Source organism: Taudactylus pleione, unplaced genomic scaffold (assembly GCF_031769625.1).
Source record: "Taudactylus pleione unplaced genomic scaffold, aTauple2 ptg000457l, whole genome shotgun sequence".
Classification (NCBI taxonomy): Eukaryota; Metazoa; Chordata; class Amphibia; order Anura; family Myobatrachidae; genus Taudactylus; species Taudactylus pleione.
Genome location: NW_028284859.1, coordinates 1,924,093 through 1,996,181, shown reverse-complemented (window position 1 = coordinate 1,996,181; position 72,089 = coordinate 1,924,093). Strand labels below are relative to the sequence as shown.

Here is a 72,089-nt window from a genome sequence, read left to right as displayed (position 1 = left end):
TAAAGGATGCCCAGACCAATCAGAGTCCAGCTACACAGGCACTTCTCAACGTGTTTCCCCACCTAAAAAGCCCATCAGCGGTTTCCTCAGGAGATAAAATACACATTGCAGCTTACCTCATTTATATGCTGCTGTTCTCTGTGTTTTCAGTTGTTCTGAATGGTGAATAAGCTGTTTTAATTCTGCAATCAGTTACTCCTTGTGTCCACATCCAAGCCTCATTTGGAAACTGGTAAAGTTCTATTAGCTTTAGATCTCAATCTCATCTCACATGTCCATTTACACTGAGCAAGTCTACACCCTCCGGATCTCAAAACACAAATCTTATCACTATACTGTATATTATTTTATGGTATCTATTGTCTTTATTTGTTTTAACTTGCACCTTAATATAATAATACATGTAAACATTTAAACAGGTCAATGCATCCGTACATTGGTGCTAAAAATATACTACTACTACTACTACTACTACTACTACTAATAATAATAAATGGTCCATCCTAAGCATGAAATGTCATCATTGTCTATCAAAAGATATACAAAATTATGAATACACAAATGTATACCTAGTACCACTTATTACACTGATACAATAATTTATAAAAATATAGAAAGAGACATTGATTTCATTTAACCTACTTACATCTATATAAAACTAGTGAACAAATTATTGCCAACATACAATAATCATACCTTATTCAATTCCACATTGTCATTCAACCCTTGTGAAGGGTTTTAAGGCGGGATATCGAATAAGCTTCCCACCTACATAATTTATTATACCTATCTCCAGGGTCGGCTCCAGGTATGTTCTGTGTCTGCGGTCGGACAGAAGCGCTGGGGTCTGGCAGCAGAAAAGCCCCGCCCTCCACCTTGTCGGTCGCTGTGATTAATGTAAGCACAGGGCGAGGGCATAGTGAGAGAAGAGGCGGGGGGAACATGGGATGGCGCTAGGTGCCAGACCTAGCGCCACACCTGCCTATCTCCACCTCTCATTGTGGGTTTATCTTGATCAATTCCCTTAATCGAAACTCCATGTAATGTTTCCCCCTGACAACTTAACACGTTTTGAGAATGTGTGAGTTTTCAGGTTCTTCAGGTTATTTCTTCTATATTTTAGGTGTTTGATGACTACAAAATATAGCCTGGTTCATTGTCTATTGCTGAAGCAATGTTTTAAAAAATATCACATTTTATATTATATACTGTTAATGTGAACATTTATATATTGGTGCATTTACAATGCACAATTGTCTCCCATAGTTCTGCCCCTGGGGCAGCTGTCTGTTGATTTGAAATATTATAATTACATCTGCATTGTCCATTTAAGGGTCAGCACTTGTTATTTTTTCTGTTTACTTTACAAGCTGTGTTACTGTATATAAATATATATATATTCCAAAAAGTGTTTGTGTCTAACAAATTAAATGTACCAGAATTAAATAAAACCCAGCTTATCTGAGCATTTTGCTTTTGCCTGGAAGTCCAAGATAGGAATGGGAGTCAGGGAATTCTCCACATTTGATTAAATAATATATGATCAAAGGAAAATTAACAAACACTAGTGTATACTGGGGCAGATGTATGAAGCTTTGGAAAGTGATAAAGTGGAGAGTGATAAACAACCAATGAATTAGCTCCTAACTGTGATGTTACAGCCTGTATTTGAAAAATGATAGTTGGGAGCTGATTGGTTGGTTATTTATCACTCTCTACTTTATCACTTCCCAGAGCTTCAGACATCTGTGTCACATATATAACAAGAAAGAAACAGTTTGTCATAAAATGGCGCTAATTGTCATAAGTTCTCTTACATTGGAATGTATCATTAGTATCAAAGTCCGTCCAATTCTGTGATGTAAAAAATCCCTGTTGTAGAAATATATTGGACCAGTGTTCTTATAGATCAACAATTCTTCATTTAATGGTGCATTTCAAAGAAGAAAAGAGAAAAAAATCATAGTGCAACACTGTAATCCAAAAAATACATAGGAATTTATTCAAACATTACACTCACATGGTTTAAAAATTAAAACAGCATATAACCACAAAAAGTGGTAACTCCAAAACGATGTTTGCTGACAAGGAATTTTCACCGTTATTGATACTCCAAATGTATCAGGTTCTCACCTGGGCAGCCAGGGTCCCCGAATATAACAATGGAGGATGGTAAATCAAATGGTGATCCAGCAGTACAAACAGAAAGGTCCTTTCTCACCACGGTCTTAACATGTTTCGGACGCTCTGGTCCTTCCTCAGAAGCCTAATGGTGAGTCTTCACAGCATGGTTTAAATACCCCATAAACCCCTCCCCTGGGGTGTGTCCATTCATTTTCCCGCACTTCGGCTAACCGGAAGTGCGTCATCACGTGCGTCCCGCGAACCGGAAGTGCGTCATCCAAATTGGCCGCGGCACTTCCGGTTTTGTTTTTTGCGCAATTTGGGATTCAAATTTGTCTACACTATCTGTGTCACATATAACTAAGTGCTTGTGCTCACTTAGGGGTCTTTGTCTCAAGCAGTTAAAAGCGTGGAGAAGTTGCCCATAGTCTCTGGTTAACACTATTATAGCCCAAAGGACATTCACTGACATCTTAAAGTGTAGGCTGTTTTATGCTTGAGTATACTGGTAGAGATTTTGATAGCAAAGCACACTACACTATTGCAGCTTTTAATTATTCTTACATTTCTTAGTCATCCATGTAAAGAAGTGATCAGGGGTGAACTGGGGACAAAAAGTGGCCCTGGAAAAATTTCTGAAAGTGGCCTCACATGTACAGTAACAAATCAACTGTAGGCAGAGCCAGCACCAAAATATGTGGAATTACTACATCGCTATACCAGGAAACATTGGTGCACTGCTGTTCTGTTACATACCTCCCAACAATTAGCCATCCTGGGGAGGGACAGCATGCGCACGGCATCTGTTCCCCTCCTGCACACCAGCAGCGGTTTGTGCTCCTCTCCAACTTCCCCCCCCACCGCGGGACACTGTGGCCCGTGGGTGGGACAGCGGGACAGTCCCAGAGAAGCTGGGAGGTATGCTGTTATGATGCTGCAGTTGGTAAGGTACCTAGTTAGTGATGGGACCCTGTGTGCAGTTCCTTGGTAGCTCCATGCATTGTGGCTAGCAGAGGCAGAGCTGAACTTGGGATTTAGAGTGAGAGCAGTGGGAAGCTGGGCCTCCCTGTACATGAAGGGTGCATCTGCCAGGGTCTGAAACAATAGGAGATAGTCGGATGCCTCCAGAGTCAGCCAGCTCATAAGAGGGACTGGGAAATTACCTGGTGCCTTATTGGTCAGGTTCCAGACAATGCACTCGAATAATAGAATAATAGATTGTTACTCTACAAGAGTGTCATTTATTTGGCAGAGCAGGACCACAGACTAGTAACTAGCGTAGGTCTCTGCCCTTGCAATTCCCCACGTGGGCCCTTTGTGCCCTAGTCCAACACTGAATGACTCAAATGGAGACTGAAGCAGGAGGTGCCATGGCGACTGTTGCTGACATTGAGCAGTATAGCTTCAGTCCTGTCCTATGGGAGGTGAATGTCTTGTATTAACCCTCCAATCTGTCACTGAGCTCCTCATATACCCAAAAAGACTGCCCTTCAACACCAGCCAGCACCAGATACAGTGGGAGCTGTGCAATCTAATCTTAACCCTACCCTAACTACAGCCAAACCCTAACTGCAGCCTGATCCTAACCCTACCCTAACAACAGCCAAACCCTAACTGCAGTCTAATCCTAACCCTACCCTAACTACATTCTAACCCCGACTGCAGCCTTATCCTAACCCTAGCCTAACTACATTCTAACCCCGACTGTAGCCTATTCCTAACCCTACCCTAACTACATTCTAACCCCGACTGCAGCCTAACCCTACCCTAACTACAGCCAAACCCTAACTGCAATCTAATCCTAACCCTACCCTAACTACATTCTAACCCCGACTGCTGCCTTATCCTAACCCTAGCCTAACTACATTCTAACCCCGACTGTAGCCTAATCCTAACCCTACCCTAACTACATTCTAACCCCGACTGCAGCCTAACCCTACCCTAACTACAGCCAAACCCTAACTGCAATCTAATCCTAACCCTACCCTAACTACATTCTAACCCCGACTGCAGCCTTATCCTAACTCTAGCCTAACTACATTCTAACCCCGACTGTAGCCTAATCCTAACCCTACCCTAACTACATTCTAACCCCGACTGCAGCCTAACCCTACCCTAACTACAGCCAAACCCTAACTGCAGTCTAATCCTAATCCTACCCTAACTACATTCTAACCCCGACTGCAGCCTAATCCTAACCCTACCCTAACTACATTCTAACCCCAACTGCAGCCTAACCCTACCCTAACTACAGCAAAACCCTAACTGCAGCCTGATCCTAACCCTACCCTAACTACATTCTAACCCCGACTGCAGCCTAACCCTACCCTAACTACAGCAAAACCCTAACTGCAGCCTGATCCTAACCCTACCCTAACTACATTCTAACCCCGACTGCAGCCTAACCCTACCCTAATTGAAGCCTAATCAACTGCAACTCTAGGCACAGCCTTAAGGTGCATACACACATAATGATTTTGTTACCAATGTTTTTCTGAACGATTTTGGGAATGATTTTCTGTCAGATTATCTGTCAGATTTTTTAAAGTGTAATGAACGAGTTTTTGAACTACAAACAATTTTTGTAACTTCCCTTAATGAAAATCGTTCATCGTTATAACTCAGAAACTGAACGATTTTTTCAACAATTGAACGATAACGACATCGTTATAGATTAATTGTTAAAAAAAATTGTTACATGTGTATGCACCTTTACTTGTGTATTCACCTTTACTGTAGCGTAATCCTAACAGCAGCCTAATCAGAACACTACCCTAACTGTAGCCTAACCTCAGCCTAATCCAAACCATAAATTAATGTGTCAACAATGACATGTTGACAGAGAGATAGCAGGAGAGGGAAGCCTGTGTGGGCTAGGGGGTGCTGTGGATGGGGGAGAGTTTTGAGTAGTGATGGGAGAGAGTGTAGGAGAGTGGAACCTGTGTGAAGGGGGGGTGCCGTGGATTGGGAGGGAGTATGGAGTTGTAAAGGGAGAGAGTGCAGGAGAGGAGAATGTGTGTATGAGAGTGGGATGCTGTGGATGGGGGGTAAAAGATTTCTGGCGATAGAGAGCAGGAGAGGGAAACCTGTGTATGAGAGTGGGATGCTGTGGATGGAGGGTAAAAGATTTGTGGCGATAGAGAGCAGGAGAGGGAAACCTGTGTAGTGGATGGGAGAATAGGTGGTGCTGAAGACAGAGGGTGGAGTTTGGAGCTGTGAGAGAGGAGAGCAGGAGTGGGGAACATGCATAGGGAGTGTTGGGGGGTAGGGAATTTGGAGCTGTGAGGGGAGAGAGCAAGAGAGGAGAACCTGTCTGAGGAAGGGGGTCCAGGGTGCTGCGGATGGAGTGAAGGGTTTGGAGCTGTGAGGGGAGAGAGCAGGAGCAAGGAGCAAGGAACCTGTGTGGGGAGGGGGTCCAGGTGCAACAGATGGGAGGTGTTTGGAGCTGTAGGAGGAGAGAGCTGGAGCAGGGAACCTGTGTTCGGGGAGGGGAGGTCGCCAATGCCAGAGATTGGGGGGAGGGAGTTTGGAGTTGTGAGTATGATAACATGAGCAGGTAACCTGTATAGGGGAGGGGAATCAAGGGGTGCCATGGACAGTGGCATATCCAGGAGGAGTCGAGCAGGACATGTACCCTGGATGCCATCAGATGGCCGAGGTCCAGGACACTGGTCATTGTAGTGCAGACCACACTGCACTACACACTAACAAACACTACCTTCAGAGCTGGGTAGTACACTCGTACTATCCAGCGGCAGTGTGTTTGTTTTGGCAGCCAATGAGACTCTGACAGGCTCTCATTGGCTGCTGCACCCACTGCTGGAGCTGGGCTGGAGCTCACTCATGATTTCCACCTTCCGGCTCCCACAGTCCTTGATGGGAGAGACGTCATGATGTCTCTCCCATAGTGCAGACTCAAAGGAGCAGGAGCAGGGATTCAGATGAGTGTTGTTTTTTTGTGTGTCTTTGTCCTTATATATGTAAGGGGCACTGGCACTGCATAGGGGGGACTACTACTGGGGGCACTATATAAGGGGAACTACTGGGGGCACTATATAAGGGGCACTGCATAGGGGGGACTACTACTGGGGGCACTATATAAGCGGCACTACTGGGGGAACTGCATAGGGGGACCACTACTTGGGGCACAATATAAGGGGCACTACTGGGGGCACTGCATAGGGGGACTGCTGCTGATGGCACTATATAAGGGGCACTATATAAGAGGCACTGCATAGGGGGGACTACTACTGGGGGCACTATATAAGGGGCACTGCTGGGTGCACTGCATAGGGGGGACTACTACTGGAGGCACAATATAAGGGGCACTATGGGGGGAACTGCATAGGATGGACCATTACTGGATGCACTGCATAGGGGGGACTACTACTGGGGGCACTGTATAAGGGGCACTGCATAGGGGGACTACTACTGGGGGCACTGTATAAGGGGCACTGCATAGGGGGAGCACTACTGGGGGCAGTGTATAAGGGGCACTGCTGTATAAGGGATACTGTTTAAGGGGAACTACACTACTACATCCCACTACTGTGAGCACTGCATAGGGGGAACCACTACCAGGGCACTATATAAGAGGCACTACATAGGGGGCTACTACTGGGGGCACTATATAAGGGGTACTGCATGGGGGGGCTACTACTTGAGGCACAGTTTAAGGGGCACTACTGGGGTAACTGCAGAGGAGGGACCATTACCGGGGGCACTGCATAGGGGGGACTACTACTGGGAGCACCAAATAAGGGGCACTACTGGGGGCACTGCATAGGGTGACTACTACTGGGAGCACTGTATAAGGGGCACTGCATAGGGGGGACCACTACTGGGGTCACTGTATAATGGGCACTGCTGTATAAGGGTACTGTGTAAGGGGCACTACTGTGAGCACTGCATAGGAGCCCCACTACCGGCGCACTATATAAGAGGCACTACATAGGGGGGGCTACTACTGGGGGCACTATATAAGGGGCACTGCATGGGGGGCTACTACTGGAGACACAATATAAGGGGCACTACTGGGGTAACTGCATAGGAGTTACCATTACTAGGGACACTGCATAGGGGGGACTACTACTGGCGGCACTGCATAGGGAGACTCAAAAATAAAGTTACAGATGCAACTACAGCAAAATACACTTCACTGGCTGCAGCAGCATACAGCTCAGAATCTGCTCCAAATCTGCTGGGCTGGGACAAGAAAACAGAAATCAAAATCGCTATCATTCAGTCATCCAAAAAATATCTGCGTGTGTACAGATAGTGTGTTGGTTTCTCCTTACAGGGTGCTTTTCAAAATGGGGTCACATAGAAGCATACATAATCTCTAACCTGGAAAAGTAATTATATCTATTTAAAACAGAGGGCTGCGCAAGCCTGTAATTATTACCCAATAGTGCGTAATTGTATAATCAATTCAAAGTTTATTACAACACTTGTCACATACTAAATAAAAGTATAATAGGCATATGCTATAAAATATATTATTCATAAAATTCACCCATAGATACAATGTACATCATTATAAATAGGCTGACACACCTACTATATAGGTCATTATGTTGCTATATGTTTGCTGTGTCTTGTAACAAAGTAATAAAAAAGTGCTCTCCGATAGCTTTAGAAATCGGATATAGACACAGTCAAAGTTCCAATATCCAGAACCTAAGCTTAGGTGTGAATAGATGTAATTACCATCATCATAGGATTTCAATATGGTAAAGGAGCTGTTTGAAGCATTGGTAATTGTTCTTTTTACCCAGGAGAGGAGAGCTGGATAGTTATCCTGAGTGACCAAAAACCTGTGCTGCGAATGTATTTGTAGACCCACAGGTCGGTCTTAATAAGCAGCCCTGCTGGTATAACTCCTGCTGTTGGTAAACATTTGCCTCTTCTCCGGTGCTCCATTCCAGACATATTTGTACTGTGACTGCACGTCTCTATCATAAAACTCAGAGCCCGATTCAGAAATGTTCGCTAGGCTGCGCTCGCTCGCAGCCGGGCGCTTGTTGCAAACTGCGCATGCGTATAAGTCACAGCGTGCGTGCGCGAACCAGTCTCTGTGATGGGGAGACAATCGCTCTCTGCATACTTCCAGAGTGCTAGTTTGAGTGAGAATGGGGCGTCTGTGGGTGGTGACTGGGGCAGGTCTGTGTAAACGGGGTGTGCTTGCACTATCACAGGCATCAGCATACGCGTCATATGAGTGAAAAACAGGCAGTGGTGATAGCAGTGCTTGTGGTAGCCTTGGGTGTACCTTAAGCACTGCGTGGTGGTTCGAAGTTGCCCAATTGTACCAATGTTTTCATACACTTCCTGGAGATTACGTCTGAAAGTGGGCATCTTTACTCCAGGCTGGTGGGCGTCTGACTTCACCCGGCGAACGCTCATTAAGACATAGGCAGTGTACTAATGTCTTCATGTGCGATGGCATCATTTGCATATTTTCTTTCCTTAAGGCTGTGAGCGAATGCAGCCTAGCGAACGGGTCTGAATCGGGCCCTGAGTCCATGTGAGACGATCTGTGTGAATGCAGAATAAGTCCTCGCGATTCACACCTAAGGACTTGAATCAGAGAATCACTTTTTCCTCGTAATCTGGGAAAAAGTCATACATCCACATGTATCCTTAATATTCAAATATTCAGACATGATACACTCCAAATTCTCTCCAAACTACTTCTTCCTTTTCCAACGAAGGAGTGCAGTGTCTGAAACGTGTTACGCGTGGCTCACTAAATTCTGGACTCCTGGTGTTTGCAGTACTGATGGTATAATCCCCATTAAGTGGACCTGCATATATTTATGTATTTCCATTTAATTAATGACACTCTCTCTGCCATGGATGTCTGTTTTTACTGATCCGTATCGGGACCCTTGGATCTACTTGAAGCTGTCTTGAAGCTGAAACTGAATGCTATAATAAGGCTTCTGCTCATCTAAAACACACCAGGACCAGTGTAGCAATGGAAACAGGTAGGTCACTAGACCAGGAACTGGACTGGAGTGTGGAACTAGAATCCAAAGTGAACACAATTTAGAACTGATCATGGAAAGCTCAACCCTAGAATCTGATCCTAGGAGCATGAATCTGGGACCCATTACTGGGAACTTAGGAGAAAATGGCCAATGGAGACTCAGAACTGGCACAAGCTAAAACTGGAGTGAAGAACTTAAGACTTGAGACTAAAACCAGGAATGAGAAGCTCAAGGCTGTACACTGAATACAGGAGCACAGAACTGGAATGATCTGCAGAGCTGGAATTGGAACCTGAAACTTAGTGCAAGCTCCAGCTACTAGATACCCAGAATGAGACCAGACACCTGGAGATGTGTGACACATGGTAGAGAGGCAGGTGTTTGCAAAAAGCTGAAAACTGACTAAGAACAGCTGCAGATGGCAATGCAGAGTACTTGTTGGAAATCAGGCATTTATGGTAATGTACAGTGCTTGTCAGAGATCAGGCTCTGATGGTAATGTTGATGGTATATCCTGGATATAAAATACTTGCAGAGTCACCACTGGGGAGGCACCACTGTAACAGAGCATTTGCAGGAGATCAGACACTTTGAGTAACATAGCTAGGCAGAATATACAGGTACAGAACAGGAGCAACTGGAACCTGCAGCCATGAAGTAATCCTCTTCCATTGAAATGAGTTCTGGCAATGAATATATCACTGGAGCAGGTTTAAATAGGGCATTGTCAGCACCTTTTGGTAGGGCAGGTCATGTGAGTGCAACTCTGGATCCAATCAGACTAGAGAGTTCACCCGATAGGAATCCAATATGGCTGCATCCATGCAGCTGGACAGTTACTGTACAATGAAGAGGCTACACTTTAGGAGTGCCATGGATGGCCAGGAGAAGTACGGGCAACCATGATGTGACAGCACCAGATAGGATAGGTGGGCTAACACCCCAATGTGTGACAGGAAACCCCTCCATAACACTCTCACTATACAAGAAGTAGGCGATCTCCTCCTTTGGAGGCCGAGTAACTGTCTGAGATTAAAATTACTCTTTGGTCTAACTAGTCACAGTCTCGTGATATTTGACTGTGACTCTACTGAGACAGCTAAATGCTGTACTCGCAGACTCATATGTGGGATTCGTAAGAAGGGATTTCCAGGGAGGGGGTGGAGCTAAGCACGGGGGAGTAGGGTGGAGACCTAGGTGACCTAGTATATGCCAGGTCCTTTACTATGTGTGTTTCAGTTCCCAGTAGAGGTTTCCAACCATTACACCCTGGGGTTGAGTTCCATATCAATGGCTCCAGGCACTCTAGTCTAGGATTCCAGTTCTGTATACTTGTGCAGATTCCAGTCCAAAGTTCAACCCAGTGTGTTTGGGTTTGCCATGGATGTCTGAGCTTGTTAGCTATAAACCATATCTGCTCCATCAAGACTCCTAATTTCACCCACAGTCCTGCTTCAGCTGGTCCTAAGATGGATCTAAAACCCATGAGTCCTGTGACACAGGCTCGCTGACAGACCTGTGGAAAGGACCATATCAAGTATTGCTGACAAGAGAAGATGATGTGGATGATACTATACTTTGCAAAAAAAAATTAAATCTCCTGAGCTGTCAGCCAGCCAATCAGCAGCAGTCGCGGAACTGCAGCCAATCAGCAGTGGCCGCTGCTGCGAACATGGTGCTGACTTTATGCTGAAGTGGTGATCTTGAGAAAGGTCCTTGCAGGGACCGAAACGTCGACCTATGGCTACCTTGGGTATTCCTATGAATAAATAAAGTGTTGGAATTTTTTGTACGATTTCAAAACTAGTCTGGTGAGTGCGCTTCTTTAAATCTAACTATTGTGGACTGAGTCTTATGGACAAAGCCTGAAGAGCACCCCAGCTGTTGCAGACTTCTAAAAGTGAGTGCTACTCCAAGATCTATATATATATATATATATATATATATATATATATACACACACATACAGTATAATTACACACATACATATGGGTAAGTGCTGATATATTACTTGCTATGCTGACACTTACATTTGTATGATTTTAATTTAATATAGCTAAGCAACAGGCTTTTTTTGTGTATGTTTTATATATATATATATATATAGATTTGTACGCAAAACATCTTGTGCTTAGGTATATTACATTAAAAACATGCAAATAGAAATGTCCGCACAGCAAGTAATATAACAGCACTTACGAACAAATAATCTGTGCCCCCAATAGGTCCAGCCCTCCCTGCCTATTTTGTCAGTACCGGGCCCCACAATTTCTGATGGCAGCCCAGCTTCCCCCTCTCTCTACCCCAACCCTACTCCTCCCTCCTCAGTGCATAATCCTAACCTCACAATAGTGCCTAAACCTAATCTCCCCCTGTTCGCACCCTAAACCTAACCCTTCCCTTTACTGTCGAACCCTAACCATCCCCCTGGTACCTAACCCCTAACCCCAGTACTTAACTTCGGGTTCCCGGCAGTCGGGTTGCAGTCACCGGTATTCTGATGTGTCGGGATTCCGGCATCACCATTCTGAATGCGGAATCCCTGTGATTGGTATTATGACCGCACGCAACCCATGAAAAATATAAGCTAAATGGTATACAGGGAGGAATACTTATACGTGAAGACTTACAAAGGGGAAATCATAAAGTTGATTTGATGGAAAATTAATGATAGAAATGCACAGAAGGATTTCAAAAACACTTAATAGAAGTGAATGTTTGATTTGTATACACTTACCTATGATTGTAAAGGCAGGCATACTTATACTAGCTTACTTTAGCAACACCACCCATGTAATACATTGAGTATGGTTTTGCCATAAGAAAACAAATGGTAGTCACACCTGTTTTAAATTGTCACCAAAAATACAATCTGTGTGGATTATCCTTATCATAATTTATCAGATACTAGTTTCATTTATGCCCCTGCCTTACAAGTGTCAGTTGCTACATATAGATGATAAACAATGCAGGGCGCCAATGCTCTTTCTGGCACAGAGCACCAACAAGTCTAGTTACGGCTCTGAAACAATGTATACAGTAGGACAGAAAATTAATTATATAAAAAAGTACAAGTAGCACATTACATGTTAAAGAACAAAAGTTGAGTTATGCTAATTGTACAGGAGTAACTTTTGTAACTAAAATGCCTAGTACCAGTTCATATACTAATCTGAGTTCCTGTTGGCATTCAATAGATAATGTGGGATTTTTTATTATGATGATACCATGGGGTATATTTACAAAATGCAGGTTTTTAGAAGTGGAGATGTTGCCCATAGCAACTAATCAGATTCTAGATATTATCTTCTAAAAGGTGCTAGCTAAATGTGAAGTAGTATCTGATTGGTTGCTATGGACAACATCTCCACTTCTAAAAAGCCACACTTTAGTAAATATACCCCCTTGTGTCAACTACAAAAAGATAGTTGTACTTTTGACAATGCAACTTGCACAGACGCAGGAGGAAATAATACGGCTTTCTTTATTTCATACATGGGACTCAATTATACAAAAGTAGTGTGCATTCCATTACTTAGGGGAATTTATTGGGTGTATGGAAAATAGGCCTATTCATGGATCCCTTGAAAAGCAAGAGGACAATATATACTCTCCTATGTAATTGCATTTGTGAGAGTACCTGACCACTTAGATCAATACCCCAGAAACATCTCTGTAGAACATGACTTGGTCCCCTCTGATATAACATACTTGAAACACACCAACACACCAAAAAAGCTGGGCGCTAATCAAAAACGATCTTGCTATATCACCATACAGCAGCACACATCAATAAACAAAATAAAGTGGCGCTTCTTGATGAACTTGACACAAACACTGTCACAATTAGTGAAAAATTGTAAAGACCCTATAGGTCACTTTAATAAATAAATAATGCACTAAAATCAATGTAGTTAAGAAAAAGCCAATGTATACATGAGATATAGACCACATCAACACACTTCCTGTTTATAATGCCAAATATTAGGGGAAAACACAAAGATGTCACTTGAATGGTTGAGAAATATATAGAGTCCAAAGCAGGATAGTGGGTGAAATCGTACCACACCAAACTAGTGTGTATTCAGGTGTCCAAGGTATATTTACCAGATCCTATTACTGATAGGAGGATAATCCTATTTACATACAATGGTATGCTGCACTTGGAGTCCTCCAAAATGTACGGCAGGGTCTGTTGAAAAGTCCCAAACTTTGAGATTGGACAGCAGTAGAAAATGTCCCCAGGCATACAAAGATATTCCAGGAAGATGGATCCAAATCGTTCAATCCAGTCGTTGTGTGTGTATGGACACTTGGCAATGTGGAGATATATCAATAGTCTCCTCGGTGGTCTACTAACACGTTTCGCTGTATTAGCTAACAGCTTTTTAAAAAAAAAAATATGTTAGCTGATACAGCGAAACGCGTTATGAGACAACCCAGGAGACTATTGATATATCTCCACATTGCCAAGTGTCCATACACTTTATTTATTTCTTTCTTTCTCAACCATTCAAGTGACATATTTGTGTTTTCCCCTAATATTTGGCATTATAAACAGGAAGTGTGTTGATGTGGTCTATATCTCATGTATACATTGGCTTTTTCTTAACTATATTGATTTTAGTGCATTATTTATTTATTAAAGTGACCTATAGGGTCTTTACAATTTTACACTAGTTGTGACAGAGTTGGTGTCAAGTTCATCAAGAAGCGCCACTTTATTTGGTTTATTGTTTCGTTTGTATTGGGCCTGACTAGCCCTTTTCTCAGTGGCAGCTAGAAATAACCACTCATTACAGCGCCTTTATCCAATTTTTTGGTATCCTTTTAGCAGCACACATCAGTAGGTTGTGTATACCTACTAAAAAACAAATTTTCCCAAGAAAATCTGCAATAACCACAAAAAATAACTAAATGATGGTGCGCTAATAAAAATGGTTAAACACACTAAAATAGGATTGACAGGGCAGAATTTAAACCAGGACGCCAATTTTTGCTCAATATATTTTACATCAATAACGAGTATCAAATGACAATATACATACATCAAACACACATAAAAAATATGTATAAAATATAGACCACAATTTGGATCCTCATATATCTATACTAGGACCTAATATTTAGTCCATAGTGCCACAATTCGATATTAGTATTATAAAACCATTTGACTCTCACCAGACTCGTAAATAAGGAAGTCCTTTTGATGGTCCCACGGAGCAATTTTCTTCAGTTTAAATAAAAACGGGATATTTGCAATGATAGTCCTTTATAATATAGAACTTTTGATGTATACAATTCCGATCAGCCTGCTTGCATAGTTAGGAAACTCCGGTTTGAAGGTACACAAAGGCTCCAATAACATCAGCCTGTGACCGCCTCTCTTTAGCCACTTGCACACTCCGACTACTGGAGATTTACCTCTGTTGGGTTTCCAAGTGATCGGCTTCAATGATGTATAGAGGCACTAATTTAGTCAGCCTGTGACCGCCTCTCTCTTATCGCCCGTGTGCTGCTAGTCCTGGAAGTCCGTCTCAGTTAGCATATATGCGGCTCACTGTGTCTATGCAGCAAAGTTTCCAAAGCTTCCAATCATAGCAAGATGATGTCTGGCAAGCAGTACCAGCACAATAGTAGGTATCTCTGACACGTTTCGCTTCCGCCTATGGAAGTTTTATCATACCACAATAGTAGGTATCTCTTACACGTTTCGCTTCCGCCTATGGAAGCTTTATCAAAGAGTATGATAAAGCTTCCATAGGCGGAAGCGAAACGTGTCAGAGATACCTACTATTGTGCTGGTACTGCTTGCCAGACATCATCTTGCTATGATTGGAAGCTTTGGAAACTTTGCTGCATAGACACAGTGAGCCGCATATATGCTAACTGAGATGGACTTCCAGGACTAGCAGCACACGGGCGATAAGAGAGAGGCGGTCACAGGCTGACTAAATTAGTGCCTCTATACATCATTGAAGCCGATCACTTGGAAATCCAACGGAGGTAAATCTCCAGTAGTCGGAGTGTGCAAGCGGCTAAAGAGAGGCGGTCACAGGCTGATGTTATTGGAGCCTTTGTGTACCTTCAAACCGGAGTTTCCTAACTATGCAAGCGGGCTGATCGGAATTGTATACATCAAAAGTTCTATATTATAAAGGACTATCATTGCGAATATCCCGTTTTTATTTAAACTGAAGAAAATTGCTCCGTGGGACCATCAAAAGGACTTCCTTATTTACTAGTCTGGTGAGATTCAAATGGTTTTATAATACTAATATCGAATTGTGGCACTATGGACTAAATATTAGGTCCTAGTATAGATATATGAGGATAATTGTGGTCTATATTTTATACATATTTTTTATGTGTGTTTGATGTATGTATATTGTCATTTGATACTCGTTATTGATATAAAATATATTGAGCAAAAATTGGCGTCCTGGTTTAAATTCTGCCCTGTCAATCCTATTTTAGTGTGTTTAACCATTTTTATTAGCGCACCATCATTTAGTTATTTTTTATACTTGAAACACAGACAATGGACTTACGCAACCAAGGCCTCACTTAGGTAGTATTGATGATCCCTGTTTGGGTACCATGGAAGGTGTCAGAAACTGCAATGCTTCTAATAGGTGAACGCCAGTGTCCAGGGAGAAGATGACATAGGAAGACCCACTCATTTCTGTCCCCAATATTCCCTTAGGGCATGTCAGGGGAAAACAAGGTTAAACACAGGGTTGTTAGGTAAGGACTGTTCACTCCTGTCAGTATCTACAGCTGTCCCCCGAGGTAAGATGGGGGGGCTGCAGGCTGCAGTTGTTGACAGGAGGGAACACTACTGTCCTAACAGAGCTGGGTGGAGAAGACAGAAGTGAGGATGTATCTGGAAGTCTGCCAGCTAGTGAGAGCTGTGAGGGGACACATGCTGTAGGAGATTATATATTAGCTTAATCAAGATTAAATATTAAGTTTATAATTGGAACTTCCACTGCAGTAGCTACATCCATTTTATTTTCATTTTTAATTTATTGTTAGATAGAGACAATATACCAGACCTCAGGAATCCTTCTCCTTACATTTTGTTTGCAGCTTTAATGACATTAAAAAAAGGAATTATAACTAATAAAACAACATCTCTCTTTAAACACAACCTACTCATATACATAGAGCTTTATTCTAAGTTGGATACTGCAGAGTATGTGTGTGTGCGTCTTTTGTCAACATTGATTCTGCGACTTTATGCAAATACCACTACAAGTCCATCTCTGGAGTACATCTGTGTGTCTGCGTGTGCAAGGGCTGAGACGCCCACCGTGAGTGTCTTCAGACGCATCGAAATTTGCAAAAACCCCATGCTACGTGCAGATCTCTGTCAGAGTATGGCCATCAATGTAAACAATTCTGCATCTGAGTTTGCAACCAGTTCAGCGACATGTCTGAGACACTCCCATAACGTGCACTTAAGACGGACCATCGTCATGTGTCTGAGAAGCCACCTCCTTGTCACCGCCCAGAAGCACCCAGCATATTTCTAATGTATTTCTGATACTGTGCATCTCAACTGCAACAGCGCCTCTGTGCGTACACTGTCTCATGGATGCATTGACTGACTAAGTGACTTGCACATGCACAGTAGCAAAAAATGACTCAACTTCGTGACCATCAGGCACACTGACTCTTTCATTTTATCACTCTATGAATCCCTATGTCTGGCCTGTTGGCAGCCACACTTTCTCTGTCGGATAATATTCGCCAACTTACATGATCCACACTCTTGCTTTTATCCCTCAGGCGTGTAAGAGTGAATGAGAGCAGACCAAATAATTATATGGGCATAAATTATAATATTCCATCACAAGTGATCACTACCAACCCCGCCCCCCCCCAAAAAAAATATGAATATATAGTAGGCCTATGAAATTATGTTTTGTGTCCTGAGCTTTGCTTTGTACATGCTGGTAGAGATATTTAGCTATAGTAATTTTCAAGTTACACATACAGATTTTTCTTATATAATATTTTATTGTCAAAGTATCCTCACTGGTTCCATAAAAACAAACAACTTTTTAAATAGCAACAAAGTAAGGTGTAATTTTATGTTCTATAGTTTATTTATACAGATAGCATATGTAGCATATATTGTTACAATGACCATGCTATTGTGAAGATGTTTAATCACTGTTAAAGATAAGAAAGATAAAGATAAAATTAATACATTTGAATAAAATCAGATCAGCAGTCAATAGGTTACTTGTTCGCTGCTATTAAATGTGCTTCTCTCTTCGAGATTGTAATTACAGCCTATTGCTTTACAGTATGTAATTTGAATGACATGTATATACATCTGGATTAGCAGCACACAGGCAATTTGTGATAAATCTGAAATAACCTACTACATATTAGGGGCCAGATTCAATTAGAGATCAAAAGCTGCGATCGGCCCTATTCAAATCCGGAATGTTTTTGCATGTGCGAAAACTCCATAGGCTAAAACAGGTGAAAAAGTTTCTCCATCCAAAGGCAAGAGAAAAGAAATGCAAAATCTCTAATTTGTGCTTAAAAAGGGGGGGACTTGGTTCAGAACCCTTAGGACACCCCCTAATGACAATTAAGCCAAATAAACTATTAAAAAAATTACGAAAGACCCCCCAAAAATGCCATGTCAATTTTGGGGCGAAAAAGTAAAAAGTGTTTGAAAATGTGACTAAAGTACTGGAACAGGTATTTTGGGGTGCTGTATGGATGGGACAGGTGTTTTTAGGATTGCTGGGGGCAGCAGCAGCTGTTAATAAAAAAATATTTAAAAAATGCACATTATTAACATCAAAATATACTAATACCCTTTTAAATATACCCCCAAATTAACTCCAGTGATTATATAACGCCAAAGAAATTGCTTTATCTCCTTTTTCCACACTAATGTAAATATGCATTTAACAGCCCTTTGACTCACTTTAGGAGCACAAAATACTTAGAATAGAGCGATTAAAACACTTCTATAATGATTACCAGGGTCAGTTAGGTTTAACTTGGGTTACAGACTAATTTCCCCCCAAAAGGTAGTCCATTCACTAGTTACAACATTTGCAGCATTCACGCGTCCGCATTTTTGCCTATTTTGAAATTGAACAGGGCGAAAAGTGGGAGCACGCAATGTGAAAGTACGCAATAACTTTGTGTTCAAACAGACAAATGAGGTGAAAACATCGCACCGGCGAATGCATTTCGCCGGCCGCGACTTTTCACCTCTAGTTTAATCCGGCCCGAGGTGGGTAAAAGAGGGAGAATGTATTCTCAAAGAAGCTTCAAAGACAAGAATCAAACAGGAAGCTTTCATGGACATTATCAGATGTATTTTCAGTACATGCGCGTCCAGTTGATTATGCATAAGTAAAAAGCACAGCTCATACTTATACACAGAATGTAGAAAGAGTGTGGGAATAATTTTATGTTCATGAGTATGAAGAGACATTATGGGTGTTTATAGAAATAGCTGTGATTAGCTCTTTCACTTTCTGTCCACTAGGGGTATATTTACTACAGTTGACTTGAAACAATTTTGACATTTAAAACCTATCAACGGAGGCTAAATCACACATTTACTAATACTTACTAACAGACAATTTTTGAATTGTTTTTTTAAGTGTGTGCTTTGCCCCCAGAAACACAACATCGATGTTGATCAATTTTTATTGATTTTAAATCGATCAAAATCAATTAAAATCAACCTTTAGTAATCTTTTCGAGGATATGTTTACTGTTTTGTCTTTGTGATTTTATTATCTTTCATTAATAAGGCACAATAAGCATATGCAGTACCATTTAGGGAGTAAACATGTTTGCACATTGCATAATAACAGAGTATAAAAGCATGAGTACAATACACAGCTGGCAAATATAACATAAGAACATACTGAAGCATACTGTAGGTAAAAAACATTTCTACAACATCACAGTCTGGGTAAAACAGAAAAAAATGGCAACTTACTGTAGCTTGAAGCAGACAGCATTAATGAATAGTGAGTGGGGAGTCAATTCAGTACTGAATGAGCCCATAACCACCATACTGTACTGTATTGGTGAGACAACAGTGTCAGGGTATAAGGGAGTGGACTACAGAACTTCTGATGTTAGTATTACATATAATATGTTAATAATTGAAAAGCAAAGGCAATGCAGAAACATATTTCAAATTTGAACCATATATAGTGGTTCCAAGAAGTGATAGGTGACATGTTTACCGTTACAATGGTTTACGGGCATGGACATAGTAGTGACTATCATGACCACAGATATCCATACTTGACTTATTTTTCCGAGGAGTAACAACTATTCTCTCAATTTCATAACCGGCCTCTTTAAAAGCCATCTCCAAGTCGTTTTTACTTGTTATGAAAAAGCAATCAAACCGTTTGTTACCAACATAGTAAAAGGAAGAATTAAGCATACTTAAAACCAATAAGTGTCCTCCAGGTTTAATCAAGTTTTTTAAGTTTTTCAGAATATTGCAATATGATTCCATGTCCTTACTAGGGACTTCAATGCAGAGGCAAGTGATGAGACAATCAGCGGGGGACAGAACAAGAGGCTCATAAGGATTAGTTTTCAACGCATCACATTTCAGGACCTGTTTCATCTTACTGCGGAGCTTCTCAGCTTTTTCTTCAAAATTCTCCCTATAGTTACATATAATAAGTGTTAATAATCGTCATATATTTCTAGTCATACTTATATTTCATTAAAAATTCCATAAAACACTATTATAAAAGTAAACTAAAGTACAGAAAGAATAAAAAAGGCATCTAGTATTTAGCAACACCATTTAATAAGCCACAGGTGGGCATTAACCTCAACTCAAGATATCTGGATAATTGGCCACTTCTCACTTCCTGCCTTTGCCACCAACTTCACATCTAAAATTGAATTCAGGACATCACATCCCACCAGACCCTTGTCACCACATCCTCTTCTTCCCCTGCCAGCCTCTCCCCATCCATTTTACCAACTCTGATTTTCTTCAACCCAGTATCTGGAGATGAAGTCATGGCCATATTTCAGCCCTCACCCACTTCTCTCTCCCTTCTTGACCCTATCCCCTCTCACCTCCTCAGCTCTCTCTCTCTCTCCCATTGCCTGTTACCATCTTGCTAATATCTTCAATCTTTCCCTCTCATCAGGCACTGTCCCCTTTACATTCAAGCATGTCCTTGTCTCCCCATTCATAAATAGAACTTGATCTTGATACTCTATACATTTACCACCCATTATCTCTCCTCCCCTTTGCCTCCAAACTCCCTGAGTGCATTGTCTAAAACCAAATGCTGGCTTTCCTTTCTCCCACTCCCTGCTTGACCAAATTAAGTCTAGCTTTTATTCTCTACACTCCACAGAAAACTTCCATTTAAGTTAGCAAAAACCTCCTTGCTGCCAAATCCACTTTATGTTCATTCTCCTTGACCTCTCTTCTGCTTTTGACACAGTGGACCACCCTTGTCTTCTGCAAGTCCTTCACTCCCTCAGTCTGTGCAATTCTGCCCTCTTCTAGATGCCCTCCTACCTCTCTGACAATTATTTATCTGCCTCCACTCATGATTCCGCTTCTCCCCCACTTTCACTACCACTCAGTATCCTCTAAGGTTCTGTTCTTGGACCTTTTCTATTCATCCTTTATACATCCTCTTTAGGTGGGCTAATCATCTCTTTTGGCCTCCAATATCAGCTCTATGTTGATGACACTCAGATCTACTTCTCTTCCCCAGACCTTTCCCCTTCTCTCCTCACTCATATCTAAAGCCGTTTCACTTCTATTTTCTACTAGATGTCATAGTGCTTTCTTAAACTTAACATGTCTAAGACTGACCTGATAATCTTCCCATACCTCCAATAAACTCATATCCCTCAATGTCATTATCTATAGACAGCACCACCGCCTCTTCTAGCCTGCAAGTGCACTGTCTTGGAATTATCCTTAACTCCTCCATCTCTTTCAAACCACACATTCAGTACTTTTCACAACCCTACTGTTTCTATATTATAAATATCTCCAGGGTCAGACCCTTTCTCATCCTGGAGGCAAATTAGACCCTAATCATTCACTGGTCATCTCTAGACTGGACTACTGTAACCTCTTCATATCTGGCCTCCCTGTCTCCCACCTCTCTCAACTCCAATCTTTCCTCAATCAAAATCAACAGCCGCCCCATTTGGATGTGAGCGCCGGAGCGAGTGATTTCTCGCTCGCACTGGGGCTCACGCATGCGCACTGCCCGGCCATCAACCCGCTTGGGAGAGCTATGCACTCGTGAGCGGGTCTGAATCAGGCCCTAAGTGTGGTAAAAATCAAGTGTGCTTTCTGAACAGTTAAATAACAGTTGAAAAATATTGAACAACATCTAAGACCAGGTAATTACAAACCCATTACTTAAAAAAATATATATATTTTTTTCAAATACAAAAAAAGACAATGTATCAAAAACTTCTTTTTTTAATCTCACTTCATGGAATCACGTCTAAGGCTACTACATCCTTTACTCTCCCTGCAGCTCACCCTTCTGTACATATTGCTACCTCATTAATTTACTCTCCACTTATAAACACACATGAGCTTTTAACTGATCTATACACATTGACAATAATATCTACAACCTGTTGCCATAAATATCTTTTGGACAAATCCAACAATTATATTTATATCTCTCTCCTGCTGCTTCTATTAGCTGGTGACATATCACCAAATCCAGGCCCAACCCACATTCCACACCCACGAATTATAAATCCAGCTAACCTCATAAACATTGTGTGCCTCCCTTCAACTTCACTAAATTGTGCCTTATGGAATGCACGCTTTGTCTGCAATAAGCTAACATCCATCCATGACCTCTTTATTTCAACTAACCTCAACCTTCTGGCAATAAAAGAAACATGGTTTACACAATCAGACACTGTCTCCTCTGCTGCACTTTCACATGGTAACCTACACTTCTCACACACCTCCATGCCTGGTAATTGTAAAGTATTTGGGGTAGGAATATTACTCTCCCAATCTTTTGCATACACAGTTCTCTCACAGGTACCTTCACTCACATTTACATCATTTGAAGTACATTCTAATCAGGACTTTCACCCCTTTCTCTCGGCAAGTTGCTGCTATCTATTGCCCACCTGGACCACCTCAACAATTTCTAGAACACTTTTCTGCCTGGCTCCCTCACTTTCTATCCTCAGACATCTCCACCATCATTATGGGTGATTTTAATATCCCCATTGGCGGTCCACAATCTCCTCATGCCTCCAAACTACTTTCTTTAACCTCCTCTCTTGGCCTCTCCCAATGGACTGATTCCTCTACTCATCAGGAGGACCACTACCATGATCTTGTATTCACCAGACTATGGTCAGTTTCTTATTTCACTAATGCTCCTTTCCCTATCTCAGATCACAACCTTATCACCTGCACACTCTTCTCCACTACATCAACGTCATTGAAATCAACCAAACCTAAACCTAAAACCCGCAGAAATATTAATGCTATTAACCTTCAACAACTATCTACCTCTCTACAACAACAACTTTCACCAATTTCTACATTCACTTCTCCTGAGACTGCTGCATCACACCTAAACCAGATTCTACAAAAAGCCCTTGATGAAGTAGCTCCAGCTACCCATCACACACCACGTAGAGTTAGACATCAACCGTGGCATTCTACTTTAACAAGGCATCTACAAAAACTGTCATGTAAAGTTGAACGCCAGTGGTGAAAGTCTCATACTCTAAGTGACGTCCTCACATATAAGACTATCTACAACTCTTATCGTACTGCTCTCGACACTGCCAAATAAACATATTTCCAATCTCTAATCTCTGCTCAAGCCTCTAACCCCAAGCAACTTTTTAATACATTTAAACTGCTTCTTACCCATCCATCACCCAAACCACCTGCTACTATCTTTGCGCAAGATCTTGCTTCCTATTTTAGGGACAAGATTGATAAGATCCAAAATGAATTGGTAAGCTCTTCCTCAGCTAGTGACCTGCTCAATTCCCTACCTGAACCCTCTGACACATTCTCTTCATTTGATCTCAGAAACGAAGATGAAGTATCTAAACTCTTCTCATCCTCCTACTCTATTACCTCTCCTCTAGATCCTATACCCTCACAAATCAGTAAATCTCTGTTTCCTGTGCTTATCCCTACCCTAACTAAAACCTTCTCCCTCTCCCTCTCCCGCTCCTCCAAGCTACTTGAGAGACTGGCTTTCGTTCCCAACACTCCACAGAGACAGCACTGACTAAGGTAGTAAATGATCTTGTCACTGCCAAGGCTAAAGGCCATTACTCATTCCTAATTCTTCTAGATCTCTCTGCTGCTTTTGACACTGTTGACCACTCTTTTCTCATACAAACACTGCAATCCCTAGGTCTTAAGGACACAGATTTTTCTTGGTTCTCTTCCTACCTATCTGATCGCTCTTTTACTGTGAGTTTTTCTGATTCTGCCTCCTGTTCGTTACCTCTATCAGTTGGAGTACCACAAGGTTCTGTCTTAGGTCCCCTGCTATTCTCAATCTGTACCACCTCTCTTGGCAAACTAATCCGCTCTTTTGGATTTCAGTACCATCTGTATGCAGATGATGCTCAAATCTACCTATCTTCCCCAGATTTATCAACATCTGTATTGGTCCGTGTCATGTGATGTTTTTCTGCCATTTCATCTTGGAAGTCATCTCACCACCTGAAACGTAATATTTCTAAAACAGAATTAATTATATTTCCACCGGCCAACAACAGTTACCAACCTGATCTCTCTATCACTGATAACTTGACCATCCACCCTGTCCCACAAGCTCATTGGCCTTGGTGTCATCCTTGACTCTGAACTGTCCTGTGTTCCCTACATTCAATCTGTCTCAAAATCATGTTACATACATCTAAAAAAATATTAAAAATTCGACCATATCTCACACAAGACACTGCAAAAACTCTAATCCATGCACTTATTATTTCCTGCATTGACTTTTGCAAAAGCCTCCATACTGGTCTTCTCAAAAACAGGCTATCGCCATGTCGAAGCTGGATTATTGGCTGAGACAAGATCAGTTTAAAATTGAATCACAGCGACGCCATCTTGCGACTGGCCACAAGACGCCATCTTGGAAATGAGATCGCAAGACGCCATTTTGTGAATGGCCGCCCAAGCGCCATTTTAGATAAACTCACACTTTAGTACATGTGGCGATATTACTATTAGCATCATGCGATTGCATCTTACACCATTTCTCATACACACATTAATACGCACAATTGCGCTGTTAACTAGTCGCATATTAGCGAATGCATAAGATCCTGTATGAATATTAGCTTCATGCACACGCATCTGCCCCAAGTTAACTAGCGTCTTTACATCAAACCCCACATACTCATACATTACATATCTACATACAAGGTTCCATAAACTTTAAGGTATAAGATTCAAGTATGCACAGTTACTATAATTGCTATGAAATAAAGATTGTTTTGTAACTAAGGTTTTATATTTGATAAGTAAGCCATGTTTGGTATTGTACTGATGCGTACTCTATCAACAGTATTCCGGTAACATCGATGTAGAGATCGCAACAGGCATTCTCAACTTATGGACCGCAGAGACTTCAAGCAACAAAATGTACATTATATGACCAACTGTTAGGATTTGCATGAGGCGGGAAACCAGAGCCCACCAGTTGTTAGAGGATGGACTGTGTCTATTTGAACCAACCTGTTAGATGCCTTGTAACATATGCCCTCTACTTTAGGACCAATGGTATTAGCAACAAACTTCTCTATTGTGTTGTCTATTTCTGGGGGGTATAAATATGTGTGCTCTGACCCTGGGTTTGTAGTCTTCGTGCTGAATGCTGATTGACGAGTGGTTTCTTGCTGATGCCTACATCTGGTCCAGAGCGCTGCGTATGTATAACTGTACTTGGGTCTGTATAATTCCTTTGCGCTAAATTGTACTATAACTAGCATGTAACTGACTGTACTTTTACTTGAATAATACTTTGTGCTTTGGAACCACAGGTTCTAGGTCTGGAGTCTTTATTTACTGTATAACTGCGTACGCAAAATAGCGTCATCCTTAGAGGTTTATAGGCAGGATATCAGAAGGTATAGGCAGGGGTGTATAGAGGTTCAAAGGCAGTATCGTTAGTTGGGGGCTCGTAGTGAAGTCACTTACCCACTCACACGGCACATACGGTTATCAATATCTCACCAAAGGGTGGAGTGGCCACATGCAGGGTTTACCTGCAATCGCTCGGTGCTGAGAGATCGCTACCCATTTTCGTGTGAGCCAGGGACGCTGACTAGAATCCAGGGACAAGACAGGAAAAAGTTTGTTTTCCTTTGTTGATAGAACCTAACATTAAAAGGGGTGCCGCAGTATTGAACACGCGGCTGAGTCGCAGTTTAGCGCACAGTAAAGACGCACTTTTGTGTACGCAGCTAAAGGTTGTTATACGGTTGTGTGGTAGTCGCATTATTGTGTATGCGACTGGCCGCACAATAGCATATACGTACTTCTGGTTGTGCTGCCACATGTTTAAACAAAACCGTTGAGGTTTACATTCCTTTCAATTGTTATCAATATCTGGGTTAACGAGTATTTTTCTGCGCAGGAAAAAAGTGTGTAACTGAGTGTTTGTTTAGGGTGTAACACGGGACCTAAATGTTAAGGGTCCTACGATACCCTTAAGTGCTAGGCGCAGGAGTTGGCCTAGTGACTCGGTAGCAGCTTACCATTTACTTTATACAAAGCAGGTGTATGGTTTGTTATTTTTGTTAGGGTTCGGCCCCCAGCATGATTATAGCGTTCAGTAATCAATGTGTGTGATCTGTTAGGCTTATTTGAACACTATAATTGAACCACATAATCTTGGCTAGATTGTGATTGTGATCTGGTGGGAGAGTGGACGAAATCAACTGGAACACAAAGGGTACTTTGCTGCCCCCTAGCAGTTGAGAAGTAGTCAAAAAGGGATTGCTGAGCGGAAGCGGCCTTTTCTTCCGTAGGTGAGTGGGAGCGTCTAGAAGTCTTCCATAGGGTTTGCGAATACGCCCTTTTTCCAAGACGTTCGCAGGTAAGTGAAAGTATCTTGACTGTCTTTCACCAGTTTAAATATTTATTGAAAAAAATAGGAGTTGTCTCAGAATGGGAGCCACGCAAACAATAGAGATGTTAGACAATGATGTGCTGCTAATGGAAGCGCCGCTTGGATTGGCCTGTCGCATTATGCTTACTAAGTACGGTACTTATGCAATAAGGTATTGTGATGTATGGTTTAAGATGACGATGAAGAGTGTTAGACCGTTTCCCAGAATTGGTAGTTTTGAGAAAGATGTATTAGATAATGTCCGGGATCACATCAGTCTGATGTGCTCCTGAGAGAAAAAGGTCAAATATTATGAATGTTTAAAGTTGTGGCAGCATGAAGGGGATGAGTGGCTTAAAAATGCGCAAGCGACGCATACTAGTGTTGCGAGAGCTTTGCCAGAGAATACATCTGCGATGTTGAATTGCAATGGGGGCGAGCCGCAAAATGGCACGCACTTGCAGCAAGGTAGCATTGCGGAAGGTATTGCCAGCAGTTCACGCGCACCATCCCCACCTTATGTGGATGGAGGTGCAGGTACAGTTATCAAAAATACCCATAAAAATGTAACAAGCAAATTGTACCCTCTCTTAAGCAACTATAAAGAAAATGTTCATGATGTGGATGATGAGCCTATTTCCCATGCTGTACAAATGATAGATGCTACACCACGACAATCACGAGTGGTGCCGCCATCTCCATCGGTAATGAAGTTATTAATACCATATGTAGCAGCAACAGATTAAAACCCCAGCAAGGTAACAAGGTCAAAGGTAGCAGCGCTACCGGTCTGCATCCCATTCGGACAATAACTGTTCTGAATGGAAATGCAGATGCGAACGGTGTAGTGCCCACGAGGGAAGTGGTAATGCATTGTCCTTGGACAAGAGCAGAACTAAATTCCATCATAAATGATTTCCCCGATCCCAAAAAGGAACTAGCCAAATGTCAAAGATTTTTGAGGAATTTGGATAGTTCTCATGAGCCAACTAATAAAGATTGGCGTGTGGTGTTAAGGGCCTGTCTACCATGCAATACTGACGTGACAAAATTTATCACGGATTGTGTATTGGATGGTGACGTTCCCTTAACAGGCCAAGTAAACCAAGGTAACATTTCTCGCATTGTAACTCAATTGGTATATATTTTCCACTAGTAGTTAACTGGAACAAAATTTTCACCATAAAGCAAAAGGAGAGTGAATCTGCAGAAGAGTATTGTGACCGGGCTCTGCAGGCTATCACCCAGTACACTGGGATAGAATATATTAAAGATAGCACTCACCACAGGGCAATGATAGTCACGGTACTCATGGACGGTCTTAAGGAAAACTTAAAGACTCGGGTTCAGACCTCACAACCTGGCTGGAGGGGAGTAACAATAGATACACTCATAGAATCTGCCATAGAATATGATAAGAACATCTCAAAGAAGAGAGAGACCCAGAGCGAAAAATTAATGGCTGTCAGTATTCAAGCCCTGGAAGGAATGACGGTAATATAACAGCCAATAGACACACTTGCATCTACACACACACCTACACCTGAACAGTTATATGCCCTCACTAATCCCACGCAACAGCAAACACAGCTCTATTCTACTAACCCTACACAACCACAGGTCCCACACTACTCACAAACTTCATATCCCCCACAATACCCTTATCCTCCATATCACTACCCATATCCGCCACCTTTTCCCCCTGCTCAAACCTCACAACAACCCATGTCTTCATCCGATCAACGAATATGTTTTAATTGTAACCAGCCAGGACATTTAATTAAAAACTGCAGAGTAAAAAGGGTAGGACACCCAAACCAGAGAGTACCTGGATATCCCCATAAGGGATATGCACAGAGAACAGCAAATGTCCAACAGGCACCAGCTCCAATTGTGGCCGTTAATGCTTTATTGGAGAACGGAGCCAACGCTAGGGGTCAGGTCATAGCTGTAGTCTACAGATAGTCAGGTTAACGGGAAGTACTAGGGAAGAACCGGTCATGATGGTTGATGTAGCTGGTACTGAATATCCTTATCTTGTAGACACAGGGGCGACCAGGTCAGTGATAAAATCTCCCGTTAATTTACAGGTGACCAATGAGACAGTACCAACAATGGGTGTAAACAGGTAAAGTGGAACATAATCCTTTAACAAAGTCCACAGAGGTTACTATTGGGCCGTTGCATACCAGGCATTTTTTTCTTTTGGCTGCTGCGACTCCTACTAACCTGCTGTGTAGAGACTTGTTATGTAAGATGGGATGTGTTATATATTGCACCCCTGATGGTGTATTTTTAGATATCCCTGAGAGAGTTGCGCACGAGGTGCGAGATATGTTGGACACTCCCCAAAGGATAATGTATCACTCTACCAGTTTAAATGAAAATCTGTCCCAGGTAGATCAAATGTTGTCCCAAATTCCAGATTCCCTTTGGACTAAGGATGGACAGGACACTGGATTAATGGCAAACGTAAGCCCCGTAATGGTAAATTTAAAAAGCGGTAGGCAAGCTCCAAAAATTCCCCAGTACCCACTAAAACAGGAGGTAGAATTAGGGGTTTTTCCAATAATTGAGCGATTATTGCAAAAGGGAATTTTAGTCCATACAGCTAGTGTAGCCAACAGTCCCATCTTCCCGGTGAAAAAGAGTGGTGGGAGGGGTTATAGGCTAGTACAAGACCTTAGAGGTGTTAATAAGGTAGTAGAGAGCCAATTCCATGTAGTGCCAAATCCAGCTGTCATCCTGACGCAGATCCCACCAAATGCAACCCATTTCACTGTCATTGACCTCTGTTCTGCTTTCTTCTCTGTGCCTATCCACCCTGACTGTAAGTATCTATTCACATTTACATACAGAGGGGTGCAATATACATGGACACAGTTGCCCCAAGGTTTCATAGACAGCCCCAGTATCTTTTCCCAGGCATTGCACTACTGTTTACATTCTTTTCAACCTGCCAATGGATCTGTTCTAATTCAATATGTGGACGATTTATTGCTATGTTCTTATTCGTTTATGTCATGTTTGAATGATACTAAACTTTTGTTGCTTCATCTCTCGCATACAGGACACAAGGTGGCTAAGGACAAACTACAGCCGTGCCAATCCAGAGTAAAATACTTGGGATACTGCCTAACCCAGGGGTTGACATCTCACAAATGATAGAATCCAGGCCATACAGAACATGACACTGCCGCAGAATCAACAACAAATTCATACCTTCTTGGGAATGTGTGGATACTGTACAATGTGGATCCCAGGTTTTTCTATTTTGGCCTTGCCTTTACAGGACTTAATCTCTTCCTCAAAGCCCAATCGTGTCATACACATAGAGGAATCAGAGCAGGCTTTCCTTAATCTTAAGGATAGTCTGGTAAAAGCACCTGCATTGGGAATACCTGATTATGAAAAACCTTTTGATTTGTATTGTACGGAAGCCGATGGTTGTGCAGCAGGTGTCCTCACACAAAAACATGGTGATGCCAGTAGGCCCGTAGCATACTACAGTACACAATTGGACACTGTGGCAAGATCACTCCCCACCTGTTTGAGAAGTGTAGCAGCTACCGCTTTATTGGTGAGTAAAAGTGAGGACGTAGTATTGGGTCATGATATGATTGTCTACACTCCCGACGCTGTATCTGCTCTGCTGAACTCTGCTCAAACCAGACACGTCTCTTCGGCTAGGTTTACCAAATGGGAACTAGCTCTGATCGCACCTGTAAACATCACTGTTAAACGTTGCAGCACGCTGAATCCAGCAATGTATTTATCATATGTACAACATGATGTACAAAGGGTGGAAGGAGACTAGTTGCTGGCGGGGGGTGAGTTCAGCGGACATAATGATACACACGATTGTATGGAATATCTGAATCAGACCTTTACTGCTAAACCTGACATACACGACACACCTTTAGAGAATGTGGATGTGACTTTTTACACGGATGGGAGTTGTCATAGACAAACAGACACAGGTGAATTATGTACAGGTTATGCTGTTGTAAATGACACAGACATCATAGAAGCTAAACCTCTTGGTCCTCCTCACTCAGCCCAGGTGGCAGAGTTAGTAGCACTAACTAGAGCGTGTGAACTGGCAGCAGGCAAATCTGCTAACATTTACACTGACCCGAGGTATGCGTTCGGGGTGGTGCACGATTTCGGGGCTCTATGGCATCCGAGAAATTTTATGACAGCAGCAGGCACACCAGTTGCACATTCCCGACACATAAAACACCTTTTAAAAGCAATCCAACTGCCCAAAGCGGTGGCAGTAATCAAGTGTAAAGCCCATACATGTGAGGATGATCCGGTGTCATTGGGCAACAACAGAGCCGATGAAGCTGCAAAATGGGCAACAGGGTTAAAAATGTTTTCTCCCACTGACAAAATTATGTCTTTCCAAACAATTGATATGCTGAAATTAATTGAGATGCAAAATTTGTGTTCAATTCAGTAAAAGTCCATTTGGAAGTCCAAGGGATGTGGGCAAGTGTCCTCCAGGCTCTGGAGGAACGGACAAGGTAAGCCAGTAGCCCCCAAGGCATATTACCACAGCCTGGCTGAGGCAGCACATGGTCTGACTCATCTGGGAAAGCAAGGTATGTGCAAGTTGGTGAGGGCATACTGGTGCGCACCAGGTCATTCTTCACAAGCAGAAAAGATAGCAATGTCCTGGCTGACCTGCTTGAGGAAGAACATAGGGAAAGTGATCCCTACCGAACCATCCCACATTCCACGGACTGATGGACCTTTCCAGGTGATACAAATTGATTTAATCCAATTACCACCCTGCAGGAATCTTAAATATGTATTAGTGTGCACTGACGTATTTTCTAATTGGGTTGAGGCCTACCCAGCGGCCACTAATACTGCTGCGTTCACTGCCAAGAAAATAGTTCAGGAATTTGTATGCAGGTACGTTATCCCTAAAATCATTGAGAAGCATTACCTTTGGTCCTACATAAGATAAGGACCACTCCTAGACCCCCTCTAAATCTGTCCCTATTTGAAATACTATTCGGTAGACAACCTCACTTGATTATAAGTCCTCAGGAAGACTTTAAGGGTAACAACGAGGTAACTGTAAAGTATCTTATATCAATGAGTAAGCAGTTAAAGCAACAGCAGCAGAAACTGAAATTGTTGTCCAATGATAAGCCTGAAACTAACTGTCATGATGTTGAACCAGGAGAACATGTTATGATCAGAAATTTCTTGCATTCAGGTTGTTTGACTGATCGTGGGAAGGTCCGTACCAGGTGCTTCTGACGAGTACTACATCTTTGAAGGTGGCTGAGAGAGATACCTGGATCCATTCCACTCACTGCAAAAAGGTCAATCAACCGGTGGAAAAACAAGTCGGAGATGAGGCTGATAGCGTGGACATGTTGCTCGCGAGCTTGTTCCGTGAGGATTGAAAAGGTCGTAGTGAGACACCTGAACTAAAAGAAATTTGCAGGTCTTGTTGTGGCAATGGACAAGCCTGCTGTGTTCATTTTCATATTCTCTTTTAGAGTGTCCACCATCCTGGTCGGTTCGGGAATGTCCAGTTTCTGTGAAGGGGGACCGATTGTGGAGAGGGGAGTTGATGGCAGTGCTGATGGAGTGGAGTCAGAAGGAGTGCAATGCCAATCAGGGGAGTGTCTGACCAATCTTAGTATTGTTATTGTTAAGAAAGCTGTTATTCCTGATATTCGGGGATGGTGTGGAGGTTTATCGTCTGAAGATTCCGGTATTTGTGAGCTTTGTGGGTCCTAGTTGATGAGAACTGTATCCAATGGTGCCAGCCTAAATATAAGCCGTACTGGGGTCGGTATCCTTTAGAGGCTTATCATAGCATGGTAGGCAAAGTGTTAAATCAAACTGATTGCTGGGTGTGTTCATATGTGCCACAGGTACAGCATAATGTAGGGTTGGTGCCATTTCCGCTGAATATCACCAAAATTTTAGAATTGCAAAAAGGGAAAACATTGGATGGAAAATTCCTCTCATCCAAACCACCTCATTTCAAACTCTATCAATTCCAAGTAGATAGATTTCTTTTGTGTTTAAACATAACCAACCCCAATAAACCCAGGGGTTGGGAAGTGACAGGGAATAATCAGATGATGACCTTCTCACAAAGAGCTGATAATAAGTCCATAAACCATGATCTGTTACGCTCAATTAAATCTAGTGGGAGACATTTTAGATACCGGTATGCATTAAGTTCCACCAAAGAAATTATTGGTAAGGTGCCAGATGGTTTTTGTGCTAAAATAATACAGCCAGAGACTTGCATGTACCAGATGGAAGACCCAGAAATAGGATTGTTTGCAAGGGAAATGTGCTTAATGATAATGATGCATACCATTCTTTATGTTCTCCCTGATAATGTATATTTTATATGTGGAAGAAAAGCGTATAAGTGGCTCTCCCCGAGTTCTGAAGGTTTGTGTTACCTGGGAAGAGTAGTCCCAGAAGTTATGACCCTCACACATGTTGAAATACTTGGTATACATAAAAACACACCATCACCATATCTTCACACGCAATATGACAAAGAGGCAAATGAAATATGATACCTGGTGACGTGCATAAAGCCACTCAGTTTATTAGTGAGACAACTGGCTTTCAAGTTTTAGTCGCATTGGATCCCACCAGGATCGCTCGGGGTACATTAAATTTTAGATATATTCTGGAACTTGCTAAATTAATAGATAATATCACCGAGATGTACGATGACACATTCAGGTATACAGGGAGAAAATTGCAAGCGTACAAGAAAGAACTGGTGCAACACAGGCTAGTGTTAAATTATTTAACTCCTGTTACTGGAGGGTATGCGTAATGTTGGCCACCCAATTTGGAGTAAAATGTTGCACCTATGTCACCAATGATACCAGCGACCCCAAGGAAGTGATAGACCAGAAGATGGATGAAATTCTGCAGCTAAAATGGGAATTTCGGAAGAACCATAATGCTTCAGTGGCTGAAGTAGGGGATAAGATAGAAGGATGGGTTTCATGGCTGAACCCAGTGAAATGGTTCTCAGGTCTAGGGGAGTGGGTCCAGGAAGTGATCGCCAGCATTGGCAAATTCTTAATCCTTATACTGATTGTCATCATAATAATTGGCATATGTGTCCGGTGTGTTCCTATTGTGTTGAAGTGTGGAAAATGTAAAAATAAAGTAAAAGAAACAAAATTATGATGGTGGTCAGTATGAATACTGAGGTGAATACAGAATTGCATTTCAACCCTGAACTAGGAAATACCATCATTTAATGTATTATATTTAGACCTGCATAGAATGTATTATTGAAATGTTATTTTTAAAACACCTCTGATAATGTAAAGTCTCAAATTCCCCTTCAAGACTGCCTTTATAGGAATGGTGTATCCCCACACCTTTCACATGATCGTCAAGATCTGCGGTGTGCGTATAATAGTAGTTGGATGTCCCCACTCAGAGACACATTACTGATGGATTAAGAACCACCTTGTGCCATCCCATAATAACACTAAATAGTATATAAATGTAAGCCTAAAGATTATATTTTGAAATCGGATTGTGATAGCATGTTGTTCGCTATCAAAGGGTGGACTGTCGAAAATGGATTATTGGCTGAGATAAGATCAGTTTAAAATTGAATCACAGCGATGCCATCTTGCGACTGGCCGCAAGATGCCATCTTGGAAATGAGATTGCAAGACGCCCTTTTGTGAATGGCCGCCCAAGCGCCATTTTAGATAAACTCACACTTTAGTACATGTGGCGATATTACTATAAGCATCATGCGATTGCATCTTACACCATTTCTCATACACACATTAATACGCACAATTGCGCTGTTAACTAGTCGCATATTAGCGAATGCATAAGATCCTGTATGAATATTAGCTTCATGCACACGCATCTGCCCCAAGTTAACTAGCGTCTTTACATCAAACTCCACATACTCACACATTACATATCTACATACAAGGTTCCATAAACTTTAAGGTATAAGATTCAAGTATGCACAGTTACTATAATTGCTATGAAATAAAGATTATTTTGTAACTAAGGTTTTATATGTGATAAGTAAGCCATGTTTGGTATTGTACTGTTGCGTACTCTCTCAACAGTATTCCGGTAACATCGATGTAGAGATCGCAACAGGCATTCTCAACTTATGGACCGCAGAGACTTCAAGCAACAAAATGTACATTATATGACCAACTGTTAGGATTTGCATGAGGCGGGAAACCAGAGCCCACCAGTTGTTAGAGGCTGGACTGTGTCTATTTGAACCAGCCTGTTAGATGCCTTGTAACATATGCCCTCTCCTTTAGGACCAATGGTATTAGCAACAAACTTCTCTATTGTGTTGTCTATTTCTGGGGGGTATAAATATGTGTGCTCTGACCCTGGGTTTGTAGTCTTCGTGCTGAATGCTGATTGACGAGGGGTTTCTTACTGATGCCTACATCTGGTCCAGAGCGCTGCATATGTATAACTGTACTTGGGTCTGTATAATTCCTTTGCGCTAAATTGTACTATAACTAGCGTGTAACTGACTGTACTTTTACTTGAATAATACTTTGTGCTTTGGAACCACAGGTTCTAGGTCTGGAGTCTTTATTTACTGTATAACTGCGTACACAAAATAGCATCATCCTTAGAGGTTTATAGGCAGGATATCAGAAGGTATAGGCAGGGGTGTATAGAGGTTCAAAGGCAGTATCGTTAGCCATTACAATCCATTATGAATGCTGCTGCGAGACATCTTCCTTGTGAAATGTTCATTATCTGCTGCCCCGCTCTGTCAGTCCCTCCATTGGTTGCCGGTTTTCTACCATATTCAATTCAAAATACTTTCACTTACACATAAGGATATTAACCAAACCACACCAACATACATCTCCTCACTCATCTCAAAATATCTCCCAACCCGACCTCTCCGCTCAGCACAAGATCTGCGTTTCTCATCCCCATGCATTATTTGCTCCCATTCACGGTTACAGGACTTTGTTCGGGCTGCACCCACTCTATGGAATGCCTTACCTTGCACAATAAGACTTTGCTCTAGTCTCCAATCCTTCAAGCGTTCCCTGAAAAGTCACCTCTTCAGGCAAGCTTATCAGATTCCAAAACCTTGCACATAACCTTCATAGCTTCCATATCTAATTACATCCCCTTTTACAGTCCACACACAATCTCACATATCGTCTTTCTCTCAAATTCTCATGACATTTGGTCAACATTCCTGTGTGACTGGATCATGCAGCCAACTAAGAAACTGTGCATTCTGGCTGGACCAAAATGCAATATACTGTATAGCACCTATCAGGGCCGTCTCTTCCATTGGGCTTAATGGGCAGTTGCGCAAGGGCCCTAAACTTCAAAGGGCCCGCCAGCCCCCCTGCTGTCACGGCCACTTGGTAAATGTTATTTTTTTAGCACTGTGTCCCGATCCGCCAGCTCCCCCCAACCCCCCCTCCGTGACGAGTGACACCACAACCCCCCCGCCCCGCGGTTGACGAGTACTCACCACCAGGGATGGATTGGGCCCCCTGTGTGGCCGCCCTTTATTCCCCACTGCTCTTCTCCGCCGGCCTGGCGGGCCACTGCTGCGATCAGAGTTTAGCTCCGATCGAGCAGCATACTGTAGTTAAAGAAAAATGGCCGACGGGGGAGCTGCTGCGCATGCCCACCTGCAGCATCTCCTCCCATAAGCCTTTGCGGAGCCGTCAGTCACCACTGATGGCTCTGCCTCCAGTCCATCCGTGGCCCGCCTCCATCACCCTCTTCATCTGCAGAGCAGCCCAGCCTTCCCTGCACGCACAGCAGCAGCAGCAGCGGTAGCCGGCAGCCCACGGTGTACACAGACGGAGGAGCAGGAGCCAGCGCCAGCCAGTAAGTAAACTTTAACAAATCTGCCTGTCCGACTAGTGTCTAAGGGGGGGGAGGGGGGGAGAGAGGGGGGTGTTGGATACACAAGGGGCTAGGAAAATCTGGGGAATGGTGAGGATGGGGGATGGAGAGGCTAAGAGACACGGGGCTGCGGAAGGTGCTGAGGGGGGAGAGGATGGTGGTGAGGGGGAGAGGATGGTGGTGAGGGGGAGAGGATGGTGGTCAGGGGGAGAGGATGGTGGTGAGGGGCTGAGGAGCAGAGGATGGTTGTGAGTTTACAAGGGCTTAGTGCGGTGCTCAGTGCCTGGGGGGAATCAATGTTTGTGATGTATATTGTTTTCCCTGTGAGGGCAGTCATTGAATCAATGTCTTATTTATTGCTGTGTAGGACAATGTGTGTGGTTTGGGGGCTGTTGTGTGTTTTTTTTTTTTCCGCATGGGGGCCAATCTTTTTTCTTGTCGGGGCCAATGTGTTTTATTTTTTCCTAAGGGGGAATGGATGTTACATTCTCCACTCCCACTAAAAAAAAAAAAGTGCAATAAATACCACCAGGCTAGAATAGAATAGGTGGGTAGGGGCCCCAGTGCATTGCTTTGCCCAGGGCCCACACTGCTGTTAAGACAGCTCTGGCACCTATCCTTGTGTATCAATGCCTATTTCCCTATAGATTGTAAGCTTGCGAGCAAGGCCTTCCTACTGTCTTCCTTCTGTCTGTTATTACCCAGTTTTGTTCTATTAATGTTTATAATTGTAAAGTGCAACGGAATATGCTGCTCTATATAATAATAATAATTAATAATAATAAAATTGCTGATCATCATTTACTCCCATACGTTACCATATTTTCATTCCAACCAATCAACTAGTTGTTATGCAGCTTTACTTATTGGATACATCAGACTTGAAGCCTTTTTTACAATACAGATTTTTGAATGATAATTTTTGTGTCATATTTTGATATACATATATATTTTTTACTGCGCTTATTAAAATGATATCATTGACATTGTGATTGTGATCACTTGTAGTGTATGTTTAATCTCCTTAGTTTCTAGTAAAATATTTATATACTCAAATGCCTTTAATTAAAAACATTTAAATTAATATATTTTTTCAAATTATTAAATTTGTCCTTAAAATGTTCTGGGTCAAGTGGATTAAATCTGGTCTAGGAACTGCATGAACTTTAAATTTTGGTATACATAAAAATTGTTGTGCCTGAATTTGGATGTTGTTTTTTCAGTACTTTACTTTCCTACATCAAGAAACCCCTTCACGCTTCCATTCTGTCTCTCCGGTGGTAAGTGTAAATGCAAACAAACTGCATATGACCCTGCATAGTCGCATTTGTGTATGCTCATATCCATATGGGGAATTCATGCAAGATACACTATGCAATGGATATACATTTAAATATGCATCAGCTCATTAATTTGAACAATTGACTGATTTAGGGTGCCCTCATTTACTATTGCTTTAAAGGCAACACCACACAAAATGTATACAGTTATTCTGGGTGCACACAAGACGATATGTCGTACGATCTGACTGTTCGGACGACATATCGTCCACATTGGCCAGTGTGTACCTGCTATGTTGCTGACGATATGCGCTCCCTCTTGTCGTCAGCGTCATCGCCTGACTGATCTGCATGCAGGCCCAACAGGCAATATCATCAGCAGGGGCCATGTTACAAAATGCAGCATGCCCCCGCTGTCGCTTCTTTGGTGCCGGCATCAGCAACAGTGTATGCACTTGCCGATGCTGGAACCCCCGCCGGGACCCGCCGTGACTCAACCTTTTGCTCTTATCTGGCAGACATTTTGTAAAGAGCTGACACTTATTAACATATCTTATTATGGAAACATGCAACTGACATTTTTTTATTCGAATTTGTGTGGAGTTACCCTTTAATTTAGGATGATCTCAATTCAAGAACCTGCTTATGCCTGTTGCCTTCCAGCTCATACATACATTTTACATATTGAGTCCAGTGTAAAGCTTTGGGGTTGTTCTTCAGCCGTTTCTGTAGCTCAACAAGATTTTCTTCGTGAATATCAGAGGTTATTATGTTATTTCAGTAAGTTTCAGTACAAGTATAGTGATCTTTGTTGGCCAAAATAAGTTTAAGTTATGCTTAACTCAAAAGAAGTCCCTATGCATACCTGTTCCCTTCAAGTTCGCATACATATTTGATAAGATGAGTCCAATCTAAAGCATTGGGATCCTTCCTAATCCATTTCTGAAGTTCAGCACAGTTTTGTTCAAGATAATCAGAGGTGATTATGTTGTTAAATACTTCACAAGCAGAAAGGAGTTGGTAGATGGTTGGTCCAGAGCCCAAATCAATCAATGTGTCTCCTTCTACACCACCTTAGAAATTAAAATATATATATATATATACACATTTATATAAAAGTCATATTACTTTTTTTATTCAGGGTACTTCCAAACAAGTCTACTTTAAGGTACATGCAGTAAATTACATTGGGGGAGATTTATCAAAGCTTGGAGAGAGATTAAGTGCCAACCAAACAGATTCTAACTGTCATTTTCAAACTTACAGTCTATAAAATGTTTTCATTAATCATGAACTAGATCAGAGGCCCAAAGGCAATACAGGGAAATTGATGTGGAGTATGTATGTAGTGGAAAGCAGGTAAATGATAGATTGGTTTATTGATTAATTGATTAATTATAAATTATTGATTAATTAAGAAAATTACATTTAAGGCCATAAAAGTTTACAATGTTAATATTCAAGGATTCCCCCCAAGGGTTGAAAGAGAAGCCAATAAAATTAATAGTTACCCTGCAGAGCTGCAAACTCCAAATCACACTAACAATTATTATGAGGCTAGCCTGCTGGCCATACAACCCCCCTCTTCCTAACTGGTAACCCACCCCTGTAGTACATTTATGAGGTGCACCAAAGTGTATGAGGGATAGTAAAAAAAATGTATCCTAAATCTAGTTCACATGGAGAGAGATTTTCTGCTTATCCATGATATACAAACATGCAAGCATTTCTTTTGACTGTTGTGAATAATTTATATTGTGCATATTACTGAAAACTACTAAATATGCTCCATAATTCTAAGTTTTTTTTGTCACTACAGTATTTCTGTTTAAAAATGTGTTGAAAATTAGTAATGTATTAGAGTAATTACCAATAAAAATGTTTGTCTATACAAATGCCACCCTCAAAATACAGCCCATTATGAAAATAAAAGTGGTGCAAGATGGAACTGTCCTTGGGCCCTCCCACCCACCCTTACATTGCATATTAAAAGGACATGCACAGTTTTACCATCCAAGGACTTCAGCGACAGGGACTGCAACTTTTGTGGCTGAAGTACTTCTTTGTATGGGTCCCCACAAAACATTTTTTTGGGAGGAATACCTCCAGTCATTAATGAGAAGGTTGATGATGTGGGTGTTGGTGGTAGAGATTGCATGTGCTGATCCAAACTGATGACAGCTGATACTGGACTGCTTATTTACAAATTATTATAATTTTGTTAAATAAGTTTCATGAACTAGCTGCAAATTATGTAACAGGGAGGAGGTGCATAGATGATTAACGTCCCTAACTCTACTAACTTTGGCCTCACAAATGGTACAGATGCCTTCACAAATGTTTTCAGGATTTGGGTTTAAATAATTCCATACCCAAGAGGTGAGTTTTCTGGTCTCATGCCCAGGCATGACGATGGCCTTCTTTTTATCACGAGCAAGAAATGCTGCCACTGGTGGCTAACTTACACAAACATCATAATCAACATCCTCACACTAGCATCCTCAATTTATATTATATCACTATCTTTACTTGTGCTGCTCATCCCCACATTTGCAAAGGGTGCAGAAAAGGTGGAGGGTGGCTTCTCTATGAGTACAGTGTCAGAATTATTATATTCATATATAGCACATATGGACACCCTTAGACACTCCTCAGGGATTTATTCCATTTCTGAACACAGGCCCTGATTCAGAGCCAGATGCTCTGACAGAGAGCTCGCTCTGAATCAGGGCCGTCCCTCTGTTTTTTTTGAGCAGCCTCCTGACCACCCACAGCTATAGCGAGCGGCCAAAAAGATAGTCGCGATGGTCAAGACCATCACAACCATCGGGCTTGCGACAAGACCCTTGTGGTAGGGTCTCGTCTGTCAGTATGGGATCCCAGCGCTGGAACAACGGCGGCAATGTGTAGAGATGTGTCCCGTAGGGGACACATCTCTATCGGCGGCAGCGGAGGTGCTGGCATGTAGTCGGAACAAAGTATCTGGTCCCGACTGCACTGTAAGCACTATGCACTGGGCGGCTGCCAGCTAATCACGAGGCTCGTGGACGCCAGCCAATCGCGAGGCTAGCGGCCGCCAGCCAGTGGCGGGGCTCGCGGCCGCCATCCAGTGGTGGGGCTCGTGGCCGCCTTCCAGTGGCAAGACTCGCGGCCACCTGCCAGTGGCGGGGCTTGCGGCCACCAGCCAATGAGAAGCTGCTAAGTGGCAGCTTCTCATTGGCTTGCAGCTGCGCCAGATAAATTTACTGCAGTACACTACTGCAGCAGCAATGAAGACCCGAGGCTCCCGGCAGCTCCATTCTAGCAGTGCAGGTCAGAGGGAATTAGAGAGAGGGGAGGGTGTGAGAGAGGGAATAGAGAGAGGGGCAGACAGAGGGAGGCAGGCAGTTAGTATTGTAGGGGGTGAAAAAGAGAGGGAATCAGTAAGTGAGAAGGACAAGGTGTGAGAAAGGGGAGCAGGCAGGAAGCAGTGTGGGGTGGTGAGAAGTACAATGGAGTGATGTGGAAGCAGGGGCCCAAAGGGGGGAAGATTCAATCTACAAACCCCCATACTCCATATCTCCATACACCCACCTCTAAATTCCCACTTCGAGCACTGGTCCCTATGTACTCAATTCATGGAACATCAGACAAATATGTTAATTGGAGCACTGTGCATTGTGTTCAACAACATTTTAATGATAAACATAACCGTGACCTTGCTAGTTTATCTATTACATGTTTACAAATGATTCCACCTTCAGTACATCTTAAGGAGGAGGAAACAGATTTAACAAGCTTTGTTGTAAGGAAGTTTATTGGTTGTTAAAATTTAACTACCTTCATCCTGATGGTCTAAACCACAGATTCTCAAACTCGGTCCTCAGGACCCCAAACAGTGCATGTTTTCCAGGTCTCCTCACAGAATCAGAAGTTAAATAATTAGCTCCAGCTGTGAATACACCTGTGCACCTGCTGAGTGACCTGGAAAACTTGAACTGTGTGGGGTCCTGAGGACCGAGTTTGAGAACCACTGGTCTAAACGAATCGCTGGAACTTAATACTGTGATCCGATAACTCCTATTTCTTCCTTTTCCCTCTCTTTAATATATTAAACATATATATTTCTTTCTATGGTCTCTATTTATTAACATTATTTGTACTAAAATAAAGTGAAAAGGGGTGTTTGCACACCCTTTTCACATTATTTTAGTATCATCTAAAGTCACTACAGGGCAATAGGAGTAGAATTCGTAAAATTCTACTCCAAGCCCTAATTATCACTTATTTTTAGTAAGCAGATCGCATTTCCCATAATTGTAATGGGAAATGTGATCTGGCCAAAGTTACTAAAGATAAATTGTGGAAAAATACTGGGGAAAGCCCTGTGATAATTATCCAGGGTCTAACAGGTAGAGCAGAGCCCGGAGCCAGCCCCAGTGATCAGCGGTGTGGTCTAAACAGACCACACGCTGATCTCTGCTAAAAAAAAGAAAGAAATTAGTAGAAAAAACAAAAACTTACCAGAGTCCAGGGACCGAAGATCGGTGCTTCGGTGATGTCCTGCCTCCGGTCAGCTGGTCTCCCATTCTGCACCGGGTCCCAGTGCAGGATGGTATGTCAGTTGACCGAAGCCACGGAGGACATCAACGGAGAACTGATCACCGGAGGTAAGTTTAATTAAGGGAGGGGAGGTGGCGGGGGTTTTGCAATCGTGGGGACGGGGCCTAGCGACAGCCGGTCGGCGCATGCGCGGGCACTTGTCACGGTATTTTTTGCGAAAGCACCGTGATCAGTGTGCAGAGTGGATTCGCAAGGACAGAGCTTTATCGCAAGCTCAGTCCCTGCAAGGGATTTTTAGTAAATCCCTGTGATATTGGCTGAATTCGCAATGTGAATTCAGTTGGTAATATCACACTACAATCTGTATTACAAATGCCGATTGTAGTAAATAGAGCCCTATATAACTACTTTCTATGTATTTCCATGTGTGTGTTATATATAGATATTATTCTAAATACAGCATTACAATTTATTATTTTATTTATGTGTAAGCTGCTTTAGCACTTTTCATAAGTCAGCTTCTTTGTTTATACTTGGTCTGGTTACATGGGTTTATTTACAACCAATGAAAATTGGAACACAGAAAAAGCTTTGTTCACATGATGTAGTGAGACCATGTGACCTGCTTAAACCAATGGGTGAGTGGTGCCCAGGTATCTTCTGGGGATGTAGTTGGTATCCTAGCGCGCACAATGCCGGCCGTCAGAAACCCCACACCAGAATGGCTGTGATTCCGATAGTGAGTATTATGGTAGGGGTTAGATTTAGGGTTAGGCACGTGGGGAGGGTTAGGGTTAGGCTGCAGGAGGGGAGGGTTAGATTCAGGCTGTGGAGGAGGGTTAGGGTTAGGTTGTGGGAAAGGTAGATTAGGTTTAAGGGTAGGGTTAGGGAAGGGTTAGCATATTTACCAGCATGTGTCAGGATATCCACTATCAATTCTGACTACTGGCATTATCAGCGCCGGGATCGCATACCCAACACATCTGCTGATTGGCTAGTACTGGCATATGTGACTGCAGTCTATCACAGATACACAGGCTTCACTCTCAGTCCCAGAATCCTGCTGACTGGGCATGTCCAGATCATGTGACTGGCATACCGAGCACTGGACATTGAATTATGAATGAAAAGCTTTTTTTGTGGGCACTGCATGAAAACATTACTGATATTAATGTTAAAATGTGACCAGCTCAAAATGTACAAACACAGGATTAAAACGGGCATTACTGTATTTTAAAAACACAGAGAAGAGAAGAAGAAGACTCCTTTTGGGGGCACTGTTTAGAAATAAGTTAAAATTGAACTTTTAATAAATTGAAAAATAAAATAGTGGTAAATACAAACAAAAGACAAACACCAATCACATATAACATATAAGTGACAGTAATATACTGATCACACATTAACCGTCTATTAATGCGAATAAAAAGTAATTAATTCGATAAAGCCCTAAATTGGCTTTGAAAATAATATACACACCAAGTTCCGCAGGAGATACAAACATTTTTATTATATCTGAACGTGGTCAGAGAAAACCGACTGGTTTGCCTAATCACATTAATAAAACTCAACGCCTCTAATAATTATAGTTATATCTAAGGTGATCATAGATCCTTGAAATTACATGCATGGGTAGAATCATTAATCTGTAATCACAAAATAGCTAATAGCTCAAGGATCTAAATGTGCATGAGCTAATTATAGCCCTAAAACAAGTATAGGATTCCAAAACCGCATGTGGGTACAATAATTATATATCACTTTGGGGCAGTGTATCCGAAACCCCATATACTTAGCTCATGTTTCAGATAATGATCACCCATCCAGAGCGCTGTTTGTCAGTGATCGCAGCAAGCGGAAATCTGAGTGTGTAAGTCACGGTGGGGAACAAACCGGAGTGGTGAAGACAATGGGAGGCTTCTTCCACGCTGCTACACAGGATGGTGCCTGACCGCTCCGTCTGCTGATCCCGCCCTAATGCCTCATGATGACGTACGTTTCGTACTTAGAATAGCTTGGTCACATCATAGTGACGTATGCCTGGGAAATCCCTTTCTTTAAAGGGGAAGCCAGCCAATCAGATGTGGCTAATTGTGAGAGATTCGTCCGTACCTGGCATGTAGCCATGGTAACTGGACATGATCTCCCATTGTACCTATAACCCTTAGTACTCATAATAAAAGGCACTATCAATAAACCACAAAAATGTCTTAATTATCGGGTGTCCATACAGTTCATATCTTGCTGTACAAATAAAAGTTATTTCAATACAGTGGAATCACCGGATATCAGAGGATAATCAGATTGCTGGTTCAATTTGAAATAATGACACAAAAATAAATAGTATCATGTCAATTGTCACCACAAGTTTGTGTATTATCGCAGAATCAAAACATATTGCACCGCCCACACGTTCAGCACAAGAGAAGAAACCAACATAATATTGTATTGTACAGAATTCCTAAGGACTAGGAGAACATATGAATGCCTTGTAAATAAAGATACCAAAATACAATAAATAATTGGAATAATTTAGAATAATTGATTACTGTATAGAAAACCAGTCAGTTTTCTCTGACCACGTTCAGATATAAAAATTTTTTTTTTTTTATCTCTAGCGGGACTTGGTGTGTATATTATTTTCAAAGCCAATTTAGGGCTTTTTCGAATTAATTACTTTTTATTCGCGTTAATAGACGGTTAATGTGTGATCAGTATATTACTGTCACTTATATGTTATATGTGATTGGTGTTTGTCTTTTGTTTGTATTTACCACTATTTTATTTTTCAATTTATTAAAAGTTAAATTTTAACTTATTTCTAAGCAGTGCCCCCAAAAGGAGTCTTCTTCTCTTCTCTGTGTTTTTGTGCTTTGCTGACTCTGGGGAGCACCACCAACGCCTTAATTGATTTATGGCTTGTAGTTCAGGGATTGTTCTATAAGTTGGTCTTGGTAATTAAAAATTCTACCTTTCTTTGATCTAATTGGACAAAGTGGGATATTATATAATAATCCTGTGCGACTTCAAGAACCCCCCTGCGCTATATTACTGTATTTTACAAAGTGGAGTGCAGGAAGTTTGCTCATAACATTAAACACAGATTCTAGTAACTCAGTGGTAACTTATTTTTTTTAAAGCTATCACTGATATATTTATTTATTACCAGTTATTTATATAGCGCACAGATATTCAGCAGCACTTTTCAGGGAATATTTGGCCATTCACATTAGTCCCTGCCCCAGTGTAGCTTATAATCTATATTCCCTACCACATGTACACACACACATACATACGGTACTAGGGTTAATATTTTATTTGGGAGCCAATAAACCTACAGTATTAGTATATTTTTGGATTGTGGGAGGAAACAGACAATAAAGAGCTGTATGTTATAACAGGCAGAGTGATAGAATTTTCATTGTGAGCATTATAATCAGCTCTGCACTCACTACATAAAAACTTGGGGAATGACACAATCACAGTCTTGATGCTAGTGTAATACAAGTCAAGGTTATACACTAATACTGTAGGCTCTGATATACTGTAGTGGTGCCAAACGCAGGGATACCTACTGGCATACGTTAATATATGACTTCATATATTGATAATAATGCTTATGTAGCTATGTACTGTATGCAATGATTGTACATTTTTCCACTGCTAAATAGTCACCTGGAGTAAATGTTTCATGAAGAATCTGTAGTGCAAAGTCTAGCCACTCTCCAACGACATTTTCTGTTCCTTGTGCATAGTATGTCTGGTAGTATGCTACAGGGTTAAAATCATCAATGTATTTCTGTGGGGTCTCCATGGTCTTCTCTTATCAGAAAGATTCAAACTGTGTCGGATTCTTTTAGATACTTAAGGATAAAGAAACAGGTTAGTTAGATAGGCTATTTCATTCTTGGATATAAAAAAAATCATACATAATGTATAAAATACATGCCACCATTTGGGTTAGCTCGCTTTGGTTTATTTTTCATACCTTCGGAAATTATCATTTTAATGAATAATACATTTATCATTGAATAACCAGAGCAGGAACATACTTTCCTGTACTGTAGCATAGACCAATATCTTCTGATTAACCAGCATGGTTATTATTCAATGCAAAGCGAACCAAAGTTCAATACACTAAGGATCATTCTTAAAACTACAAAACATAAAGACCCATATTGCAGTTTTATTTGTGCACGTGCAACTACAGTAACTGTGCGCCAAGTGCATTACGAGGGACACACCTGCTCCAGGTCCTTGATACAACCTCTACTAAAGGGAGATGCACACACATTAGCAGATGCCTGAATACTCTGGAAAATGTGCAAGAATGAAACTTATCACTACAGTACAAATTATTTTGATCATTTTATCTTTTAAGGTTTTTCTCCGAATATTCTCCATTTCACTTAAATTATGTCCTAAATAATTGCAATAGTTTGAGGGTATCAGGACCAGCAGCAGCTCCTGCCATGGTGGCTGCAGGATCTGTAATTGTGTGTATGCTCAGGATAGTGATCCCGTGCATATGCACAAATTAACAAGGTGACTGACTTCCAGGGACTGCATCGGTTGCAGCCCACAGAAGATGAGTAGGAGACTTGTGATAGTGAAGGAGTGGATTCCCATGGGATGTGCTCTCTGTTATTACAGTGTGTACTGGCAGTCCCAGGGGGTGAAATCACCTCCTACTGGTACTGCCTGTCCATGCGATTAGCAGAGGGTGCTTCAAAAGGGATTTTACTGGAAGGGCTGCAGCCAATGCAGTAGCACCATCCAGTCTGAGTAAGCTTCAGCTTACTCAGGCTGGCAGCTTGCGAGACCAGGAAATCTGCATCCACCAATGCAGACCCTGGCCTTAGCACTCCCGGAAAATTGGGACGGCATTTCCCTGTTTCCAGGAATGCAGCCAAAACATGCTCCTGCTCCAGCTCCCATATGCACTGCGGCTTGGGGGATTTGCGAGCGAGATTGTAGGACCCATTCTGCACATGCCCAGGTTTACATACTAATCTGAATTAGGCCCCATATAAAGTAAATGAGCGCAATACTATAGTTGGTGTGTCCCAAACTGCACTGTGATCAGCTTAATACTATATCAAATACTAACCGAATTAGCTGGCATTTCCTGGGTTTAAATTTTAAAGTTATTAAGTTATATTATGTGATAGCATCCAAATCCATCCAGTGGAAGGCCCATAATAGGCTCCCCGGGTCAAAGTTCTGCCCAGCGTACACCAATGGGGGGTCTGAGCGGGACCTCAACTCCCTAGTATGTCTTCTGGGATTCAATGTTACCACTCTGTGAAGTGTTCATCCAGATCCATCCAGTGAAAGGTCCAGAACAAGTTCCATGGGTCATAGTTCTGCCCAACATACACCAACGGGTGGTCTGACCGGGACCCTAACCCTCCTAAAAAATATCCAGGATCCAACTGGACCACCTCACGTTCATTTCACCCCAATCGGTGGAGGGTTGTCTGAATGCATAACCAGACAGACCAGCAAACAAACACAAAGACCAATGAATTGCATATACTGTATAAGATATAACACTTGAGAGAAAAACATCTTGAAATCATGCCGTTTAGCAACATCTTTATTAGCCAAAGATTAGTGTAATAACATGGTGCATTAAATGAAGCTACTGTATACTGTACATATTGTTGTGGACCACTCAATTTGTAGGCAATATAAGTATAATAGTCCATATTTAATGCACAGATTATTATCATTTAGATAATAATACTGAATATTGGTGGGGATAGGACATGGTTAAATACTCCCTACTGTTCAATTATAAACAGTATTTGTAGGCATAGTATAAATACTCAATTTCAATTCTGTCATTTTCACTACTCTAAAACATTATTTAAAAATATTTTGCTTCTTTATTTTGAGTCAGATCCCCATGAGATTTATAATCTCTCTATACATAAAATAAAGTCCCCATTAGGGGACCGTCTGGTCGTTTGGGCTAATCTCTGGAGTTTGAAGTAGTTTTCACTATTCTAGACAGCATTGTCTGAGGAAGGTTTAGGTGTATGAACCATTCATCTGTGACAAAAGGGAGTCAAGCAGTGACGATTTTAGTAAACCAAAACTTGCACCAAGCTGCTGTATAGGAGCTGGCCAGGGTGCTAAAATAGTAAGAGAAAGTGAGAGCCAATCAGAGATAGCAATCTGCCATGGAGTCAGGGACTGAGCAGGGTCATGTCTGAGGTAGACAGAGAGTGAGAGACAGCCTTTAACGAACCCATGAAGATGCCCTGATGCAGGCACAGTAGCCAAGAAGGAGCCATGGGAGGCATAGCTATCAGGAATAAAAAAAAAACATTGGAACACCATTGAAAGATTTCCATTCGGTGGTGGCAAACATCGGACCTGAATCAAAAAGTAAAAACAAAGTAAAGTAAAGTAAGGTCTCTAGACCCTTATTTATTCAGCTATTATTTGTGCCGTGCCGCTGCCATTGCAACTTTGTTATATGTTTCATCCTATGGAGGGCACCTGATGATGTATAACTGTGCAAATTGACAGGTTATATTGATCTGGATTAATGTGTTGGTAAAAGTTCCTCCTAGATAGATCTTTATATACTGCATATTGGGTTAAATCCCACTAATGGTAGGGCCTTAAGGTGCGGCGTCATGTGACCCCAGGTACCCTACCTAAAGTTTTTAATTGCAAGTAAACGTAATTGTAACATATCTTTACTGCGATTGTATCTACATTTATTATCATATTGTAAGTAAATCACATACTTTCCCTAAAACACCAAACCGTGGTTGACAGCAGGAACTCCCCCATTTATACATATTGTTTAAAAAGAGAAAAGGTTCCTCTACTGCTCCTGCTGCCACTATGGCATATTTGTGAGTGAGCGCATACCTAAAAACCTTGTAATCTACTGTATATACTGTACTGTATGTTGTATTTCTTTGAAGAGTAAAAGCAGCTCATCTGGTAAATTACATTAGACATAAATGTACTAATGAAAATGAGCACATTTTCTGGATTAAGAAGGGAATCCAGTGCAGGAGTACCCTCATTGGAATCTTGGCTTATGCACTTGCCTGACATGATCACATGGGATGTGACCTCAGATAGATGGGCAGTCACCCCCCAGTTAAATAAGTTTGAAATAGATATTCTTGGCTTAATTAAAGAATACATAAACCTGACAAATTCAGATAATTTTTTTTGTTAAGGTTAAGTGGTTCAACTGCTGTTAATGTGGTGGTGGGGACATGCACAGATGGAGGTCTGCAGTAGCCTCGCTAATGACAGATGAAAAATCAGCAGGAGAGAAGTGTAAAGTTGTGCTTTTAGCTCAAGTTCTGCTCACTAAATAATGAAGAGCAATACATACAGTACAAAATGAAATCATGTTCTCTGACCAAATGGTAGCCACAAGCAGTCGATCACTGTAGCAGGCAAATATCTTCCTGTTACATGTGCCGCTGCGGCTCTCATTCGCTATCCTAGCTATCTGGACTCTGGCTGCTACGTGCAGTTACTCACCTGTTGGTAGTCTCGTTACCTGACCTCAGCCTAATGGACCAATCACAGGAGTCCTCTACCTTCATTAGGGATTCAAGTCAGTTCCTGCCTGCTGGTGATATTACTAAGTTTTTGTACCTAGTGGATGTTCACGTGGTCGATGCACGCTGTGCAGTTCCTCACTCCCTAACCTTTGTTCCTGTGTCCAGTATTCTGCCGTTGTATACCTTTGCTCCCAGACTCAGGGCCTGATTCAGTGCCGGACACTCTTTCAGAGTGCTCGCTCTGAATCAGTGCCCACCTATTGTATTTTTAGAGCGGCTTCCTGGCCGCTCGCATAGCTGTGGGTGACCACCCACAGCTAGTGCGAGCGGCCAGGATGATGGATGCGATGGTCAAGACCATCGGGACCATCGGACTTGCGATGAGACCCTTGTGGTAGGGTCTCGTTACCGCAAGTCCCAGTGGACTTCTTGCTCTTACAGAGCAAGAAGTCCACCCACTGACATCACTGATGTCAGTGAGGCCAGCCCCAGACGTCTGGGCAGCCACGCCCCCGGCCCGCCCACCAAAGGGGGCGTGCTGTCACTCAACATCGACAACACGCCCCCTTTGTAGCGAGATCCGGAGCGACGGCTTGCCCATCGCTATCCGGGTCTCGCGCTAGCGCACGACGGAGCCGCCTCCGTCATGCGCATGCGCACTGGGCCAACATCAACCCGCTCGCGAGCGGGTCTGAATCAGGCCCTCAGTACTCAGTGCCATGTCACTGCCAGTAGCTGGCCATCCACTATACAATTTTCTGTCAGATATCTGTCCAATCTGGCTGGTTGGAATGAAAACCTAGTAATGTATGGGAAAAAAATGACAGTCGATCATATGGTTTTAAACACTGAAAAAAGGCCAAAACAATTGTTCAATTTGGTTACATTTGTGTGTTTTAACTAGGGGTGAGCGGGTTCGGTTTTACTCGGTTTTACTTAACCAGTTTGTTTGAACAAACATTTTTGCCTATTTTCCAGTGTTTGCGAGCAAATTGACGATTGTCATTTGCTCCCATACATTACCAGGTATTCATTCCAACCAGCTGGATTGGACAGATATCTGATAGAAAATTGTATAGTGGATGGCCAGCTTTACTCCTGTGTCCTGCTGGATTCTGCCCTGTTCCTGTGTCCATCCTAGCTCTGTGTCTTGCCTAGATCCTCCAGCTTACCTTCTAGGGCTCCTCCAGTTTGTGTCTAGTCCCAGTGTGTACCTGCATCTGCCTGCCAGTTCAACTATATCAAGTATTGGTTTTGCTACAAATTCCAACCTGCATCTGCCTGCCAGTTCAATCATTTCAAGTACTGATTCTGTTACAAGCTCCAACCTGCACTCACCTGTCAGTTCAACTATATCAAGTACTGGTTCTGTTACAAACTCCCACCTGCATTCTAAGTAGCTAGTCTGCCACAATCAAATCCATATCCAGAATTAAAGTTTCAACACGATTCACCCAGACTGTAAGCCGTATTCAATTTGAGCCGAGCCGCAATACTTTAACGCGGCCCGGACTTAACGCCGACTTCGCCTGTTTTACCTGCGGAAAAGTATCGCGCGCGTGCCCGTGTATCCCCGTATTCAGTATGGAAAACGGCACCCGGCGATACTGAAACCAGCGGAAAGTACTGTCATTTTTGGGGAAACCAGCCAGACACCCCCCAAATGATGCACTGACATGGGGGTTCACTATGGTACCCCCCGATTTGGCTTGCTGAAGGTATTTGATGTTTTTAAATGGGCTCAATAGCTGCTAAATGGCGTTTTTCAGTACCTGATGCAGAATAGTTTTTAGGAGTATTTTTTTCCAGAAAATAACTTATCACAGCAAATTTGGGGTACTTGAAAATGGGGGTGAGCATATTTAAAAGTTGCTAAAGTAAAGTTGAAAGAATCGTGAAAAATCCATCTGCCACAAGCACCTGCAATCAAAAAAACACTTGGGGCATACTTGGGGACCCTCCCAGGGTCAAGTTCGCTAGTTTTTAACTTTGTACCCCAACTTTTTTTTTCACCCCCTTTTGGGGTGTCCTTAAGTCTTTTTAAAAAAATAATTGACACAGATTACCTTTAGGGGACTGTCTGAAGGCTGCACGGGGGTTTCCGCAACGTTGCACCCCAAAACCCCAATTCTGCACTTTTTCTGCCACCCATTCATAGGTGATACTTTAACGCCTATTAAATTGAATATGGGGTAAAACCAAAACCGGCGATAATGACGTCATCGGCGGTAAGGTATCGCTGATCTGCACTTTACGCTTCAAATTGAATACGAGCCTGTGTCTGTATATTGCAACTCTGTAGTTTCCCTGATCATCTGCAAGTCTCCCAGTTGCAGACTCTAGTACTCACTTGCACCTGTTTGTTCCTGCAATTAACTCTTGCTTTGCCTGCTGCTAAACTCCAGGTTATCTCATTCTTAACACTTCCATAGCCAATGTGCACACGGAGGCTCATTCCTTCACTGGCAGTAGAGTGGTTCCTCCAGACAGGCAGCAGAAAGAAGCTCTGCTAATCCCAGATGGGTGGTGTCTGGAAACTATCTGAATGGTGAAAGAGAAGGACCTCAGACCTAATGCTGGAGCCTGCCTCTTTAAGCTGCACTGCCTGCATTTTCTGCTATGGAGTCTGAATTGGCCAGACTGAAGGGGGGAGTCACACAAAGTAAGCAGAGAGGGACCTGCGGTGAATGATAAAGAGGAAAGAGAATGCAGCTTTATGTATGCAGTCTCATGAACTAACAGATCTCCTAAACATCTTCTTGGAGGTGTTCTGAGGCATATATAGGAACTAGGGGTGAGCGGGTTCGGATTTCTGAAATCCGAACCCCCCCGAGCCCCCCCGATCCGAGTCCGATCCGAGTCAGGCTCGACTTTTCCCGCCTGACTCAGATCTGAAATCGAGGCAAAACGTCATCATCCCGCCTTCCGAGTCTCGCGGGTTTTGGATCCTATATAAGGTACCCGCGTCGGCGCCATTTTCTCACTCGGCTGTGGACAGTGAAGAGGGAGGGTGGGAGTTAGGGCTGTGTAGTGTAGTGTAGTGTAGTGTAGTGCTGCTGTTGTCCACTACTTCAAAGTCCATAGGGGCTGGCTGTGTTGTGCTGTGCTGCTGTTGTTAATAGGGGCTGTGTCCACTACTTCAAAGTCCATAGGGGCTGGCTGGACTGTGTTGTGCAGTCAGTTCTCCATAGGGGCTGTGTCCACTCCAAAGTCCTGTGCAGTGTCCCAGTCCTAAAGGAGTGCTGTAGTGTTGTCCAGGGGGTGCTCTGTCCATCAGGGGTGCTCCCCCCAAGTGCTAAAAAAATAATATATTTTCTGTGTTTGTGAATTGTGTGCGCAGTAGCCGCACGTGCATCAACAAAGTAGTGCCAAGCGTGCGCCTGTGTCATAAGTAAAGGGCCGGCTGGCTTGACCGTTAAAGGGTGCTGTAACCCCCGAAAGTACACTCCAGTCCAAACCAAAAAAAAATTATTTTCTGTGTTTGTGAATTGTGTGCGCAGTAGCCGCACGTGCATCAACAAAGTAGTGCCAAGCGTGCGCCTGTGTCATAAGTAAAGGGCCGGCTGGCTTGACCGTTAAGGGTGCTGTAACCCCCGAAAGTACACTCCAGTCCAAACCAAAAAAAAAATTATTTTCTGTGTTTGTGAATTGTGTGCGCAGTAGCCGCACGTGCATCAACAAAGTAGTGCCAAGCGTGCGCCTGTGTCATAAGTAAAGGGCCAGCTGGCTTGACCGTTAAGGGTGCTGTAACCCCCGAAAGTACACTCCAGTCCAAACCAAAAAAAAAATTATTTTCTGTGTTTGTGAATTGTGTGCGCAGTAGCCGCACGTGCATCAACAAAGTAGTGCCAAGCGTGCGCCTGTGTCATAAGTAAAGGGCCGGCTGGCTTGACCGTTAAGGGTGCTGTAACCCCCGAAAGTACACTCCAGTCCAAACCTAAAAAAAAATTATTTTCTGTGTTTGTGAATTGTGTGCGCAGTAGCCGCACGTGCATCAACAAAGTAGTGCCAAGCGTGCGCCTGTGTCATAAGTAAAGGGCCGGCTGGCTTGACCGTTAAAGGGTGCTGTAACCCCCCGAAAGTACACTCCAGTCCAAACCAAAAAAAAATTATTTTCTGTGTTTGTGAATTGTGTGCGCAGTAGCCGCACGTGCATCAACAAAGTAGTGCCAAGCGTGCGCCTGTGTCATAAGTAAAGGGCCGGCTGGCTTGACCGTTAAGGGTGCTGTAACCCCCGAAAGTACACTCCAGTCCAAACCTAAAAAAAAAATATTTTCTGTGTTTGTGAATTGTGTGCGCAGTAGCCGCACGTGCATCAACAAAGTAGTGCCAAGCATGCGCCTGTGTCATAAGTAAAGGGCCGGCTGGCTTGACCGTTAAGGGTGCTGTAACCCCCGAAAGTACACTCCAGTCCAAACCAAAAAAAAAATTATTTTCTGTGTTTGTGAATTGTGTGCACTGTGGCTGCACGTGCATCAACAAAGGAGCAGCGCCAAGCGTGCGCCTGTGTCCCATAAGTAAAGAGCCGGCTGGCTCATTTCTTAAAGGGTGGTGTAACCCACAAAGTGCACTACTCTCCAGCAAAAATAAAATAATATTTTCTGTGTTTGTGTGCGCTTTAGCCGCACGTATATATATCAATATAACATAAATGGAGGACCAAACTTTCTCCGATAAAAATAAAATAGGGAAAGATCAAGAACCTCTTCCTCCTAGTGCTGTTGCTGCTGCTGGGAGTTGTTCATCATCCCAGAGAGGAAGTAGGAACATCACTACTTTTACTAAACAATTGACCCTCCAACAGTCCCTAGCGATGAGGATGAAGTACGACAGCAGTCATCCTGAAGCAAAACGTATAACTGAGGCCTTGACTGCTATGTTGGTGTTAGACGTGCGTCCGGTATCCGACATTAGTGCAGTGGGATTTAGACAATTGATGGAGGTAGTGTGTCCTCGGTTCCAAATCCCGTCTAGATTCCACCTGCATCCTCAAAGCAGCAGCGACAAGCGTGCGTCTGTCTGTTAAAGGGTGGTGACACGCTCAAAGTGTGCTACACAAACAATTAAAATATTGTTCTTTTTTTTCTGTCTTTGTGAATTGTGTGGGCTGTAGCCGCACCTGCATCCTTAAAGCAGCAGCGACAAGCGTGCGTCTGTCTGTTAAAGGGTGGTGACACCCTCAAAGTGTTCTACACAAACAATTAAAATATTGTTCTTTTTTCTGTCTTTGTGAATTGTGTGGGCTGTAGCCGCACCTGCATCCTTAAAGCAGCAGCGACAAGCGTGCGTCTGTCTGTTAAAGGGTGGTGACACCCTCAAAGTGTTCTACACAAACAATTAAAATATTGTTCTTTTTTTTTCGGTCTTTGTGAAATGTGTGGGCTGTAGCCGCACCTGCATCCTTAAAGCAGCAGCGACAAGCGTGCGTCTGTCTGTTAAAGGGTGGTGACACCCTCAAAGTGTGCTACACAAACAATTAAAATATTGTTCTTTTTTTTTTGGTCTTTGTGAAATGTGTGGGCTGTAGCCGCACCTGCATCCTTAAAGCAGCAGCGACAAGCGTGCGTCTGTCTGTTAAAGGGTGGTGACACCCTCAAAGTGTTCTACACAAACAATTAAAATATTGTTCTTTTTTTTTCGGTCTTTGTGAAATGTGTGGGCTGTAGCCGCACCTGCATCCTTAAAGCAGCAGCGACAAGCGTGCGTCTGTCTGTTAAAGGGTGGTGTAACTCTCAAAGTGTTCCAAAAAATAAAAAACTATTTTTTTAATGTGTTTGTGACTTGTGTGCGATGTAGCCACACTTGCATCCTCAAAGCAGCAGCGACAAGCGTGCGTCTGTCTGTTAAAGGGTGGTGACACCCTCAAAGTGTGCTACAGAAACAATTAAAATATTGTTCTTTTTTTTTCTGTCTATGTGAATTGTGTGGGCTGTAGCCGCACCTGCATCCTTAAAGCAGCAGCGACAAGCGTGCGTCTGTCTGTTAAAGGGTGATGACACCTCAAAGTGTTCTACACAAACAATTAAAATATTGTTCTTTTTTTTTTCGTACTTTGTGAAATGTGTGGGCTGTAGCCGCACCTGCATCCTTAAAGCAGCAGCGACAAGCGTGCGTCTGTCTGTTAAAGGGTGGTGACACCTCAAAGTGTTCTACACAAACAATTAAAATATTCTTCTTCTTTTTTCTGTCTTTGTGAATTGTGTGGGCTGTAGCCGCACTTGCATCCTCAAAGCAGCAGCGACAAGCGTGCGTCTGTCTGTTAAAGGGTGGTGTAACCCTCAAAGTGTGCTCCACAAACAATAAAAATATTCTTTTTTTTTTCTGTCTTTGTGAATTGTGCGGGCTGTAGCCGCACTTGAATCCTCAAAGCAGCAGCGACAAGCGTGCGTCTGTCTGTTAAAGGATTACATCGGTGACAGCATCCAAGTAGGCATGTCAGACAGTCCGTACCTGTACTGGCAGGAAAAAGAAGCAATTTGGAGGTCCCTGTACAAACTGGCTCTATTTTACCTGAGTTGCCCCCCCTCCAGTGTGTACTCCGAAAGAGTGTTTAGTGCAGCCGGGAACCTTGTCAGCGAAAGGCGTAGGAGGTTGCTTCCACAAAATGTGGAGAAGATGATGTTCATAAAATGAATTATCAACTCTTCCAGGGAGACCAGCCTCCAGAACGTACAGAGGGACCTGTGGTTCCAGCAGGGACGAATTAATACTCTGTGAGGATGAGGATGTACACACTGAAGAGGGTGAGGAATCGGTGGATGAGGAGGATGAGGATGACATCTTGCCTCCGTAGAGCCAGTTTGTGCAGGGACACATTAATTGCCAGCTTGTTTTGTGGGGGCCCAAACGAACCAATCATTTCAGCCACAGTTGTGTGGCAGACCCTGGCGCTGAAATGATTTGTTAAAGTGTGCATGTCCTGTTTATACAACATAAGGGTGGGTGGGAGGGCCCAAGGACAATTCCATCTTGCACTTCTTTTTTTTCTTTGCATTATGTACAGTTTGGGGTCTAGTTTTTCTAACTGCCATCCTGTCTGCCACTGCAGTGTCACTCCTAGATGGGTCACGTGTTTGTGCCGCCCACTCGTGTCGCTTAGCATAGTCATCCAGCTACCTCGGTGCAACCTTTTGGACATGAAAACACTATTGTGAGGTGTGAGGTGTTCAGAATAGACTGGAAATGAGTGGAAATTAAGGTTATTGAGGTTAATAATAGCATAGGAGCAGAGAAACCAACAAATTCTGTGATTTTAGCTGTTTTTATGCTTTTTTTAAAAAAATACAGATCCAAAACACAAAACCCAGAACCCAAAACACGGAAGGGTGGTTTTGGCAAAACCAATCCAGATCCAAAACACGAAGAAAGATCCAGATCCAAAACCAAAACACAAAACACGAAAAGTGGCCGGTGCACACCCCTAATAGGAACATGAAGGGGCTTTAGCATGTATAGGGGCATGATGTGGTTTACATATAAGGACATAATGTGCAGGGCCGCCGACAGCCGCGCCGGGGCCAGGTGACAGGAGGCATGGCCTAACCGCGGGAGGCGTGACCATGCCCCCTTAGGAAAAAATAAATAAATCATTTTCGCAGTGCCGTGAAGTGGCGCTGGGGAGGGGGGGTGCACTGTGTGCTCCTCGGCCCGGCGCACAGCCAATGGGAGTTGCGATCAGCGTGATCACCCCCCCCCATAGGCATAGGAGACTGCTCCGGCAGGGGGAGTGGTGCCGGACCCGGGCCTCCACCAGGTCCCTCCAGCAAGCCCAGGCCTGGGTAATTGGTAATCTCGGCACCCCTGATAATGTGACTCTGGCATGTATAGTGACATGAGGAGTGTTGGCATACTGTATAAAGGTGCAGGTGGGGGCTTTAAAGCATATATAGGTGTATGAGGGCTATGGGATGGCATTTAAGGGCATGTGGGAGTTCTAAAGAATATACCAAAGAATGACTAGGGCTCTAAGGCATATAAAGGGGCTTGTGGCTCTGATGAGATATAAAGGGGCATGTGGAGGCTCTGATTACACTTATGATGCAAGTGGAACAGATTATATATATAAGGATATGTAGATGCCTGAATTCTGAGAAACAAGAAATTAAATGGTTGTAACCCTACTGCAGTTTTGGCCATGCCCCCTTGTTATGCTCCTGTCTAGGATTCTAAATATGAAAAAGTGGTCACCATAGATATCCCCTTACTATCACTCCCTGGGTGGGATGCAGTATGCTGGAAAAGTAGTTGAAGTAGCTGAAAATGCAGTTTTCAGAGGTTTAACCGCAGTTACCTTATGCACCAAGCTCCAGAAAGTGAAGCTTTCCAGAGTTTGGACCTTATAGGCAATGCCATCTATAGATGGCATTGCCTTATAGAAGCCTATGGTCTTCTTATCGAAATCTTCCCCTGCGGCTCATGTATGCGCAAAAGGACTCCCGGGTCATAAACACAGAAGTCCCCAGATCTCAAAAAACAGTTATTATTGGGAAAGCTGTCCTTTGCTTAAATCTTCATGCATACACCGTTAACAAACATCATATGATGATTGGTGGGACTCTTCACATCCAAAATGTGATGATTGATGCATCATGCCATCTAAGTCTATGCTTCACCTACTTAAATAACTACATCTGCCACAACTCTCTGACTCAATAGCACAATCTTGATTCACCAGATTCACATTACACTACATAGTAGTGGCCCTTATTCATGTATGACACACAGTGCCTTTTTTACACAATGCCCACATTTGTGCCCCTTATACACAATGCCCACAGTAGTAGTGCCCCTTATACAATGCCCACCGCAGTAGTGCCCTTTATGCAAATGCAATGCCCATTGTAGTGGTGCCCCTGATGCAGTGCCACCAGTAGTGGTGTCCCTTATGCAGTGCCCCCAGTAGTGGTGCCCCTTATGCAGTGCCTCCAGTAGTGGTAGTGCCCCTGCAGTGGGAGCAGGGTGAACACACACAGTGGGGGAGGGGGGGCAGTGGGAGCAGAGTGAACACACAATGGAGGAGGGAAGGCAGTGGGAGCAGGGTGATCACACACAGTGGGGAGGGGGGGCAGTGGGAGCAGGGTGATCACACACAGTGGGGAGGGGGGGCAGTGGGAGCAGGGCGATCACAAACAGGGATGGGGGGGCAGTGGGGGCAGGATGATTAGATAAGATAATAAGAGTGAAGGAAAAGTGGGTGCAGTATTATCACATTCATTGTGCCGACAGAGTGAAGTGAACACGTAAAGTGGGGTGACACACACACACTCTTTCAGTTTAGCTGCACTGCTGCAGAGTATTTCATACCAGCCTCACGACAGTAACCAGTATAGCAGTTCAGTTGTGAATTCTAAAATACCTGGATTGCTTTATAAGTGTCCGCGTCGGTCATCTCAGGGCAGCTCCCCTTAGGGTAGTATCCTCTTAGCGTGGTAGGAGAGACAGACGCCCGATGACATCATTGCGCAGTCTCTTTGCGCCGCTTCTGCATGAGAGGGACAGGAGGCAGGGCAGGCTAAGTCTACCAGTTTTGTGGCACCGCCCACGCAGCACATCTATTGATATGGGTGGCGCCAGTGAAGAGGGAAGCCAGCCTGTGGCTCCAAAGCTAATTGAGCAGCGCAGTAGCTGTCTGCCCTGCTGTACTTATTGTGCGGTCCTGGCCAGGCAAGGTGAGTGGGCAGAGGCGGGGCAGCCAGGGAGTAGCTGCTGCTGAGAGAGCATCCTTCTTAATCAGGCAGCAAACTGTGGCCATGAGAGATGGGCGAACGGAGGCGGAATAGGTCCCGCCTGCAATTACAACTGACGGATCGCAGTTCTGCCCCATCCCGGCCCACTTTAACCCCTGGAGCAGAGAGATTTAGATTGGAGAGTGGTGTGTCCAAACTCAAATCTAAATTGTAGTGTGAGCATAAAGCTGTCCACATATGTGGGCTACAAGCAAAAGCAGTCAATATTTACCCTGCATGCAGAAATAATAAATGTATTTGTACCCTTTGCATTGTAAATATGGTTTGTTCCAAATACAAAGTTACTATTTTTGCTTTTCTCCCACCTAGAATCAGCCCCTATATAAGGAATAGCCCCAAGCAGCTAAACTTTTTTAAATGGTGCAAACTTACAATAGCAACCCTGCAGATCATGTACCAATACATATTTGTGCATTTGTGAAATAGTAGGTGCATGCAGTTGAGCTTTTATGCATTAATTTATAATTAATTACAATAACTGACATTCTGTACCTGAGAGCTAAACATTCTTGTACAACTTCATACCAATGCCAACCTTACATGCTAACCTGTGTGGTAACTATAGTCATGCTCAAACAAGTGAATATAAAAGTTCTTTGCAATAAACAAATACTTTGATGATCTCAGCAAAAGCTGGCAGACAGTGTACTGTGATCTTATCTCGTTCTCACCTCTTCATCTTCCAAGGCATTGCTTCTCAAGCCTCTAATTGTCAAAAAACATCTAAAACATTTTGTAAGCTTTTTCAAAAAGTCCAAGACATATTACATGCTGTAGTAAATCATTCTTACCTCTCTTATGTCTGTCTGTCATGTATAAAGTTGATAGGAAACAATCTTTTGACTTTTCTGTGCTCTCATTGAAGATTTTTATAGCTCTCAGTGGTTTGCCAAGTTAACCACATGATATGTTATTTGGCAGCTACAGTAACAAACCTCTCCTTCTCTAGGCAGACATTTGAGGCTAAATAAGGTCTTTGCTTACAAATGTAAGGAGAGCTTTGATGTTTATGCCTGTCTTACACTTTAGCCAGTTAATACTTGCTGATACTTTATACAATAGGCCCAATGTTCTATTCATCCTCATCTTGCAGTACATTAGTAGGATTTCTTAGAATAATATCATAATTCCAAGTTACTTCTACTACATAGTATGTATTATTGTCCAGACCTATACATATTGGTCCATTACAAAATCATAATCACTCAGAGGGTGATTTAGTAGTGGATGGAATTGCAAAACTGCATGCAAGCAGCTTTGCAATTCCGTACTTGCAATTATGTTAATGCATGCATTAATTAATGATCAGATCTGTATCCATGGACGCAGCATCGTATCATCTGTGAGATCCTTGGCCGGCTGTCGCAGATGAGGGAAAGAGGCCAGGAAATCTCCATCAGCCGACGGAGATCCTGGGCTCTTCCCTCCCCCCCAATGGTGGCGACATGCCTCCGTTTTGTGAAATGGAGGCTGTCGCCGCCCTCCCACCCCCAACCGGCAGCAGACTGTCAATCACTGACAGTCTGCTGCCATTCTGCGTACGAACACGCAGGACACGTACTGCGCAGATTCCTGACCATTGGGAATCTGCGTTCAACAGTGCACTAGTGTGCAATGCTGAATAAGGCCCTCAGATATTATATGAGTCAATCCAGGAACGTAGAATAATTAATATTTTCATTAAGGCTTTTTTCGATGCTATACTGTCCATTAAGAAGATTTGTCTAGCTTCTATTCTAAGGAGTTCTTCTGTTCTGTTTCCTCCCCTCAGGCCTAAAGTAAATGTATTTTTTCCATATCAAATGCTCGATATCCTATATTTTAAGATATATCATGAGAATGTAGGAAATATCTTGCTACACTGGTGAGAACCTTCATTCTTTTCTCATCCCTTTGTGCATTTCTAATAATGTACACATGTTGTTATTATTATTATTATTATTATTATTATTATCCTTTATTTATATGGCGCCACAAGGGTTCCGCGGCACCTTACAAAGTACAGAAACAAATGAGCACACAAGACAACAGTTATTAACAGTACAGACAATGTAGGACAAGTACATGATTTATAAACAATACTGCATAACACCATAATAAGCAGCAGGGTGTCAGTAACCAAGTTTTAAGTGCCATTGTAAATGAAAGTAAAAGTAAGGCAAGAAGAAGCACCTAAGGGAAGAGGGCCCTGCTCACGAGAGCTTACATTCTAAAGGGGAGGGTCAGACAAACAGGGTGACACAGATGGGCTAGATAGTGAGGAAGGAGCATAGAGTAGTGGGTTAGGATGAGCGCTGGAAAGCATTGAGGAAGAAATGGGTCTTGAGAGCCCATTTGAAAATTAAGAGCTAGGAAGCCAAGTGATGGAGGAATTTACAACGAAGGCCAGGGAGACAAAAAAAGGCAGCTACTTGAAGAAGTTGGAAGAGGCAAATGTCATTAGTGTCGAATGGAAAGAATGAGATGGAGGGTTCAGAAGGTAAGACTTGGTAGGAGTGACCCAAGGTTAGCAGGGCCCCAAGACCACCACCCTGGAAACCTCCAGGCCAGGGTGTGTGAGAGAATGTGAGGACCCCAAAGGAGATAGCTGCAGGAGCAGTGGTGTCAGATGGGTAAATCCAGGGTTTGGTGATGGCAAGGAGAATCAAGGCATTGCAGATGAAGGGCTCATGAACAGGGACCAGTTTGTTATAGACAAAACTGGCTTTCCAGAGGGAACAGGAGAGAGGGACAGAGTTAAGAGGCGAGAGGAGAATGAGATTATTAGGGTTGATGTAGTGTGGAGGTGATATTGATCTAGAGCAGGGGGATAATGAGTGTGGGGTTATGTGTCTGGCTTCTGAATGAGGAAGGGTGACAGCAGGTGGTGGGTAAGGTGGAGGTTTAGTGTGTGTGTGGGGGGAGAGGACAGGTAACTTGGAGAAAAGAGAGGGTGCAGGGTTTAGTGGTGGTGCAGCAGTACCATGGTGGAAGAGAAGTGAATAATACTGGAGTTGTGGGAATTGCAGTGGTGAGATTTATATGTGATGAAGAGAGACAGAGGAGGGGAAGGAGGGGAAGAACGTAGAGGTGACTATGGATGGAGAAAAGATGTGAAAACTGGTGGTAGAGGAGAAAATAATGTAACAGCTGAGTGAGGGATGAGTAGAAGAAAAGAGACATAGGCCCTCATTCAGAGCCGCTTGCAAAAACGAGCGCTCGCTCTGAATGAGGGCGGCCACTTTGTTTTTAGATGCCGGCTTCCTGGCCGCTCGCTAAGCTGTAGGTGACCACCCACAGCTTTAGCGAGCGACCATTGGGGCTTGTGATGAGACCCTTGCGGTAGGGTCTCGTCTTCCACAAGCCTCAGGTAGCTTTCTGCTCTAACATAGCAGGAAGCTCCCTACTGACATCACTGGTGATGTCAGTAATCACCATCACTGGTGATGTCAGTAAGGCCACCTACAAATGACAGGCATTCCTTCAGGAACGCCTCCGTTTGTCCCGCCACCCACCTTCCCCACCTACAAAATGGGAGAGCTGTCAATCAACATCGACAGCCGTCCCGTTTGTAGCGAGCCCCGGAGCGAGTGAAGTTCTCACTCACTCCGGGGCTTGCGCACGTGCACTGCGAGTGCTGCGTGTGCACAGGCCCTCACCATCGACCCACTTGCTAGCGGGTCTGAATGAGGGCCCTAGTGTACATGAGGCAGTTGGGGGGGAAAAATTCAGTAGTAGGAATGAGTGTGAGATGAGGGAGCAGTACAGTTCAAAGGTCAAATCAGATAAAAGGAAGAACAGTGCTGGAAGATGTAAAGGCACAACTACAAAAGTATATTATAAACAAAAAAAAGGAGTTCAGAGCTGTTAAAGTAGCAAGACTTAAGAATGAGTATAAAGTTTGATTATATGGTATTCGTTTGAGATGCTGGTGGTCACAATACCGACCGCCGGCATGTAGACTACAGAATCCCAGTGTGGGTTAATTAACCTACAGTACGCAGGGAGACCGGCGCCCGGCATCCCGATTGAAGGATTGCCAAGCGCGGACAGCCGCGGGAGGGGAGTGTTAGGTTTAGGGTTCCCGTGGGGGACTTAGGGTTAGGCACCCCACCGGGAGGGTTAGGGTTAGGCTAGGGGGACGGAGGGTTAGGGTTAGGCACCCCCAGGGGAGGTTAGGGTTAGGCACCCCCCGGGGGACTTAGGTTTAGGCGGCGGGGAAAGGGGGGGTTAGGTTTAGGCACTTAGAGGGGGGATTAAGATTAGGTACAGGGGGGGGTTAGGGTTAGGCACCCTAAAGGAGGGTTAAGGTTAGGGGGTTCAGTTAGGTTAGTTGTTACTTACCTTCAAGACAATAGGGATTTTCTTCCACATCGGGCTGGTGCTGCCCGGTATTTCACACCGAATGCGATTATATATATATATATATATTTAAAAAAAAGCTATAGGTGTGAAACAATGGTAGATACTACAGTGGTATAAAGATAAATTGACTATGGTACTGGAATGATTTAAACAGTGTAGAGAAGAAACACAAACATACAAGAATTAAATGTTCAGTAAGCAGGTAGTTGCTTACAATGCTGAAGCAGGGTGTTGGCAAATGGTGTGTCCAGGTTATAATGAAAGCTGGTGGCTTTGTAGCAGGGTTTCCAGAAGCTCAGAAGATCCTTTGTATTTTTTTCCAAGTTATAGAGAGTTCTTTTAAAATGTCGTCCTCCTGTCTTCCTCCTGCTTAACTCCTGACTAACTTTTTAAGTTATGCTGTACATGTAGTCCCACTTAGAAAAAAAAACACTTTGAAATAAAACCTAGCAGCCTTGTAACCTACTGAGTATATAGTTAAGCATAACATGTATAGTAACTGATTGCACCCACCCCCAATAACCTCACCCACACCAGATACAAGTCATAAAATTCTAATACAAACGAGCAGAGCCAAAACAGCATCCCATGAAGCTAGGAGATAAGGGCCCTCATTCAGAGCCGTTCGCTATTTGCGGTCGTTCGTTCAAAAACAAGGGGTGGCTATTCAAATGATCCGTTCACAAATTGCAGTCTGTTCACACCTCTAAGTCTGAACGAGCGAGCAAAACATAAGCTCGTTTATTTGATAAAAACGCCCCCTGGCCGCTCGCACCATACGTCATGTCCGCTATTTATTTGATTAATCGAGTACATCGTACAGCATATGAACTGCTCGCTATTCTTGTGGTTGGTTTTTTCAACCGCTATTTTGCGAGCAGTTCTGAGTTTAAAAAAACCAAGTGACGTGGTCAATGACGCTGCTGGATTAATTATGCACTCCCTTAAAACGCCAGTTTTGACCTTTAAGCACGCCTGCGTTCGAATTCCACTCCCCCATTTTCAAGCACCTTCCCCTGTTACCACCCACATACGCCTCATTCTGTCACTCAAAATAGCAGGCACTCGCTATATAGCGTACAAACGATTTTCGGCCGCACTGACTGGTTCGCGCATGCGTACTAAAAACCGTACGCATGCGCAGATGTGCGAACATCGCTCGGAACGAGCGTACTGCCGCTAGCGAGCGGCTCTGGATGAGGGCCAAGATCTGACTATATAATTAAATATTAAGTTACTCTGGAGTTTACAGATATTAATTAAAGACAATGGGGGTCATTCAGACCTGGTCGTTAGCGCCGATGCGCTTGGACTGGGTCGATGGCCCCCCACAGAGCATGCGCATGACGGCGCCGGCGCCGTCGTGCGCATGCGTGAGACCCGATACGACCGACAGCGCCGGTCGTAGCGGGTCTCGATCCAAAGGGGGCAAGCTGTCGATGTTGATTGACAGCTCGCCCCGTTTGGAAGGCGGGCCGGGGGGGTGGCAGCCCAAACTGAGGCGTTCCCATGGGAACGCCTACCGTTTGGGGGCGGCCCCACTGACATCACTAGTGATGTCAGTGGAGAGCTTCCGGCTCTGACAGAGCCAGAAGCTCTCCGGGGCTTACGACAAGGGAGACCCTACCCTAGGGTCTCGTCGTAAGCCCCGACGGTCGCGATGGTCTCTGACCATCGCGACCATCACCGGAGCGGTCGTTAGAGCTATGGGTGTTAACCCACAGCCTAACGACCGCAACAGAGGCAGGCGGTCAGGATGCAAGTGGCCGCCCAGTTTCTGAGCGACCGCTTGCATTCTCCGACCGCCTCTGAATGAGGCCCAATATACCTAAAAACTCAGTGTATTCCAGACAGCATTGGTATTTCTATAATAGATGCCTGGTACAAATAGATGTTTACCTAGTAAAATCAGTATATTCCAGACAGCATTGGTATTTCTATAATAGATGCCTGGTGCAAATAGATGTTTACCTATAAAATCAGTGTATTCCAGACAGCATTGTTCCATTATCTTGTTTTTAAGTTGTTGTTTGGTCATACCCACATACAGTTTATTACACAGGCTTATCAAACAATAAATTACCCCTTGCATTGAGCAATTTATGAAATCCCTGATTTCTATTTTTTTAACATATCTATCCGTGAATTGTTGTTTCTTTTCCATGAATTCACAAGCATTACAATGCCCACATTTATGTGAACCCCCCTTATGATTGCCTCTTTTCTCTTCCTCAACTCAAACTGTCTGTGTGTTAGATGATCTTTAAGATTTTTAGATCTTCTCCAACTGACAATAATACGTGAGACCAAAATTGAGGCTAGGGGGTATATTTGAAGTGGAGATGTTGCCCAATCAGATTCTAGCTATTATTTTCTAGAAGGTGCTAGATAAATGTTAAGTAGAATCTCATTGGTTGCTATGGGCAACAACTTCACTTCTAAAAACCCGCACTTTAGTAAATATACCCCAAGGTCTTTATCAGTTTTTAACACATGTAGATGTTTCCAGAGGATAGTTTGTATATCTCTCCATTACTGGCAGTAAATGTCAATGAATCTAATTGATTGGCCTTGATCCTTATTTAATCAATCAATTTTCTGTTGTTATTCGGGTATATCAATGAATCTCTGCTCCTCGTCTGGGACTCTTGATAAGCTCATTTAATAATCTTTTTACTGTAGCCTCTAGATCTCAGTCTTGTATCCAATTACCCGCGGGACTTCTCCCGCGAGTAATTGAGGGGTGAAAGTCCCGCGGCGCGGGGGTTAAGCTATTCAAAAAAATAGCTTTTTCCCTGTGTCCAAAAAACAGGACTTCCACGCGAGAAGACACTGATTCCACAAGAACTGCGGAATCAGTGTGTTATTCACACTCGCGCGAGGCAGAATAGGGAGGCCTCATGCAGATTTTACCTTGCACCTACATGAGGTGCAAGGTAAAGCCTGACAGCGGGGACTGGCGCGCGTGGTCTCTGGGACACCAGTGCGTGGAGTCCCCGCTAATTGAATCCTGACCTGCGCGACAATTAGCCGCGGAGTAAACCCGGCAGCTAATTGGATATGCCCCTTTGGCTCTCATCTAGAAGGTCTCCTCTGTAGAACATTTTCTCTTCATTCTAAGAAATTCAACTTAGGTACTTTTTTCTTTGTTGCAGGGTAGTGAGAAGTCTCATATTGCAATAAACTGTTCATAGCTGTGTTTTTCCTGTACACATCTGTTACCATATTCCTCATCATCAATTTTGATGGTGAGATCAAAAAAATTCACCTGTTTCCGATCTGTGTCTACTGTTAGTCTCAGATTCAATTTATTGAGATTCAGTTTATCGTGGAAGTTTATCAAGGTATTCTTGTCACCATCCCAGACAATAAATATATTTTGTTTAAACCTTAGCCACTTAACCACTTTGTATATTGTGAGTTCTCTCCCGCAAAGACTACCTCCTGCTCTCATCTGACTAAATATAGATTTGCATATGTTGGGGCACAAGTACTGCCCATTGCTGTTCTGCATACCTGCAGGTAATATTTCTCATTGAATATAAAATAATTTATAGTCAGAATGAACTTCAACAAATCCAAGAGGAATGTATTAAATTTGTTATCTCTCTCCATATCCAGGAAGTATTTGTTGGCTCTCAAAACTATTCCATGGTCTATATACTTGAGTATAGACTTTCTATATCACAGGTCACCAATATTATATTTTCACCCAGAGGAATTCCCTCTATCTTTCCCAACACATCCAAAGTATCCCTCAGATATGATGGAAGTTGTGTCACATGATTTCTTAGGTGTTTATCAATGAAGTTGCTTGTTTTATTTCCCAAACTTCCTATCCCTGAGACTATCAGGCATCCTGGAGGATTGTATTCATCTTTGTGTACCTTGGTGTTAGGAGCCGTGGTGACCAGTGTGGCATTTCACTAACTCCTCAAGTCCCACTAGTTGTTAGGAATCTGGGATGTCAGTGTATGTGATTAGAGGTTGCACAGGAATGTCTGCAGCTAGTGTTTAATAGCTGACATTTTTACTAATTGCTCTCCTATGTGCAGAGAACAACTTTAATGGATTTCATCTGGAGGGGGTTGTCTTAATTGATGATTTGTCATTGGTCTGTTTGTGTTAAAAGGCAACCAGGCCTTCGCTTCTTAGTCAGTTTTAGCTTTATGCCTTGGTGTAAACATACTGATCTGAGTACATGGTGAATATATAATATTGGAAAAGTGTCATTTGTTTGCAGTTACCTGTACCATTATCAAGCTACCTGCTGTCATAAGTCTTGCTGTTATTGTCAAAAACCACAAGTTTTATTATACAGTCTCATTGTACTCATATATGTTATTCTACTATTCCAGCATTAACCCTGTGTTCTCCTGATTATTGTATAAACCTCTACTATCCTGAGTAAGACCTGGTAGCATCTCTCTATGGGAAAAGGGTGGTTGTTATAGGCAGAAGACCTCTGTAATGTGGTTCTGGAGGGTTTATACAATTGATTCAGGTATTTCATAATACTTGGAAGCATGTAGAAGGTAGCTACTTTTGGATTCTCTCTAGCCATAGGTAATCCAAATCAAATTTGATAATCACTCCTTCATCATATGTACCCTTAATTAGTTCTTTATATAATTTCAATAAAGTCTGACATGGATTAAAAATGAACTCTTTCTAGCATTTGGCATCTGTCATCTGTTTCCTTGCGTCTTCTTGCAAGTATATACATCTGCCTAGGCTAAATAACGACATTGCCAACCTTATCAGAGATTTAAATCTACATCATTCCATTCTTTGATCTCCCTCAAGGCCTTGTTATATTCTCTATTTTCCTTTTATGCTCATCAATAAATCCAATTCTTTTGATACTAATGTTGTATAAATCTCCACTTGCGGACAGATTTTAATTTTGGGTGTAAAAGTAGACTGTTTTACAAGAATGGGTCTCCCATGACTAGATTTTTCCCTATCAATAGGACTTTTCATAGCCAAATTGTCAGGATTTGCAGGTTCCAGCCTAAAACACTGCATTAATTACTGCCTGTCTGTGTGCAGTGTCAGGTGCATGCTAGTTAATTCTCCTGTCTGTGCACAGCTGCCTACTGGTCTATCATTTATGGAGACTTGCTCTGTTTGGGCCTTGTTCCTGTTAAATTCCATCCAGTCCATTACTCCATGCCTGTGATAGAAGTTTTTTTGTACTTCCGGTTCCTGTCTCCTGCATGTCAGTCGAGTTCCTGAGTCAGTCTAGCTGTGTTTTGTGTGTGCCATTTACTCCATCCAGGAGGCTCCACCTGCATCCCATCCACACGTGCTGCTTGTACCATCTGGGCAGCATGGAGCGCTTCCTATCCCAGAAGCGTCTGACACCATCCAGTGGCCAGTGTCATCTAGGCAACACTGGTAGCAGCTCTATGTTCCAGGTGCGCAACCTCACACACCGTCACCAGTGTCTTCCCGGCAGCACTGGTAGCAGCTCTGCGTGCCAGGTGCACAACCTCACACACCGTCACCAGTGTCATCATGGCGGTAACGGTAGCAGCTCTGTGTTCCAGATGTGCAACTTAGCACACCGTCACCAGTGTCATCTCAGCGGCATTGGTAGCAACTCTGCATTCCAGGTGCACAAACTAGCACACAGTCGCCAGTGTCATCCTGGCGACAATGGTAGCAGCCCCATGTTCTGGCTGCATACCTCACCTGAATGTCATCAGTCCAAAAGCTGCTTCACACTATTAGTCCCTTGGCCATGACTATAAAGGCCACAATGAGCCCCCAAGGCTGCTCTAACAGCCTAAAGGCTGCTTCATACCATCAGTCCCTTGGCCATGACTATAAAGGCCGCAACCAGCCCCCAAGGCTGCTCGGACAGCCCAACAGCTGCAACCAAATACTTAATCCTTGGCCACGGGTAGTACAACATATTCCAGCCCTCAAGGCTGTCATCAGTTGGCTCTACATTAATACCATTGATTCCCTCCAGGAATCATAACATTATCATCGGCCATAAAAATTTGTAGAGCCACAGATTGTGATCATGGAGCCAGGTCAGAACCTAGCTCAAATTCTGGCTGCCCAAATACAGGGCTTAACACAAAAGGTCCAGGAACTTTCTCTCCAGTTAGAAGAGACACGGGCAGCTCCCCCCTCAGTTTCTGTTTCTGCCTCAGCTCAGCCACTCAAACCTAAACTCAATCTGCCGGATCATTTTTCGGGCAACCGTAAGGACTTCCTTAACTTCAGAGAAAGCTGCAAACTATACTTCAGGCTTTGGCCCGCTTCTTCTGGATCAGAGACTCAATGGGCCGGAATTATTATTTCCTTGCTCCTAGGTGACACTCACACCTGGGCCTTTGGTCTGCCTCTGGCTCATAGTGTTCTGCAGACGGTGGATGCTTTCTTTGCCGCTCTAGGCCTCCTCTACAATGACCCAGACAAGGCGGCTTTAGCGGAGCCGAAACTCCAGTCCCTGTCACAAAATCAAAGAGCTGCAGAGGATTACTGCACAGAGTTTCGTAAGTGGGCGAATGACTCCGGTTGGAATGACCCTGCGCTTTGATGACAATTCTGCCTTGGTCTCTCGGACCAGATTAAAGATGTCCTTGTCCAGCATACCGTTCCAGAAACATTGGATGACTACATGCATCTAGTCATTCGTATTGACCGCCGCATCCGAGAACGTAGAATGGAGAAGTTGCTTCCGACACCTGCTCCTCAGTCTCCAGTTTGGGTAACTCAGCCGGATCCTGGAGAACCTATTCAGTTGGGTACCTATCGGCTTTCGGCCAAAGATAAACAAAAAAGACATTCCCAGGACCTCTGCCTATACTGTGGAGGTAAAGGGCATACAGCCTTGAATTGTCCATTTAAATCGGGAAAAGGCAGGGTCTAGGTGTCGTGGGAGAGCTACACCTAGGTCTTGCATCTGTCTCTCCTGCAAATTCATTCCTAATCCCCACTGTTATTCAACAAAAAGGTGGCCAAGTTTCCGTTACAGCATTCTTAGATAGCGGTGCAGCAGGGAATTTTATGGACATCTCCTTCTACGAATCATTGGGACTAGCATCTGAACCTTTAATACAACCTCTCTAGGTAGTTGAGCTCAATGGAGAAGAACATTCCAGAGTTGTCGTGGTCTCTCAAACATCTACCATCCAGCTGTCCATCGGGGCCGTACATTCTGAGGAGATCACGTTCTTATTACTCCACTGTCGACTGGCTTCGTTAGTGTTAAGTCTTCCTTGGCTCAGAAGACACAACCCTGTCATCAACTGGCCCACTGGAGAAATTCTCCAGTGGAGTGATTCCTGTACCTCTACCTGTCTTACTCTCCCTGTTTGCCTAGCTGCTGCCGTCCAAACTAAATCAGCTTCCAGGATTCCGACTCCTTATCAGAAGTCTTTTCTAAGAAAAAGGCAGAAACCCTTCCACCTCACCGCTCCTACGATTGTGCAATTGATCTCCTTCCCAGTGCTAAGCTTCCCAAACGCAGACTCTATGCTCTTTTCCTTCCTGAAAGCAAGACTATGGAAGAATATATCCAGGATGCTTTGGAGAAGGGATTCATTCGGCCTTCCAAATCACCGGTCGGAGCAGGCTTCTTTTTTGTGCAAAAGAAGGATGGCTCTCTTCGACATTAATTAATTAATTCTCCTGTCTGTGCACAGCTGCACACTGGTCTATCATTAAGGGAGACTTGCTCTTTTTGGGCCTTGTTCCTGTTAAATTCCATCCAGTTCATCACTCCATGCCGAAGTTTTTTTGTAGTTTCGGTTCCTGTCTCCTGCATGTCAGTCGAGTTCTTGAATCTGTCTAACTGTGTTTCGTGTGTGCCGTTTACTCCATCCAGGCAGCTCCACAATCATCCCATCCACACGTGCTTCTTGTACCATCTGGGCAGCACGGAGCGCTTCCTATCCCAGAAGCATCTGTCACCATCCAGTGGCCTGCTGTCATCCCGGCAGCACTGGTAGCAGCTCTGTGTTCCAGGTGCGCAACCTCATACACCGTCACCAGTGTTACCCTGGCAGCACTGGTAGCAGCTCTGCATTCCAGGTGCACAACTTAGCACACCGTCGCCAGTGTCATCCCGGCGGCACTGGTAGCAGCCCCACGTTTTGGCTGCATGCCTCACCAGAGTGTCATCAGCCCAAAGGCTGCTTCATACCATTAGCCCCTTGGCCACGACTATAAAAGCCACAATCAGACTCCAAGGCTGCTCCAACAGCTCAAAGGCTGCTTCACACCATCAGTCCCTTGGCCATGACTATAAAGGCCACAATGAGCCCCCAAGGCTGCTCCAACAGCCCAAAGGCCGCTTCATACCATCAGTCCCTTGGCCATGACTATAAAGGCCACAACCAGCCCCCAAGGCTGCTCGGACAGCCCAACGGCTGCAACCAAATTCTTAACCCTTGGCCACTACTATTTCAACACATTCCAGCCCTCAAGGCTGTCATCAGTTGGCTCTACATTA

General features: G+C 43.2%; 1 protein-coding gene across 1 annotated transcript; it reads right to left on the bottom strand.

Moving 5' to 3' along the window:
• Positions 1–19,362: 19,362 nt before the first annotated feature.
• Positions 19,363–45,793, bottom strand: LOC148504749 (indolethylamine N-methyltransferase-like). The gene is made up of 3 exons (XM_088448528.1): positions 45,655–45,793; positions 38,303–38,510; positions 19,363–19,795 (listed from the first exon to the last, which is right to left on the bottom strand). Exons 1-3 carry the CDS (start codon positions 45,791–45,793, stop codon positions 19,363–19,365), a joined length of 780 nt encoding a protein of 259 aa, XP_088304654.1.
• Between the last annotated feature and the right edge of the window lie 26,296 nt (positions 45,794–72,089).

Coding starts and splice junctions, on each gene's coding strand:
- LOC148504749 (XM_088448528.1), bottom strand. CDS start 45,793: ATGGAGACCCCACAGAAATACATTGATGATTTTAACCCTGTAGCATAC. Junction 38,511..45,654: donor TCATGAAACATTTACTCCAG/GTGACTATTTAG, acceptor TTAATTTCTAAG/GTGGTGTAGAAGGAGACACA. Junction 19,796..38,302: donor TGCGAACTTGAAGGGAACAG/GTATGCATAGGG, acceptor ATGTAACTATAG/GGAGAATTTTGAAGAAAAAG.